The sequence below is a fragment of the Scomber japonicus genome, chromosome 4, assembly GCF_027409825.1.
Source record: "Scomber japonicus isolate fScoJap1 chromosome 4, fScoJap1.pri, whole genome shotgun sequence".
NCBI classification, from domain to species: domain Eukaryota; kingdom Metazoa; phylum Chordata; class Actinopteri; order Scombriformes; family Scombridae; genus Scomber; species Scomber japonicus.
Window position 1 is genome coordinate 24294738 of NC_070581.1, and position 60948 is coordinate 24355685.

General features: G+C 40.6%; 5 protein-coding genes across 5 annotated transcripts; 3 read left to right on the forward strand and 2 right to left on the reverse strand.

Annotated features, from left to right (window-relative positions):
- Positions 1–23995: 23995 nt before the first annotated feature.
- On the reverse strand, positions 23996–33429 carry zmp:0000001088 (trypsin-3). The gene is made up of 5 exons (XM_053318210.1): positions 33375–33429; positions 29270–29429; positions 26094–26235; positions 24669–24935; positions 23996–24166 (listed from the first exon to the last, which is right to left on the reverse strand). The coding sequence occupies exons 1-5, from the start codon at positions 33427–33429 to the stop codon at positions 23996–23998; spliced, it is 795 nt and encodes a 264-aa protein (XP_053174185.1).
- A 4666-nt stretch (positions 33430–38095) lies between these two features.
- On the forward strand, positions 38096–40793 carry LOC128357629 (anionic trypsin-2). Its single transcript, XM_053317996.1, has 5 exons — positions 38096–38162; positions 38459–38612; positions 38787–38925; positions 39042–39296; positions 40638–40793. The coding sequence occupies exons 1-5, from the start codon at positions 38096–38098 to the stop codon at positions 40791–40793; spliced, it is 771 nt and encodes a 256-aa protein (XP_053173971.1).
- A 1986-nt stretch (positions 40794–42779) lies between these two features.
- Positions 42780–48557, forward strand: pink1 (PTEN induced kinase 1). The gene is made up of 8 exons (XM_053318207.1): positions 42780–43218; positions 44475–44753; positions 44855–44958; positions 45041–45223; positions 45867–46030; positions 46150–46277; positions 46509–46739; positions 46984–48557. The coding sequence occupies exons 1-8, from the start codon at positions 42862–42864 to the stop codon at positions 47266–47268; spliced, it is 1731 nt and encodes a 576-aa protein (XP_053174182.1). The 5' UTR covers positions 42780–42861; the 3' UTR covers positions 47269–48557.
- A 1397-nt stretch (positions 48558–49954) lies between these two features.
- LOC128357823 (tubulin alpha-1B chain-like) lies at positions 49955–51491 on the reverse strand. The gene is made up of 3 exons (XM_053318209.1): positions 51290–51491; positions 51050–51198; positions 49955–50935 (listed from the first exon to the last, which is right to left on the reverse strand). The coding sequence occupies exons 1-3, from the start codon at positions 51408–51410 to the stop codon at positions 49955–49957; spliced, it is 1251 nt and encodes a 416-aa protein (XP_053174184.1). The 5' UTR covers positions 51411–51491.
- Positions 51492–54029: 2538 nt separating this feature from the next.
- Positions 54030–57932, forward strand: agmat (agmatine ureohydrolase (agmatinase)). The gene is made up of 7 exons (XM_053318208.1): positions 54030–54424; positions 55113–55315; positions 55459–55507; positions 56010–56205; positions 57135–57314; positions 57528–57612; positions 57695–57932. Exons 1-7 carry the CDS (start codon positions 54096–54098, stop codon positions 57766–57768), a joined length of 1116 nt encoding a protein of 371 aa, XP_053174183.1. The 5' UTR covers positions 54030–54095; the 3' UTR covers positions 57769–57932.
- Positions 57933–60948: the final 3016 nt, after the last annotated feature.

A 60948-nucleotide genomic window follows, 5' to 3' on the forward strand; every position in this document is an offset into this window, starting at 1 on the left:
TACTTATATGACGTGTGTGTGTGTGTGTGTGTGTGTGTGTGTGTGTGTGCCACAGGTCATGGCTATATGCAGAGGGTAATAATCCTGTCTCTGATTGGGGTTTTATTCTCCTCCTCAGCTCCAAGGATCAATATGAAAAGCAGAAGAGATGTGAGATCAGAAGGAATTTATATGTGTGATTCTTTTTTACAACAGCTTGCAGTGTCTCTCACCTTCATTTCTCTGCATTATAACAGAACAGCACACTGTCTCTCTCTCTCTCTCTCTCTATCTCTCTCACTTCCTCCATGTCTGCAAGCGCTAGACTTTCATTGATGTGTAATAAGAACAAATATAAACATCTGATTTAATATCTACCACTGAACTCTTAGAATAGCTGTTTGGAAACAACTTTCATCAGGCCTTGACTCTGGGCTTTATGATATACATGATTTATGATGGAAAGTCAGACTTCTGATCTCATACATATCATGAAATATCATCAGGTCTAATTCACATCTTCCATCGGGTTTGGTTTGTAGAATCTGCTTGCAGGGCGAAAACCACTGCAGTGCTCAAATCAACAGCCACAGATCCTCCGCCTGAGCCCGGATCACTTTAACATTTATTTAGCAGGACTCTATTCAAACACAGAGTGGATTATTCACATTTTTGCTCTGTTTGCCATAAATATATTAGTTAGAGATATGAGGTTAGGGTATAGCAGTCTTTTTTTATAACCCTTATATACTATTCAGCTCAACTTTTTACAACTGAGAGCAGTACAAACAGCCTCAGAACATACAAAACTGTAGTATTTCAACTTAGTTTTTCATATTTATTGTGCAGCTGATAAACATTTTTGTACCTAAATGATGCTCTTGTTGTTCCACATTTCAATATCATTCATTGAAATCATGCCAGGCTGTTTTAGTTAACATAGAACCATAATATCTTGAGATATTGTGAATGTTTTTTTCTCCATAACCAAAATATACTTTCTCTCCTCTCTGAAAGCCTAATTACAGATTCCCCATTTATCCATTTATAATAGATTTGTGGTCCAGAAGTTTGGAGTCAAGATAATTATGAGGGCATAGTGGATAGTGTTAATGTGAAAGTTAAGGTCCAAAAGAAGATAGAAATGAAATATTCTGCACTTCCCTACCTCAATATTTTTCATACAGCCTATAATATATTAATAACGCTATATACGATATTGATTCTTCAAGGAAAGTGTGACACATTTTTGCTGCTTTATCATCTTGATTCAACCATGTCTTACCAGAAACAACCGTGTAAAGTAAAGTACTAACTAGAGGCAGAAAAAAGGAAACCTGTTCCGCCTTTGAAATTGTCTTTAGGTTGCCGTGAAGATGTATAGTCTCTAGCACTCAAATGATAAAGAATAATTATAATTGAGAATGGGAACATGGCCAGAAGAGACTCCTGGATTTATCTGTGCAAAGGTAATATATTTCAGTGGATTTGTCTGAAATTGAAGGAAAGGCCACGCAGACAAAAAAGAAACTTTGAATAGAGAAAAAGAAATGAGAGAATAGAGGTTTATTCTTAGCTGTGATAGAGTGGAAAATCAACCGTCTTCAATTGGTGTTGAGGACAAGAACTGTTGTTACTGCCAGAAAACATCTATTTGACGAAATGAAACACATTGATCCGAGAGTTTCAGACTATAGGCTCAATCTCATTCTGAGCCAGACACAAAAACAACTTTTTTTTTTCCCATGAATAAAAATCAGTGTAAACGTCCAAGTAGTGTGTTGAAAACTCCAGGAACAAGTGAAGATCAGCTGCCAGGAGGAGTTATTGTCTATCTCCCCAAAGAAGATTTTTTCTGAAAGTGTAAGCATTTTATTTAATTTATACTCAATCTATATCCTCGTTCTGTTTCAACCCATTTATGCTACGGCAGATTAGAAGAGTATCAAGGCTTTCTAGCATATTCACCAGGGACTTTGAGCTGAACCAGCAATATTCCACCACTTTTGTATATCAGCGTGGTGTGCAGCATTTTAAAAGACTATTATACTATAACTGTGGCCTATATCAGACAGCCTTTCAAATAAAAAAAAGACTGAGACCAGCATGAGTTGGGTGCTCGAGGCTTGGATAAATGAGGCTGTGAGTGGTCACTCAGCGTGATTCATGGGTTTACAGGCCGCTTGTTTGCAGTAACAGATGCTGCTTCTCTCTCGGGGCTCTCTCTCTCTCATGAAGCACATGACGTATGAAGAAACACTTTGGAGTAAACACAGCGTCTTCTCAGCTACGATGAAAGGATATGATAAATAGATGGATGATCTCCAAGGGGGCCACGTTTTTTTCACTTAATGATGATATTATAGCAGCTAGCGGTAAAAGCATTAATTATAATATCAACAGCAGATAAAACAGGATCCTGATTGTATTCGAGTCATAGTGTACAAACTACACTGAATAGATATATACCCCTTTTCCACCGAGCTGGAGCCAGTGCTGCTTCGGAGCTAGTGCTAGAGCCAGTGCTCAGTTGGCTCACTTACATGATTCACCAGTGAGAGGCAGCAACATGGCGCAAGGCATCTAGCCTGCCGGAAACGAAGGAGAAGAAGAAGAAGAAGAAGAAGACGCAGAAGAAGAGGACGACAGCTCTGGCAAATAAATTATAAAAATAGTCATTTTAATCAACAAATCTTTAACCCTCTGGAAATGCCACGCTAGTCAGCTAATGAACGTTAGCCCCGCTAGTCTGCTGATAAACATTAGCCCCGCTAGCCGGCTAATAAACGTTAGCCCAGTCCGCAGACGTAATCGGTTCTTGCTTTAGACCAGTAAAGAGTTGGTGCTTGCTCTGGCTCCTGTTCTGAGGCTCCGGGCTGGAGCTTTGGCGGTGGAAAAGCAAAGAACTGGTGCTTAGTCAGGCTCTGGCTCCGAACCAGCACCATCTCCAGCTCGGTGGAAAAGGGGTAATAGAGCAGCTGATCAATCAATCAGTTGATCAACAGAAAATTAATCATTATTTTTGGTGATTACTCTGATACCCGGCAGAGATTTTAGAAAGCACAAATGATAATCAAAACGTCTTAAGTGAAAAAGACCCATCATGCTCTCTTCTCTTCTGCTATTTTGTATGGATGTGATGTGAGGCTCAATTTTAAAGGACAGGTTCATAATTGTTCAAGTCTGTCGTATAAATTAAGGGCGGACAAAATCCACAAGCCTCCTTTTGTCCAAAAAAATGTATGTAGGAGTTAATCTGAAGCTAATATGAAGCTTCAGCAGTCTGGGTTAGTCAGATAAAGTGGATAGCTTCCAAAGTAACAGGCTTTTTAGTTTAAATTTCTCTCTTTGTGTCTCCCTTGACAGTGTTTTCCTGATGAGCTGTGCTGGAAGTGACTTGGGTTGAAAAGTTCACATTTACTGGGCCAATAGTACATTCAAATGCAACGAAATACATGCATCAGCCCTTATAATTATATATAAATAAGAAGAATAAGAGACATCACAAATAATAAATCACAGTGAGTCATATAAAGTCCTTACTGTTCAATAATCTAACTGCCTTGGGGTAAAAACTGTGTTTGAGGCAGCTGGTCCGAGCTCTGATGCTGTGTAGTTGTTTTCCTGTAGGGAGGAAAGAGAACAGATGTGCTGGGTGGCTTCCTTCTGCAGCTGGAGGTGTTAATGTCCTGAATCTGTGGCGGTACTTGTTTTTAGTGTTCTCCTCAGTTGTTTGTGGTCTTGTTCATCAGGTTGCCAAACCACACCAGTAGCCTATATACTATCAATAAGGATGCTCTCTATGGTAGTAAAAAATTACTAGGGTTTAATTTGAATTTGTTGTCTATAAAGAAAGATATCTACTTGATACACCATGAGAGGATCTATATCCAAATTTCATTCGACATGGAAGCCTTTTCTAGTTTTTGTGGAGGAATCGGATGCTCGATTACTTGCTGAAAGGGCTCAGCTTACAATTTAGGTTGTTGCTCTCCCTCTATTGTATCTATTTTTTTTTAAATTCAATTTAATTTAATTTATTTATTGTATTTTATTTTTTTATTTATTTCAATTTTATTTTTTTAATCCACTTTACGAATTCTGTAAATGGGTTAATTTGATGTCTTGGATAACTTGCGGGGGTGGGGGATACAAGGATGGTTGGGTTGGAAACTATAGTCCAGTGTTTACTTCAGGAATTGTACTGATTATTTTGAAAATGGAAAATAAAAATAATCCTTGTTCAAAAAAAAGAAAGATATCTACTTGATTTGACTCATTTGGATGGCTGAAGCTTCATATTAGCCTCAGATAAACTTTTAAATGCAGTTTTGCACAGAGAGAGGACTGTGGATTGTAAATGCATTATGAAGGGATCTCTTAATGTCCAGTATGAACAGGAGGAACGATTACACCAAGAAAAACCTTGTTGTTTTAGGCCAGACTTGAAAAAATTGTGATGATCTACATATCTGGTGTGAGAGTTTTGCTTTGAAGTAAAGACCTCCACCCCCAACTTGACCTGTTTTTTAGAGGCAGAGTCTACAACAGTGAGGCTGTACTTATATAGACTCATCTGTATTCAGTGTACACACACGGAGCTGATATCGATCTTCTCATGAAGAAAGTGAATAAGTGACTTTACCCCAAAAGTCAAACTATTGCATTACATCAATAAACAAACTAAGTGAATTCAATGGTGCATAATTGAGCTTCACCTTCTGCACTAGCTCTGTGAACATTCTTCATGAAGCATGTTTCAATTACTGTGATTGTCTGAGATAGCTACTTCCTCTGAATCTGAATCTTATTGATCTAGATGAGACTCTTTCCTGTCTTATGTATCAGTCCGTATTACTTTATTATTATGTCCACCTTAAAGAATCAACACCAAAAGCTGACACAGATGGAGGTTTCAATGCAGGGATGTTGGCTTGTTGTGATGAAGGCTCGTTAATCCTAATTAGTGCCCTTCACTAATGAAGCCATTAGCCCTGTTTTGTAGCTAGAAGCACACAAGGCCACACTGCTCCTGCTCCTGCTCCTCCTGCTGCTGCTACAGATGCACTTGTTTCCGTCTTGTCTTGTTTTACCCTCTCAAGTGGCCTCCAATAAACAATAAATCTCACACACTTTATTGTGGTAATTTACAGATTAGATGCACATTTAGTTTTATTTTAGTCATGCCTCATTACATTATTACATTACAAGACACCTCAGTGGATCGAATTTCACATGAAACCAGTGCCGTCAGAGCATCCTTTTAAAATTGCATCCTAAAGCCACAAATTGATTCTTGAATGAGGTGATACCTCCTGAGTAGCAACTTTTGTAGCTGCGGTCGGCAAGGACATTTGTTATCTCCGCCAGGCGAAAGTCTGGAGAGTGTGTATGTTTGACTTAGGCCACTTTCGGGGACACAAGCCAGGTTTAGGGCCAGTTAATTGGGGGCAGATTCTGCAATTGGTGACAAAAGCAGTGTTAAAACGCTGATTTTTGGGTCAGTGGATGAAGTTAGGGTAAGGGTCTCCAGGAAAAGAATGTAAATCTATGTAAATACACCAAATGTGACACAGGTAAGACTGTGTGTGTGTGTGTGTGTGTGTGTGTGTGTGTGTGTGTGTGCGTGCGTATCTGCCCACAGCTCACATACATCATCAGCTTATCTTTTGTGCACCTTTATGACTGTATGCTCAAGGACCTCTCCTGGATGTGGAGATTCACAGTTTTTTGAAAAACCTTTTTTTAATAACATGACTCCTTACGATCCCGTTGTAAACACTTTCATATTTCATCATCGGTTCTCACCAGTTTAAGAGATGTGTTATGACACAGCAAAAGTAATTTCTTGACATCCATAGAAATCGTTCTCATCTTGAACCGGAGCATCTTCAGATTAATGCCGTACCCCATTATGTTATGGTCCATTAAAGTTAGGCACAATGCAAGATGAATAAATCTCCATTGGATGAGATTCTCTATTGGGGGAGAAGTCTGAGGGGTTTTATTAGTTTTATTTGCGTGATGTGTTCTACATAAATAACAATTTTTAAATTGAGTCCCATTAATTGTTTCCTACTCGGCAAACCCAGAGCATATTAAGCAGCCAAAAGAAAACAGAAAGTAAACTACAGAAGAACCATATATTTAAAACTTTGCATCCATCCATATAAGAAAACTTACACACCTGGCGGGTATCGTGCATTCCTCTAGTTGGTACTTGAAAGGAAGGAAACAGTATGCATTAAGGCTGAATATTTATTAATGTATGGGGAACAGAAAATGCTAATGAATAAAAGACTAGGCTGGCTGTGAATCTTGCTCGTACTGCACGTTGCTGGAAAGTCACTTAATTAATTATTTGGTAATCAAGTATCATCATGAAGTGGCCAAGAGCGCGGCTAAAACCAAACAGATGCCAGAGAACAACACAAAGTTTAATCATTTATCAGGAAATTGTTAAATTGCACATTACAAGCTTTGTATAACTTCTGTGTTATTAATGTCTCTATTACAGGATTTGGGATGTAGAAGAAAATACACACAATAGGATGCAAATACAGAAACACACAATATTGAAACACATAATTGGGCAAGGAAACAGAAGAAGGAGCCAATAAAACTGAAACAAATGAATCAAGCTAAATCATTAATTGTGTGTGTATCTCATCAGCTTATGTAAATTGGAAGACTAGGAAAGCTAACATGACTAGAGCAGAGATGTCAAACATGCGGCCCGTGGGCCAGAACCGGCCCGCCGAGGGGTCCAATCCGGCCCACCTTCCTTCCTTCCTTCCTTCCTTCCTTTCATCCCTCCTTCCTTCCTTCCTTACTTCCTTTCTTCTGTCCTTCCATATTTACTTCCTCCCTTTCTTTCCTTCCTGTCTTCCTTTCGTTCCTTTTATCCTTCCTTCCATCTTTCCTTACTTCCTTTCTTCTGTCCTTCCATCCATCATTCTGTCTGTCCATCATATCTTTCTTCCCTCCCTCCCTCCTTCCTTCCATCTTTCTTTCCTGTCTCCTTTTCGTTCGTTCCTTCCTTTTTTTCTTCCCTCCGTCCTTCCTTCTTTTTAATGATCCGGCCCACATGAGATCAAATTGGGCTGTATGTGGCCCTTGAATGAAAATGAGTTTGACACGCCTGCTTTAGAGTATGTTAATGCTGCAGTGTTACAATTTCCTTTTCCAAAATCACTGAACAGTTGTCGACTTCATGAAGTTCAAGTTGTTTTTTTTAATTGACCTGTGGAAGCTTCATTCGTTTTGTCCATTTCATTTCATTTTGTTCTGGCAGCTTATTTTTTATGTTTCCTTCTGTTTTGCAGTGTGTTTCTATATTGGTTGCTTTTTTTTGTTTTTTTTTGTGTCAGGTGTCCTTCATCTCTTCAATCATGCTGGCTGTCATGTACGGAGGAGTGTCGTATTACTGTAGTACCATACAAACATTTGGACACACTTTTCTCGAACTTTTGACTGATGCTTTACATATTCCTCTATTTTTTTGGAGGGCATTGACTTTGAGAATACGAATGGCTGTTTTAGTAGGCAAGACAAGGCAGTTTTATTTATATAGCGCATGTCATACACAATGGCAACTCAATTGGCTTTACATAAAAAAGCACAACATATAATTTGAGAAACATTAAAACATACAATTAACCCCCCATCCCCTCACACTACTAATAAAAACAAAGTACAGAAAAATAGAAAGAGAGAAATAAAATACTAGAATAGATATTGCTTTACATAGAGTGCAAATGAAAGATTTTCTATAATAGATTTTTTTTGTATTAGAATGTGTTTTATGTATTTGTGGTACTGTAGTATTGTATTTTTGTGTTTGACTGCAGCTTGTTTTTGTGTATTTGCAGACTGTTCATATATTTGCTAGTATTTTGTGTTTTTCTAGCTCGTTTCATTATACTGCACTGTCAGTTGGTGAAAATATTTCCCCCTCTTTTTTTTTTTCTTCCATTTTTCATTTTCTTTGTTTTCATTTTTTCAACAGCTGAGCTCTCAGGGCCACCATAAAAACAAAAAAACAAACTTCTTTGAAAAAATGTCTTTCCTTGCTCAAACCAGGTCACACCAAATCCAGCTTGACAACTTTTCTCAACTATTTTGATGTTGAGGTCTCTCAAGGAGTATCATGACTTCGGTTGCTGTCTTGGAAAGAGATTGCTGTCTTCCTTCCTTCCTTGGTACTCATAGAAACTCCATCGGATAACATCCTGTGCTTCACCCGAGCGCTCTGCAGCACCTGTCTCTGTTTGGAATTGGTCAGACAGTAACATGGATCTCTTTAGATCAGGTCTGCATACTCCAATATCCCATCAGTCTCTCTTTCTCCATATTGATCACCGACCCCTCCTTCTTCTCTACGACTAATCACTGGCAGGCAGTGAAGGGGGGATGACAGCGGTTCTTGCATTCTGCATACAGATGAGATGTAATCTGTCTGCCGTCTTCAGCTGGAAGTGCTATCTGGCGGCCGTGGGGCACAGGAGCAGGAAATGACTCTGTTCTATTCAATCACTGTTCTCTCTTTAACAGGGTCTCTTGGCTAGAGCTAAGAGCCAGAGGATTGTGCTTCCACACACACACACACATACGAGAGGGGTTGGGTGGAGGCTTGTCCCTTTGATGAGCAATTTCCACTTAGAGTATCAAGTTTCAAGGCGGCAATCTCCGCGACCGCTGACCTCTCGGTGTCCATCTCTGCCTTTTGCTTTATTTTCTCAGTGGCAGAGACAATATTTCTAAAAAAGTTTCAAGTTGTAAGATTACCTCTGACATTGCAGTTCTGCAGCGAGAGAGAGCTTGACATCCTCTCTCAAATTGGTAATCTGCAGAGAGTCGCATGATGAAAGCGGCTCAGACTCAGATGTGGCACCGTGTCTGCTCTCTGACACGGGATCGAATGTACCCCCTTCCAGTGAGACTAAAAGAGCTTGTTAAAGTAGCTTTTTTTCTGAGGCAGAGATCCATTGAAGATTCAGACTGTTTACCGAATACATTTAAGATTCTGTCTGAATGGTTCAACTTCAAATAGAAATTCAGAGTCAATCCACAGCACACCCACCAATCACTGTCAAAACCTGCCTTCCTCTTCCTCTTCTCTTCTCACAACAGCTTTGGTAGATATCTTTCCATGTCTCTCTCCTAGATGTTGAGGGAAACGTGATTATGGTCTCTTCTGAGTGGCAGCATCAATTTCAAACAGTAGAGCTTTACAACAGAATGAAGATTAATTGCTCCACTTTGCCCTTTTCCTACCTATATGTCTTATGCAATTTCAATTGCGTCGACTTTCTACAGATATCATAACAACACAGGACTATTCTCTTATACTTTCTAAAATGTTGCAGCTGGTTTAATCACTGCCGTCTGATCAAAACATTGCAGTAGCTGTCTGAACACTTAGCTGTAATGTATTATTCAGCATGGATGAGTGTTATCTTCTTCTGTGCAATGTGGCATGTACACTGAAGGCATGGCAAAGTACATGCGGAGAGAGATGTTTAACCACAGAGTGATTTGTTGTCATAAAAGAAAAAAGCATCTTATTACCTTCACCCCCCACCCCCCCACCCCCCCTTCCCTCTCCCCAAACCAGATTAGGCAGGAAACAGTGAATGTGTATTATTCAAATAAACAAGAGTGGGAGTTATTTCGCATCCGAACACAAACAAGCCTCATGGCTAGTTTTTTTTTTTACACAGTGTGTCAACACTGATGGGATTGGATATTTATGTTTAAACGCCCCCACACATCGGCCCACTCTGTCACTAACTCACTCATTCTGCCTCATCGTCCATTTGCACCCCAAATGTTCCTCTTTTCCCACCATCTGACAGTGACACATAATGCAAACAAGACACAGGCGTCACTTCTGCTTCGCCAAGTTTTAAATTAGCACGGTCGTTTACTTATAATTATCTTTCACTGTTTGGACCAGAGATCAGATTAACTGCAGGTTAGTTTCATCACATTTACTGTAAAAGGTACTCAGTGAGAGAAGAAATACTCTGATGATGGAAAAGTATCAGGACCACAGTGCAAATTCACTCTGTTACAAGTAGTTATATCAGCAAGTATCAAATATAAAACTACTACTAAAATCTTAATCAGCAAAGTGACTAATAATTAGTGGAAAAGTAGTAAAGCTCATGCCAGAAATATAGTAGGTATCTGCAATAAAATGAGCTGAATGATAAAATAAACAAATATGATCACGTTACCATGGTAACAACTTGATCATGATCTGCAGTTTTTTTGTGTCTCTTGAAAACTCTTTTGCTTTGGTTCTCTGTTCAATTTTGTTCTGAACGACTAACCGGCTTCCTGTGGTTATGTTTTATTTTCTGTTGTCGTAGCTTGTTCCTGTATTTATTTTTCATTTCCTGCATATGTGTTGTCAAATTCATATTGTTTGTGGTTTATCATTTGCTTGTGTTTTTATATATACAACCTTTCATTTATTTGTTTACTTGGTCAACACACAATCAGTGGAGTAAAAAGTACAATAGTCTCCACTGAAATATTAAAAGTATAGAGCTGCATAAAAGTAAAGGTTATCAGGTATAGTTCAAGTACCTCCAAAAGTGGATTTAATTACAGTGCATGAGCAAATGTACGTTGATACTTCCCACAACTCAAGGTACTTTGGAATAAGTTAATAATTCAAGCAACCATGACAATACACGCATTAGGATGTTTTGTATCTGTCTTGTTATTATCTGGTAAAGAGGTGGGGGAGTGAGTCAATTGTGTCAGTGGGCTCTGATCTGAGGCTTCAGGGGGGTTATCAGCAATATTTTCTTAACCGAACAAAGCACCGCCTCCCTTTGATGGCAGCCCTAAGTTAGGAAACATGATTAAAGTGCCCTACTTTCTGCTAATTCTCTGAGGGGAAACTTGATAAATCTACTGAGTAGTAAAAGGGACATGGAAGGGAACAGGCAAAGGGAAAAATATGAGGGGGGATGGGGAGCAGTTTTTCCAAAGTGATTCTTGTCATTCACCCTTTACAAGTTAAACCAATTATTCATTTGTCTGCCTGGGTTTGTTAATTAAAGAACAAATAAGTTCAGTAAAATACTTTCAATTGTCCACCCAGAAGAATTTCCTCTTCAGACTGTCTCAATTGACTCTGCAGTGGCTGAAAAGAGAGAGATGACACACTTCACATCTTTCTCATCCTCTGTGGTAAATGTCTTTCATGGAAAGTGAAGTGCTGTTATTTGCAATTATCATCCCCATTTTTCTCCTCAGTACTAATGATTCTCTGTTTTCGTGCGCCTCAAACCATTTCAGGCTGTCTCAGTGTGATATTTTTCATTATACTTAAGCCTCTAAACTCTTTTTGTAATTGTTTACCACTTCCTCTCTCAGTGAATTAATTATTTCTGTTGTAGCTTCTGTGGCAGATGTCGTTTTATTTTAGGATTAGTATGTTACATAACGAAAAGGCTAATCCTCCACATCTGGGTGGGTAGGCAACATGATGAGACATACCTGCAATGCTGCTACCAAATCACAAGAGCCTCATGCTGTACTGAAGTGATTTAAGACAGGCCTCGCACACCCAGCACAATGCCTCGCTTGCAAAATGTATTATACAGAGAAAAAAAAAATGGACGTGGCAAGCCCTATTATATTTAGCTGGGATGTATTACACCATTTATATATGTGACCCGGCTACTGTAGAGGATGTATTTCCTGCTCCTGTCATCCACTACCATATTAGACTCCATAAACGTCAGTGGTTTTTAATATTCAGCTGTGCTCTCCGAGGTGTGTGCTGCCAAAACTGTCAGGATTTAACACTTGAACTATTCATCTCCATTTAGCCGCAAACTCTTCACAATGGATAGAGGAAACAAATTGCCCCACTTTTGATGTAATGGATTAAGAAAAGAAAAAAAAAAGAAACCTCAGAGAGAAATAGGAGAATTATGGGATAAGGTAAATCTTAAATTGAGGATTCTGTCCTCCACAACTAGAATCAATGACTTATTTTCTGTATTAGCTAATGGTATGCTTTGTCTCAGTTTTGAAGCTCACCAAGAAAATTGTCTCTGAGTGGAAGTCGTCTAAAGTCGAGTGGCTGATTCAGTCAGTCAGCCGACTCATTATCCTGTGGATCTGTCCTCCTGTTTGAGACTAGCATCTATTTTTGGTGTCCAGTGGCATCTGATGCAACCATCAAGAATGTCTTTACTATGAAAAGCAAAAAAACAAACCCTGACTGCACAGTAACAATGAAATGAAATTAGACAAAGGATCACAGAGGGCCTTCTATTCTGCAATCCTCTCTGTACATTTCTAAGTTGCGGAGTGTAGTAATGATTATCCTTTATAAATATTTAAAAAAGGAACCTGTGCCTCCGAGCCAATCCTTCCATCTTTTTTTTTTTTTTTTTTTTTAACATATTTTACACGTTTCTTGTCCTAGATTCATGAAAATGCCTTTTGGCTGAAGCCATGCCAAAGAGTTAAGCAGAGAAATTGATGATAAAAAAAAATAAAATAAAGTGCATGCATCTCCGCAGGGTCAGGAGAGAAAGAAAAGAGGAAGACAGGACAGAAAAGAGGCTGTTTGTGAAGTTGAATGGCTCTTTGGTTTTGAGGAGCGGACGGCACAATAATTCAGTCACGTTTTCATGTCAGCTTCTGTCATGCCTCGGAGCTTTGTGGCATCCCACTGAACTCAAACAGCTGTATAGCCTCCAAGTCTCTGCACCTCGGCTAAAATAAGTATAGAGGACAAAAGACATTTCAAGCTCTCTCTACAAATACTTTGTTCTTACTGTCATATTCCCTCCTCCTTCTCATTTTGCCTCTAATGAAACTGCTCCAACACAATAAAACCACATTCACTTTAGTACACTTTAGTTACTTGCGGTTCAGCTGGGGACGTAGCCACCGTGATGTCACCCATTGCTTTGTGTATTCACGTTTTGAATTCTCAAGTCTGCATTGTGACTGATGCTATGTTGGATTTTTGGAGCCGTGTTTGGATGAGCGGGTGGAGGTGATCCTGATGTTAGCTGCTAGTTTAGTTAGCATAGTAGAGTAATAGTCTATGGTTAACAGTAATAGTAATGCCAGTTTTTACTAGTGAAGAACAGCCTTACTAGCATGAAGTACTTACTAGCAGAAACTGAACATCTGACTCTGACAACTGACAGCTACACCTATACTCTGTGACGGCATGTCTACATTACCTAACCAATGTTGTCACCATGGTAGCGACCTGCCTGTGACTGCATCCACATCACTCAAAGGGCCACATCCTTAATTATGCATAACTTTGAGCATTAATAAGATTTAAATGGGTGAGTTATATAAAAATGTACTTGCATGTGAGGTTGTCATGAATGGGGACTTTAGCTACCATTTATTGTACCAGGCTCTAAATGTGTTTATTTCTGCTGTAAAGTTGGGCACTTTGACATGAGGGTAAAAAGGGTACTGGCCTGCTTTTGGAGCCAGACTCAAGTGGTCATTTGAGGAATTACAGTTTTTGGCACTTCCCGCCCCAGAAGGTTGCTGCTTGGTGTCACGATATACAGACGTTCTCTGCTCAGCTGAGACTTTCTTGGTTTCCACAATTACTTTGCAGAATTGGAGCCCCCCACACCCCCACCAACCCCGAATTTTAGACTGAGTGAAACCTCCGTCACAGTTCTAGCTTTGTAATTTCCTCCGGGAATTCTGGTCCAGAAGAGGTGGCAGGATCCCAGGAACAGACGGCCAGGGCGATGAACAGATGGTTGGTGAGTAAATGGCATGGTGAGTGCAGAGAAGTTGGATCCAGACTGTAAGGATGGGCAGCCTAACAAACGAAAGACTTTTTTAACATGCTGCCAGGAGTTGACAGGCTAGTGATGGATACTCTTGGATGGTCTGACACTGTATGTGTGGGCCATACTGCTTTTTTAACTCAATCATTCATTCATCTGGGGTGTGTGAGAGAGAGAGACAGAGAGAGATGTCAGGGAGTGCATCCTTCAAGGCCCTGATCATAATAAGTTCAGTTAAGGTATGATGTAACCTTTTCATGCACAGACTCAACACCTTGGAGGAGGACTTAATAATAATAATCAAGAAGGAGGTAAAGAAGAGGAAGCGCCAGCAGGCCTGAGCCTCATCTGTTGTTTTCCTGTTCTTCATGCTTTAATGATCAAATGCCCCCTGGTGGTTCAACTAAGTCATGTGCATTTTAAATCCTGTGCCATTTTCTTTTAAACAGCAACTACTTTATGGTGTGACATTGTTGAAACAATAAGTGTTTTTTCATATCTTTATATTAACAAAGCATTAATCTTCAAAACCGTACCTGCATATGGAAATATATTGTCAGCCCAAGCACTAATAGAGCTAATATTTATTGACCTAAATGTTTATGGGTGTTGTATATCACTTCAGCTCAGACACCCAATATCCCTGCTTGAAGCTTTAAAGTAAACTTTGTTCTTCAAATGCATCACATATATTGAAATAGAAAGGATGCAGGTGGCCTGTTTTTTTCGAGGAAGGAAGTCATTATCATTGAAAAACATGTCTCGTCTCCCCAGCTGTCACAAAGCACAGTCTGCTGGGAGAAGCTGTTCTGGGAATTTTAACAATCTGTATGCCTCAATCAATACTATTCGGCTTAAAACACACACAGCAACTCGGAGAGAAACACTTGCTTTTGTGTGCAGTGAGCATATAGGGAACTCTGGATCAACCATGTCAGCCGATACACTCCAACGCTCCCCAGAGAAGCTTTCTCATGACAGAACAAAAGGAATCAGCCTTTATGTAACAAAGCCTGTAAAATCAGAGGCATAAAAGCCCTGAAATCCATCAATCACACGGTGCGCTGACACACCCATGTGCACAGAGCAAACGGGGCCGAGCGGTGAAACCAGAGATCCCCTTAAAGTAGGACATCAACTATTCATTCTGTTGTGATACGGCTACTCATATCAGGTGTAACGCAGTCTGTACTGATTTCACCTGGCTTTGCTTCTGCTCCTCTTTACAGGAATCACTGCTGGCTGCAAGCGCTGGCTTCTTGTGGAGAAAGGAGCCCAGCAAATGCCTCAAAGCCATTACACAGATTGTTCTGAAGACTGTATGACAGAGCAGGTGATGAACACTGCCCGACCACTAGGGGCGCTGCCGCGCCCGGTAAAGCAGTGTACCGCTGGGTTTGAGAGAGAGAAGTGGAGACAGTCGGGAGCAGTGTTATTTGTAAAGAGTGTGGACAAAGTTGTTGCTCTGAATTAGTTGGTTGTTATTCGATGTGCGTCCAGAGAAATGTGAGTTGAGTTATGTTTGATTACCAAATGCATTTAATTGTGCTGCTACCTGTTATCTGTTAGATTTAGGTTTATATCTGGTGCTAATGAGCGTGTCTTGGTAATGATTAAGGGTGCTAATTATCAACAGTAATGACACGAACGGTCATTTATTTATATTATACCGTCTCTTTTCTTTCTCACTTATCTTTACGTGATATACACATAATTCTGGTGATTGTGTATGTTTGCTTTTATTTGCTTGAGGAAGCAATTGAGATGCTAAAGATAATTATTATTATTATTATTATTGTGTAATTTGTTATTAATGGTTATTATTATTTCTGCTTATTTCAGAACCACACATACACACCTGAACAACCATATTTGTAAGGGTGACTTTCAGTTGAATTAAAGCGCCATAACCTGATCAACTGTTTCATCCTTGTCTTGGGGGAACCTTGAGAACTGCGTTCTGACCGACGCACATTTCGCGATTGCGATACAGAGAAGCCAGTCATCTTTCTATGAGCCTCTTTATTACAAATGGTCCTTCGAGCCGGATAAGGTAATTACGAAGTGAAAATGGCTTATGTTCCCCCAAGTGAAGATGTTCGTCCACGCCGCAGAGTGCGCCAACCTGGATGGATGGAAGAATATGAAGGGTACGCCCTACCGCAGGTTGCTAGCTACACAGGACATGCTTCTGCCGTGAGAGAGGAGTCTAACTGGGACAGGGAGAGAGAGGGATTTGCCGAGATGACACCCACCACCCAGCGCCCTACTGATTACATGGGGATACTTCCCAGTCACATAGGAGCTGCACCACCTGTGTATGTGAGCACACCACAACCATATCATTGCCCACCTGCCATAATGGATGTGCTGCAGCGCATACAAGAGGATAATAGGAGGTTGCAGCTGATGGTGACAGACATGAAACGCCAGATGGACAGGAGTAGCGCAGCACCACCAAGCTTGCAGTCTGCACTGCCACATCATCTACAGGACAGTCATCCACAGCCAGTAGCACAAGATAGCTTGCCGATACCACCACCGCCACCCCCCTCACAGGCTGTACCGACCCACCCACGAAGGGTGCTGCACCGCCCGCCTGTAGTCCAGGCCACTACACCAGATGACGACTGGCCGTTGCCTCCCCCACCAGTAACGTTTCCCAGTGATGCTGATGAGCCCCCAAGGGTTCAGCCCACTCCCTCTGTGCAGCCCACTAGTCTTGTGGAGGATCTTAGAGAACGTCTGCAGCAGCTGGAAGCACGCCTGTCCCCAGCTCCATCCATGCTATCAGATGCTGACCAATATGATAGTGTGCTACAGTCGGTCGCACCCCCACAACCCCCACAACGGCTAGCCTCACAGCCAAACAGTAATGAGAGGATATACAGGGGCCCGACGCCTTCGATCCCTAAGTTCACACGCGACGACCCAAGAGAGTTTGCCAGATTGAAGCTTGCACTTGACAATATCCTTCCTGCTGACGCGACGGAGATGTTCAAGTACCAAGTGCTCTGTGACCACCTCAAGTTTGAAGAGGCCCTCCTAATAGCTGATTCATACACCAACTCCTTATTCCCCTACTCCGACACCATGACCTCGTTGACCAGACATTACGGTCAGCCCCACCAGCTGTCTCTACAGCGGATCGCAGAGCTCATGGAGGAGCCCGCTGTCCGGGTGGGTGACACAGTGGCATTCAGGAGGTTTGCCTTGAGAGTCCGAGCTCTAGTCGGGATGCTGGAGCAACTGGGTGAAGAAGGGCACATCGAGCTAAAGTGTGGGTCTCATGTGGCCAGATTAATGAAGAAGCTCCCCCAAGATCTCCGTGCCACCTTTCGCAGACACCTCCACGCGAGAAAGGCGGGAATCCCGTCACTGATGGACTTTGCAGAGTGGCTGGAGTATGAGTTGGAAATTCAAGAGGGCGGAGACAGGCTTGATAAAATAGAGGACGTTCAGAGAGGGAGAAGCGGGCCAAGGAGGGAAGGCGACAAAGATAAGAGAGCCACTAGGAAGACCATGAACGTGCTGCATGGTACTGCACACGACACGGCACCCCAGGGATGTGCAGCAGAGGCTTCAGATCACCAAGAGGCCCCAGATAAGCCCAGACACTACTGCCCTTACTGCAGCAATACGCTACACTTCCTAGACCAGTGCCTGAACTTCAAGCAATTGACCAAGGAACAGAAGACGACCTGGGTGAAGTCGAATAATCGCTGCTGGCGCTGTGGACGGAACCACCAGGCCGCCCAATGCCGGTTGAGAGTCCTATGCAAAATGTGCAAAGGGAAACACCTGGAAGCCTTGCATGAGGTCAATCTCCGGTCTGGCAGGAATGAACGTGCGGCAGGGAATGGCACCAGTGCAGAGTTGAAGCCAGCAACAGATGTTCTGTACCTGGATCGTCGTGCTGGCTGCAATCAGGTCCTTCTGAAGGTCAGTAAGGTGATACTACGGAATGGCAACCACACTCTGGAGACATACGCCATATTAGATGATGGCTCAGAGAGGACAATCCTTCTCCAGGAGGCTGCTCAGAGGCTGCAACTTCAGGGAACTCCAGAGAGCCTTACCCTGAGAACAGTTCGACAAGATCTGAGGACTCTACATGGTTCATCAGTGGAATTTAAGATCTCCCCAGCTAGCCAGCCAACAAAGACATTTAAGATTGAGAGGGCCTTCACTGCAGGGGAGCTAGGTCTGGCTGAACATTCTTATCCAGTGAAGGGACTGCAGCGCAGATATAAGCACCTCAAGACACTCCCCCTGCAGCCGTTCACAGACGCCCACCCACTTCTCCTGATAGGCTCAGACTGTCCACACCTGGTGACGCCTATTGAGCCAGTCCGTCTTGGTCCACCAGGGGGCCCAGCTGCAGTAAAGACTAGGCTTGGCTGGACACTACAAGGGCCAGTCAAGTCTCTCCAACAGTGCAACCGCCCACAGCAGTGTCTGTTTGTGTCCACCACCTCCCCAGCAGCTGAGCTCTTTAACCAAGTGGAGAAGCTCTGGCAATTGGATACACTACCGTACAGAAATGAGAAGTTGGTGACTAGGTCACGGAGGGACCAAGAGGCCATAAACCTTCTAGAGGTAAAGACTAAGAGAGTCGAGGTAAAGGGAGTACTCAGATATGCCATCCCACTGTTGCGTGTGAGTAATATGCCTACGCTCACAGCGCAACCTGAAGCGGTACTCCCCAGCCTACGTGGTACAGAGAAGCGCCTCAGCAGAGACCCAGTGAAGGCAGAGGCGTATCAAGCTGAGATCAGGAAGCTGGAAGAGGCAGGCTATATCACCAAAATTAGTCAGGAGCAAGTAAAGACCTCCAAGGAGTCGTGGTTTATTCCCCACCACCTGGTGACACACAACGGGAAGAACCGTATGGTGTTCAACTGTTCCTACTCCTATAAGGATGAGAACCTAAACGAACTGCTGTTGTCCGGCCCAAACTTAGGGGCATCTCTCCTCGGTGTCCTGCTGCGGTTTAGGGAACACTCCATTGCGGTCAGCAGTGACATAAAGGGAATGTTTCACCAGGTGAGGTTGCTTCCTGAGGACCGGCCCCTGTTGCGCTTTCTCTGGCGCAACCTACAGAGAGACTCCCAGCCTAGCGTATATGAGTGGCAGGTCCTTCCCTTTGGGACTACCTGTTCACCATGTTGTGCTATATACGCTCTACAGAAGCATGTGCATGACCACACCAACCCAGGGGATGCAGTCCGTGAGTCCGTCGACAACCACTTCTATGTGGATAACTGGCTACAGAGTTTCCCTTCTCCAGATATGGCCAAAGACGTCACCGACAAGCTGAGGGGACTGTTAATGGAAGCGGGCTTTGAACTGCGACAGTGGGCCAGCAGCACACCAGATGTCATCAGCCACCTGCCCAAGGAGATCAGGGCAGACAGTAGTGAGCAGTTGCTGAATCACACCGACATGGACCCACAAGAACCCGCCCTGGGGCTGCGCTGGTTATGCCACTCGGATACGCTGTGCTACAAGTCACGCCTGCTGGAGAGCTCCCCTCCCACCATGAGGAACATTTATAGAGTATTGGCCAGCCAATATGACCCCATAGGGTTCCTCACGCCATACACTACGAGGGCTAAAGTGCTTGTTCAACAGTTATGGGACAAGAAGCGGGAGTGGGACGACCCCCTGCTGCCTGGTGAGTTGCTCACGGCATGGCAAGACTGGGAGAATGAGTTACAGTACTTGGACAACATCAGACTGCCTCGCTGCTATGTGAGCTCAGCCATGGACCATGCAGCCAGTAAGCAAGAAGTCCACATCTTCTGCGATGCATCTCAACGTGCGTATGGTAGTGTGGGATATCTTCGCACAGAAGATGCAGAGGGGCATGTAGAGGTGGCGTTCCTGACAGCCCGTTCCAGAGTGGCCCCAAAGCGCCAGCTTTCCATGCCACGGTTGGAGCTGTGCGCTGCACTCACTGGCGCTCAGCTCGCAAACCTGTTAACCAGAGAGCTCACCCTGCAGATATCCAGAGTGGTCATGTGGACAGACTCCACAACAGTTCTTGCATGGATCCAGTCAGACTCCTGCCGCTATAAGGTGTTTGCAGGAACCCGCATAGCGGAAATTCAGGAGTTGACTGATGGCCAGGCCTGGCGCTACGTGGAGACGTCAGAGAACCCCGCGGATGACCTCACACGAGGGAAATCACTGCAAGATCTCACCGGTGAGGATCGTTGGACCAGTGGACCCCCGTTCCTGTGGCTGCCACCCAACCAGTGGCCAGTGCACCCAATCACGACCAGTGGAGACATTGTGGAGGAGCTAAGAAAGCCTACAATGTGCTTGGTTGCTACGGTAATGGGCACCGACCATTCCTTGCCTGACGCCCAGCAGTTTAGTACCTACAGTGAACTGGTGAAGGCAACTGCAAAGTACCTTCATGAAGCGGCTCCTGACGCTAGTGGGACTCCTACAGCAGAGGAGTTTAAGGAGGCGGAACTCAGCATTCTACGGTCCGCCCAACGAGACAGCTTCCCTGAAGAAGTCCAGTGCTTGGCAGCTGAGAAACAAGTCCCTTCCTCCAGCCGCTTAAACACGCTAGCTCCAGAATATGATGCATCTTTCCAGCTGATACGAGTAGGCGGTAGATTGCGGCGCTGTCAAAATTTGGAGGATGATGTGATCCACCCTGTACTCCTTGACCCGAGACATGCTGTAACCAGAATGCTCATCCGACAGGTCGATCATGATCTGAAACATCCTGGTGCAGAGCGGCTCTTCGCGGAGCTGAGGAGGAAGTTCTGGATTCTCCGTGGCCGTGAGGCTATAAGAAGAGAGCAGCGCTCATGTCCCGAGTGTCAGAGGTGGAGAGCCCAACCTGTCAACCCCAAGATGGCAGACTTGCCCCCTGCACGGCTCAGGCTACATCAACCAGCCTTCTTCTCAACGGGGATTGACTGTTTCGGTCCGGTGCAGGTTAAAGTTGGCCGTCGGAATGAGAAACGCTGGGGCTTGCTCTTTAAATGCCTCACAACGAGAGCAGTCCATATTGAAGTGCTTTCCAGCATCAACACTGACTCTTTCCTGATGGCCTTGAGGAGGTTCATATCACGTCGTGGGAAACCGTCGGAGTTGCACTCGGACCAGGGCACCAATTTCCGGGGTGGAAATAGAGAACTACAGGAAGCTTTCCAAGCCCTTCATCCTTCTCTCCAAGCCCAGCTGGCAGAGTACCAGATCAAGTTCTGCTTCAACCCGCCTAGTGCGCCTCACTTTGGCGGTTCCTGGGAGCGGGAAATTAGGTCGATTAAAGCTGCCCTGACTGCTACCCTGGGCTCCCAAGTTGTCAGCGGAGAAGTGCTGACCACCGTCCTGATAGAGATTGAGGGCATTCTGAACTCCAAGCCCCTCGGCTACGTATCATCTGACGTAGCAGACCCAGACCCGGTCACCCCCAATTTGTTGTTGATGGGGCGGCCAGACCCTTCATTACCTCAGGCAGTGTACCACGACTCAGAGCTGCTCAGTCGTCGCCAATGGAGGGCATGTCAGGTGTTGTCTGATCGCTTCTGGGCACGGTTCCTGCGCCACTATCTGCCCACGCTCCAAACCCGGTCCAAATGGCAGGCAGACACACCCCCTCTTCAGTTGGACACTGTCGTAATGATTGTCGACCCTCAACTGCCCAGAGCATTGTGGCCTGTGGGGAAAATCACCAAAGTGTTCCCTGGTGCCGATGGTCTGGTTCGTACAGCGGAGATCAAAGTCAGGGACCGCACATATGTTCGACCGGTGAGCCGTCTCATCAGACTCCCTGCTGTGCCGGAAGAGGATGAGCAGTGATGGACTGAGGACTGCAAATTTGCTGGAGCAAATTTGGGGGCGGCTGTTCTGAAGACTGTATGACAGAGCAGGTGATGAACACTGCCCGACCACTAGGGGCGCTGCCGCGCCCGGTAAAGCAGTGTACCGCTGGGTTTGAGAGAGAGAAGTGGAGACAGTCGGGAGCAGTGTTATTTGTAAAGAGTGTGGACAAAGTTGTTGCTCTGAATTAGTTGGTTGTTATTCGATGTGCGTCCAGAGAAATGTGAGTTGAGTTATGTTTGATTACCAAATGCATTTAATTGTGCTGCTACCTGTTATCTGTTAGATTTAGGTTTATATCTGGTGCTAATGAGCGTGTCTTGGTAATGATTAAGGGTGCTAATTATCAACAGTAATGACACGAACGGTCATTTATTTATATTATACCGTCTCTTTTCTTTCTCACTTATCTTTACGTGATATACACATAATTCTGGTGATTGTGTATGTTTGCTTTTATTTGCTTGAGGAAGCAATTGAGATGCTAAAGATAATTATTATTATTATTATTATTGTGTAATTTGTTATTAATGGTTATTATTATTTCTGCTTATTTCAGAACCACACATACACACCTGAACAACCATATTTGTAAGGGTGACTTTCAGTTGAATTAAAGCGCCATAACCTGATCAACTGTTTCATCCTTGTCTTGGGGGAACCTTGAGAACTGCGTTCTGACCGACGCACATTTCGCGATTGCGATACAGAGAAGCCAGTCATCTTTCTATGAGCCTCTTTATTACACAGATTGCTCAAAGGGAAAGACTGGGCTGATGCATATTTCATGGAGGTAGTCCAGTTTTGGGATAATTCATCAGCTGTTTTAGTAATTGCTGGTGACAAGAAACCAAAACCAAGACTCAATACCAAAAGGAATTGCTGTGCTTTTAAAAAATTAACTAGTGTGTTGACTTATTAATTGTTCCCCTTTTAATGACTTTACGGACTTGTTGTATAAATGTCAGAGCATGAAGAGGACTTTGTGGGTTATCTTTTCAAACAGCTTGTGTAATCCTTTCTTTAAGTCTCCACTCAGAAGCGGAGAGCGTCTACAAGCCCCCGCGCTGTGATATCGACAGCGTGCTTGCAAATAAAGACATCAGCCAGAGAGTGGGTGGAAAACAGGATGGGATGATCAGCGATTTTATTAAAGTGTATAAAACAGGAAAACACCACAGTTCATATCATTGTTTTATAACACGCTCACAATTTCAATCTCCTTTTTTCTTTGTTTTTACCCTAATTCCAATCATTTGCTCTACTCTCACGCTTGAAGGTGCTTTATGCATAGTGCCAGGTTTATAGCACTACAAGTCCATAAATAACCACATGCAATTGGCAGCATTCATTTACTTACTTACAAAAAGTCATTGTGAAAACGAAGGACAGTCACACACATATATAGATTCTTACTGTTTGTAACTGGGTTAGTTCACATTCAGACTGACAGAAAGTCTGTATGCATTGATTAACTGAGACTGAGGGAATAAACAAAACCATTTGTGCATTATTTATATATCATGACAGCTGATCAGAAGCATGCATTTTGCCATTTGATGTTTGTTTTTGCAGTATGATTCAATAAACACACAAACAACGGTGCAACAAATGACTCTATAGTTGAATCAAGAATTATCAGACATATCTTAAAACTAAACATGATAAGCCTAACAAAAGTGTTTTTTGCAGGGCTTTTTTACTTGGTTGCATGACATTGTGCAGTTGTATCTGTACATGGGCATTGAATCATATTATTTGTGATGTGGTTGTAATAATGTTTGTGAGTCACCTCCAATATAATCCTCAGCAGTGATATGGCACCTCAATCTTGATGTTGTAGAAATGTGGTCAGTATGTCCTATTTTGCTAGAAGGTGTTTGTGTATTATAATTTTTAATGTTTTAAACTGATCAATAATTGACATGATAAATATTCAAGCCTGAAAACTTAAGGAATAGTTTGACATTTTGGAAAATGCCCTTTATTTGCTTTCCTGCCAAGGGTTAGATGAGAAGATCAATATGACTTTTATATATCTGTCCATTAAATGTGTTATTTATGCAGATAAAAATGCAACATTTAACTTTTAAACTGCAAATTTAGCTGGTAGGCAAATTGTGTTACATTTGGACAGAGCCAGGTTAGCTGTTTTCACAAAGCTCCCAGCATTTACGCTAAGCTAAACTTAACATAAATATATGAGTGGTATTTTCAAAAATGATGAGCTACTCCTTTAACACATTTATATATAATCAAATTTGCACAAATGAAACATAATATGATAAAAAAGAACATAATAGATGACACTGAAATGAAGAACCTAAAGTCTCCACTGAGTATTTTTTAAATCTTGTTTTCTAATGTTTTTTACACCTGCTGTAGTAGCTAAATATGGTGTTGTCTATCCACCTGCGGTAATTGGACACAGCAGTGTAGACTCCAGGAAACTGGGCATCACCACAGCCTTTCCCCCAGGACACCAAGCCATAGACACGGCCTTCACATACAAGTGGACCTCCAGAGTCCCCCTAAAACAGCAGAAAAAAAACATCCTAAGGACTCGTACTATGGTAAAGCAATGATGAACGAAGCACTCAGATACTTTACTTAGTCCAAAGTACCCATACAGCAATGTAAAAATATTCCATTACAAGTAACACATTTAAAATTTTACAGTATACAGTATTTAGGAGTATAAACATAAAGTTGCATAGAGACTCTCAAAGTAAAAGTACTTCAAAAATACAGTATTTTAGTTGATGTATTTACTGAATGCATTAAAAAAATAAAAATAAAAAAAGGAAAATGTAAAAGAAATGTAAATGCAGGAGTAGAAATATAAAACAAAGTGTCTAAGAACAAATTTACTTCAATTCAAGTGAATGATTTCATAACTAGAAAAGGCAAAAGGCATATATCTACATGTACAGATATATACAGTAGGTACCTGAGTCAGACTTTGGCCGTTTTTGCAGACTGTTACTGAAAAAAGTCAGCTGTACAATAAGGAAAAGACTGAGGTCCTCTTACCTGACAGGCATCTTTCCCACCAATGGTGAAACCAGCACAGAGCATGTTCTCTGTGATGAGGCCATTGAAGGACTCGCTGCTGTTACACTTCTCTATGGAGACGATGGGGAGTTGGACAGTGCGGAGGGTGGAGGGGATCTGGCCTCCGCTGGGACTGGTGAATCCCCAGCCTGACACTCTACACATCCTGCCCTCCGCTATGGAGGCGCCGTGTCGGGGCAGCAGAGCGATGGAAACATAGCTGTTCAGATAGATCGGGGCCCTCAGCTGGAAAGATAGCAGACAATGTGATCAGTAAACAGAAGAGGACCAATCATTTCTCAAGCTATGCAAGTGGCTCAGTGAGGCTGTAATTAGGCACAGTGGTCCTTTGAGTTAAATGCTCCAATGACGATGCTATCACGCTGATTTTTAGTAGGTATAATGTTAACCATGTTCACCTTAGTTTAGTGTGTTAGCATTTTAACATTTGCTTATTAGCACTAAACACAAAGTACGGCCATGGCTGATGTAATAACTAAAGTATTTAGAGTTCATACTGAGGAGGACTTGTATGTATGAAACAGATTAGTGTCCATTCAACCAACAGTGGAGACATTTCATTAAAAAACTAAAATGTCCACTAGTGGCGCTTTTCCACTACACAGTTCCAGCACTACTCGGCTCGACTCGGCTCGGCTCAACTCGACACGGTTCCAGGAATGACCTTTTCCATTACAAAAAGGTACCTACTCAACGTGGGCGGGGTCGTCATTGAAACGGCTGCGCGAAACTGCTGTGACTTTGTTTTATACACGACACAAACACATAAACAATGGAGGACATGGAGGCAGTGGTGTACTTGCTGCTGTATGTGGCTTTCTGTCACACACAAAGCAAGAAAATTGAGCCGTATGGCTGTAACGCTGTTGCCGGTATTTAAAAATGGCAGGTTTGATCATGACTCTTCCAGCGACAACTCTTCTGACCAATCAGCGGCTGGCAGTCTGTTGACATCACATTTAGTATCGGCTCGGCTCGCTTGGAACCTCAGCAGAGCAGGTACTAAAAAAAGTACCAGGTACCAGGTACTAGCCCTAGTGGAAACACAAAAAAAACGAGTCGAGTCGTGCTGGAACTGTGTAGTGGAAAAGCACCATAGTAGTAGTGCTGGAGGAAAAGTCCGAAAATCAGCCAAGTCAATAGAATTCATCCTTTGGAGACCAAGAATGTTGGTACCAAAATTTGTGCCAATCCATATTGCAGATGTATAGATATGTCAAAGGATATATGAAAACTTTAACATGCTGGTGGTGCTAGCTGGGGTTTAAAGTCATCAGGATTCATCCTCTAGGCACCATGAATGCTGCTCATTTTCATGGCTATACATCGAATTTCACATTACTCCACCCAGTCATTGTCATTGCTTCACTCTGCACACTCTACCTTTATCAGCATAATGTCACTGTTGTTGGTGGTGCTGTTGTAGTCAGGGTGGGGCACCAAAAGCTGGGGCAGGATTTCTTGCTCTGTCCCCTCGTAGATGGTGAGGGAGTAGTCTCCTGCCACTATAATCATTTTGTGTATCCTGCAGACATAAAAAAAAAGATTCACAAGAAATTATGATGAGTCAAGTGTGTGGTCTATCAATAGCAGGTGCTACTTTGTACAAATGTGGAACAACTTCAGAATAATTTGACTTTGAACAGAAGTAGTGCATTGTTACTTTCAATGTCTTCAGTCGGGACAAAAGTATCACACGGGTGGGACATGAGTAAGTCCATCACTGTCATTGTTAATATGTAATTGCAAACATATTATGTCAATTCTCTTTTACAGGTGTGACTGATACAGCGGTCTGCACACTCATACAGTATGTCTCAGACCAGCGCAGAAAAAAAGAGACATTAACTGCATCCACACTTCCTCAGGCATGGATGAGCTGAATGTCTCCTGACACATAAGACATTTCTCATCCTTGTCTGGGGAAAGTGTAGCTGCAGTGGTTTGATGAGAGTAGAGTCTGCTGTGACACACACAGTGTGACAGCATTAGCGGCAGGAGAGAAAAAAGCAGCTGTTACTATCATCCTAACAATGACTCCTGACAGTGAAACCTGACTTCCTCCTATACTGAAAAAGCTTGAGATGGGAAACTTCAGGATGTGTGCCGTGTGAGTGGTACATTTTTACCAGTTTGTTTCTGGTAAGTGTTGTGTGCTGTTTGTGCTGATGCAGTTGGACATTCATCAGCTTGGGGAAAATCTCCTTGTTGCTCATTGTGTTACTTTCAAACCAGCTTTCCTCTACTGCAAACAATGACAGTACAGTAAAGCTTTGATTACCCTATAGAGCATGTGTGTCAAACTCATTTTCATTCAAGGGCCCAATTTAATCTCACGTGGGCCGGATCATTAAAAAGATGGATGGAAGGAAGGAAGGAAGGAAGAAAGGAAGAAAGGGAGGAAGGACAGGTAGAAGGAAGAAAGGAAGGAAGAAAAAGAAGACAGAAAGGAAGGAAGGGAAGATGTAAGGGAGGGAGGAATAAGGAAAGTGGGCCGGATCAGACCCCTCGGCGGGCCGGATCTGGCCCACGGGCCGCATGTTTGACATCCCTGCTATAGAGGCTGGACACAGATATCAAACAGCTGCACTGGCTTCCAATTAAGTTCCGCATCCTTCAAACTTCCTCACCTCACCTATAAATCTCTTCATGCCGTTGCACCCCAGTACTTAATGGACCTCCTCCATGTTTACCACCCTTCACGGGACCTGTGCTCCGCCGACTTGGGCATCCTGTCCATTCCCTGCACCAGAAGGCAAACCTTTGGGAGCAGGGCCTTCAGTGTGGTAGCTCCTACACTGTGGAAATCGCTCCCTCCTAACATTCGCCAAGCACCAACTCTGGGCTCTTTTAAATCAATGTTGAAAAGGCACTTGTTCCTGCAGGCTTTTGCCGGCTAAATGTGTGTTTTTGTCTGTGTTCTTGTTATTGTGAAGCGACCTTGAGTTTCATGAAAGGCGCTATACAAAATAAAGTTATTATTATTATTATTATTATTATTATTATTATCAATTGTACAATGGATATTGATTACACAAATGACAGATAATTCCAACTAGTGTACAGAATTTGAGGTGTGGCATGTTTAAATGAATTATGGTACAGGGGAACGGTTACCTAGCAACGTCAATCATAGAATTGTGTAAAAAACCCCAAAATGAACAAATCTTTTGCACTCAAGTGAAAATATTCTGTGCATTAGACTTAAAAAAAACATTTGGGAGTCTGTCAGAAAAATATTCAAAGGAAACCTCCCTTCTAGTTCAGAGGAGGATTATCAGTCTGAATCTAGCAGTGTGGTCAGACACTTTGATTTTAACAAGATGGTAGTTTTAGGCAGCTCACACTGTTCCTGCATGTTTTGGCTGCCAATTCCATATGTCGTGTTGGCCAGCTGGAGTCGATCGATGGTGTGGTGTTTAGTAAATAAGTTTGGGAAAGGATGAGGATGAGTGCCACACAAGACTTTAATGCCAAAAAGTAATTTCACTGCTTAAGAAGACGCTTTTGCTTTCAGAATACTGAAAATGTCTACATATCAGCTATCAGGACATTGTGTTTTTGTCAATGTATTTTCCAAACCCACCCACTCAATTGTAAATGGAAAACTTGTGTATCTCTACTGCTTTATAACCATTATCGTAAGTGAATGGGGAAACAATACTGACTCAACATTTCCGTGAATCCAATATGGGTTTTTCCCGACAGATATGGAAGTTACCTAAAACAATAATACAACTTTCCTGATGTTGTAACCTTAGAGATAAGATTAAAAGTATTGCTTCCTTACCAGCCAACCCATTTTCTTTTTATGATTTTTGGGAAAGTGTATTGTCAGTGAGCCTGGAAGGCACTGACGACACACTTTGTGGCACGCTTGTGTCAGATTGCTGTAAGAAAGAGCTCCATTGTTACTGGCATCACTTTCATGTGCTTTCTCTCCGTCTTGATAGCTCACAAAATCTGATATGGCTCGAAAAATACTGGATATGAAATCCTATAATGAAATCCACATTTTTAACCGGAGCAGTCACGTGGAGGTCTTCATACAGTATATAATAGAAATCTAATCAGGATACACTATAATGTGATCTGGGCTTAGTTTACCTCTTTATGAAGTTTGTGTTTTCTGACTGGGTTTCTGCAACTATTATAGCCGTTAGAAGGGAATTAACCCTTTCACGCATAGTGGTCACTACAGTGGACAGCTATTCAAACAGCTGTTTTCTTCCTGCCTCGCTTATCATGATTGAATGAAACTGTTAATTGGCTTTATTATTTTTGTTGATTTTTTTTGGCCTCTTTAAATTGTCTTACATGTACTCCTACCCAAATTTTATTCCAGCATTTATCATGTTTTACTCACAGGACTATTTTCTAGCAACTTGTAACTGACTTTTTGTTATAAAGTTATTAAGACCTCCAGTAAATAAGTAATATTATTTGATGAATAAGACCTTTTCTTTTTTTTGTGCTTAAAGAGAAATAAAAACACATCCTGACTGCGGTTATAATAATTCATGCATGAAAGGGTTAAATAAAAAAAACAAAAAGCTCACCCAATATTACAGTGTGCTGCTGTGATTACCCAGTACTTATTTATCAAGGATCCCCCGCAGAAGTGCTGACGCTCTGTCGACTGTATTGACACAATGTACTTGATTGAATGTGGAACTGGAGCGTATCCTCCAACAATACGTCCCTGTGCCACATCTTGACCTGTGACACACAAAGAGGGAAATAAAGATGAAACACATACACATCAGTCCATCACAGTTTTTTTTTTTTTAAAGCTAACACAGTTGTAAGGTTACTAATGCAGTTGCAGCGTCAGCAAGAACAATACATAAGTCATAAAGAAAACACTGGAGCACTTCACTGCACAGCTGCTTCTGGCTTTGCAGATCAATGAAAAACAATCTTATCCCTGATGTACATTGATTCACAGTGAGGATGAGTCAGGCCGTCTGATGTTGAACACAGTTTGTTTTGTACAGTCAGTGTGCTAACTTAATTTGGATTTCTACTCAATATGGTGGTATAGATATTCTCATATGGAGTCCATTAGGAGTCAGTTATGTTTAACAAGGATTAAACCAAATTGAGAGGTTGGAAATATCTTAAGAGAATCAATAGAGATGCATATGATCAGCCCCTTCAAAAGATTAGAAGAACTTGCAAGCTGTCTTTGCTTTGGATAGACCGATATTTAAGGATAAGACGAGAACTGTACTTGTATAGGGTTAGGGTTCTTTGAGAGTTTTGGAAAGATTTAGAAATAATATCCTTCCATTTTTCTTTTGTTTTTTTCTTTGTCAGAGGGAAATGTGTTAATACCTGTGCTGTATTTTAAAGGGGGTTTAAAGGGCTAGTTCTACTCATACTGGCCATTTAAACTTGTCTTCTGGTTGCATCTTCAATGTAGGCAATTGCTCCAAAGCTGATCTGAACTTACATGAGGCTTCAATTTATACCAAAAAAGACTAACCTTACTTAAGTATCATATGTATTATATAAATAAATACAAAAATAAAAATATGGGCACCTGACTGTTGTTTTAAGACAGACTTGAACATTTCCTTATCCTTTAAACCTGAATTTGATTTTGGCTACGTCTCATTTGTAAAGGAGATAAAGTATCCCAAGAAAGGTAAATAAATTAAAAAAACAAAAACATATTTACTAAAAAAAAGTGCATTGGAGCTGTTTTAGAGTTGTTGCTGTTTTCACTTTTACCATTTTTCATGACTCTGCATATTTCTCTGCAACCGAAGAAATCAAGTTGAGATTGCTGTTGATACCAAAAAAAGCAATTCTCATAATAATTTCAGTTTTTCTACATTGTGAATACTTGAATATTAATCTTAGAGACAGAAAGCCGTTTCAGGTTGAGGGATGAAGCAATACTGTCTCATTACTGTCTTAGATATTGATCCCAGGCTATAATTAGCAGTAGTGGTGCGTGTCAAGAGCAAAATGGTATCGCTACCGTATACAATGCATGGATCGGGTGTGTGTGTGAAGACACACACACACACACACACACACACATACATACAGGTGCATTGGAGAGCATTATGTAAGGCCTTGCAATTGAACCTTTAACAAAGGATCTCCTTCTGTGTGTCATGTGAGATGAAAAGTACAAAATAAAATGCATAAGATTAAATAAGGAAGTGGTACTCAAATTTTTTCACATCAAAGACCCCTAAATTATCATAAATTAGACCATGGATCATTTGATTTAGAAGATTTTGTCTGCTTAGATGATTAATTACAGAAAGTGTACAAAACAAAGACTGCTCTAAAGGTAAACTCCTCCGACACTCATGTGGGCCGTATCATTAAAAAGATGGAGGGAAGGAAGGAAGGAAGGAAGGAAGGAAGGAAGGAAGCAATGAAGGAAATAAGAAGGGAAGGAAGGAAAGACAGGCAAAAGGAAAGAGGGAAGAAAGGTAGGAAGGAAGGGAGGAAGGAAAGAGGCAAAAGGAAGGAGGGAAGAAAGGTAGGAAGGAAGGAAGGAAGGAAGGTAGGACAGGCAAAAGGAAGGAGGGAAGAAAGGTAGGAAGGACAGATGGAAGGAAGGAAGGAAGGAAGGAAGGAAGGAAGGAAGGAAGGAAAGACAGGCAAAAGGAAGGAGGGAAGAAAGGTAGGAAAGACAGATGGAAGGAAGGACAGAAGGAAGCAAGGGAAGAAGGACAGATGGAAGGAAGGATAGAAGGAAGGTAGGAAGGAACAAAGAAAGAATGAAAGGAAGGTAGGAAGGAAAGATGGAAGGAAGGAAAAGAACACAGGAAGGAAAGTGGGCCGGACTGCACCCGTTGGCGGGCCGGTTCTGGCCTGCGGGCCGCATGTTTGACACCCCTGCTTTAATGCTTTTATACACTATGTGTGATTTTGATTGTGTTGTAATTGACCCGGTCCTCTCTAAACCAGTGTTCTCTATTACTACTGAAGCTGTTGATCTGCATTTACAAGGATGTCTTCTCACAAACTCCTGAATTGGTTGCACCGAGCATCAAAAACAAAGTGTTATTGTTCCTACCAGGGTTATTATAGTTTCGAAATTTTCATTAGTTTTTATTTCTATTTAGTTTGTCAGTTTGCTTTTTTAGTTTCAGTTTAGTTTTAGTTAGTTTAACATGTGATGAAGTAGTTTTAGTTGAGTTTTTATTTAGTTTTAGTCTTTTTTAGTTTTTAGTGTTTTAGGTATTAGGAGGAAAGCCTTGATTAGTAGAAGCTGTAAAGGATGAAATAATGCTGACACTGTGTTTGGTACTAGCCCGTTATCTCTGAACACTATACAGTCGCCATGGAGACAATGAAAAGAAAACTAAAACTAAGCTGATTTTATCTGCAATTCACTTTAGTTTTAGTTAGTTTTGCTTTGTTCATACAAGCAAAACTGTACAGTGCTGCAAAGTCATGCATGTCATTTACTGTAAAGCTAGTTTTTCAATATTCTGCATATGTTTTCAAATTAAGATTAAAATAGGAAATACAGGCAATAATTTACACTTATTTAAAGAAAACTGAGACTCATTCTGTTGTTCATGTTGAGTATTTTTGAAGTCCAGCCGCTCATCACAGAATCATAAATAGCCTCCAGCGATGTCTCTAGTGAACTTCTTTTCAGTGTCGGACCTCCTGTAGACCTCCTAAAGACATCTATTGGAGTCTCCTTTCACGTTTCATCTTTGTGACATAATTACCAGGCACAAAAGGGGGCGTTGGCCACAGTCACTTATTGTTATTTTGATGTTTGCTTTCACCTGTTGTTTCACACCGAGGTTTCAAATTCTTTTTTGCGAACAAACACACTTTCGTTGAACTTTTCCTTTCAAAAGGCTATCTCTGTATTTATCAGTAACTGTTACAGGAATATTCACTGTGTAACTGATTATATCAAAGTTGAAAATATATAACTTTTAAAACAAAAAAAATCAGCAGCTTTAATAAAATGTAATCTTGTGTATGTACAGTATATAGAAAAGATGAACCAAGCCAGATCTTACAAATATCCCAACACAATTATGATGTGCCCATTTTACATCTGAAATATACTCACTTCATTTTGAGTAAAATATGCATAAATATCCCAGGAACACTGCATACATGTATATCATCACTTTCTCCCTTATGCTGCTACTTTTATTATTATTTTCCCACTGTACTGCTATGTCAATAAAGGCTTATCTTATCTTATCTTATCTTATCTTATCTTATCTTATCTTATCTTATCTTATCTTATCTTATCTTATCTTATCTTATCTCATCTTATCTTATCTTATCTTAATTTAGCCGTTTGCGTGATTCTTGATTTCAAGCAGCAAAGTTGTGACAAGATGAAAATGGCTTTGAGTCAGAAATACAACGTTTCTCTCAAAAACCATTTTAGAGGAGAATCAAGACTGAAAGCCCCACAGAGTGCAGCTAAAAGGGATGTTTTTAAAAATTGATGGAAAGACTACAACTAGCATATTAACTACACATTCACCCCATGTAAATACACATTCAATTTATAGCTATTAATATGTTGTTTTTCATGCATCCTAACTTTCCTGTCACCAATACAGCCATTGTCTCCCAGAGGTGTAACTTCACTTAAATCTCTTTCATGCATACATGAATTAATACATTGAAGGTAAAAAGAAACTTACTTACCATTTACAGCCAGAACTTCCAATATTATACAAAGCAATAAAGATGGCAGGTCCATAGTGAGACAATCAACAGTCAAACGCAGAGAGAGAGAGACTTCACCTGTGCGCTACTTGTCTAATCTTAATGGGAAGGCATTGCACCTGCATTCTCAGGTTTCTTATAGTTTCCATTTCCGTTTCCATGGTCACCAGCTTGTCCTGGACCGATATATAATTGAAGCTTCAGCCGCACGGCCCCATGTCTCACCTCTTCCATGACCTACTCAACCTCACCTCCTTGGTCATTGTTTATCTAATCACTCAGTTTATTGTTTCCACTTCGACTGTCACGTAAGAGGTGAGGGGTTACTGCGTTTATTGAGGCGTCACCAACCTGTGAATCAGAACCACCTGCAGAGTTTTATCATGTAATTGAAACATCTACTCTGATGTTCTAGCCCTGTAAGCTGTGTCAAATATATGACATAATTGAGCTTGGGATTGAAGCTCCTAATATGGATCAAATGGGTTGCTGTCACCCAAAATGAAAGAAGATACAGTAAAGGGTCCTTTGCAGCTCTTCATCATTGTTTCGTCTCCTCTCATTGATTTCCCCAATAAAAGGATTAATGAGGGTTTTGACTAATGACAAGTAGCAGCTTTTGCATCCGACCAGGTCAAGCCAGTACTGCTCCACATCTATTCTGGGTCTGGGTGTCATTAAAAATAGAGCACAGCTCCGACAAGTCTCATCACTGCTTCCAACCCTCTGTGGAGTTCCTGACCTCAGCTAGCTAATAGCCCTCTCTCTTGCCCTCTCAGCTACTGATAGCTAGTCAGGCTCTTGGTACCTCTCTCATCCCCTGAGTGCTGACCACTGCCTTTTTTCCGCATGACACACTCGTGAGTCCAAGCGCTGTCATCATTGCACATGGCAGCCAGCTACCCGTTCTCACATTCATCTGTCTGGCCCTGGAATGAAAAGTCAACTGTATATCACAAATGGTAATGCTTTTATTCCTGAAGTGTCATCTTTGTTTTAATACAAGCGTTTCTCCACTCATCTTACTTCTGTTAAAAGATTATAAACAAAGCTTGAAGGCTTTCAGGATTGTTTTTTAATTACAGACATAAGAAAAAATTAATAATTTATGAATCTGCAACAAAACGTTTAGCTGAAATGGAGACGTGAAGATCCTGAGATAATCTTGGTTTACAGACTCTAGACTGGAGTGACACTGATGCCTTATCCGTGCCAGTATCAGTATCATCACCTCTTCAACGTGACTCAGCTGTGACTTCCTTATTAAACCTTATTGGTTGGATAAATGCCTTCATTTACAAATAACAGTTACCCCTGATAGTTATTGGTAATATTTAGAAAGAACTAATGCGTGATTACTAGCTTGTGTTTAATCTAGCAATGTGTGAATATCCACTTAATAAATGTCTTACTGTTCAAGGTTTGAACTTACGAACAGCTTCTGGATGAACGTCACCCTGAGGTTCTAGAAAAAAAGGGGACTGGATGGTTTACTCACACTACTCAGCCTCCCCCAAGAAAACTTATGGCAGTCTGAATCTATGTTACTCTCAGACATACTGAAGTACTTTTTAAGAACTGTTTGATAAAGTGTGAAAACAACAGGTGGACTGGTGATGTGAGTGTTGCTTGCTCATGACGCAGGGTGGCTGTATGGTGAATGATGGGGGGGAGCTGAGCCTGAAGGTTAGTATACTTAGTGCTCTTCCACATAAAGGACGACCCAATTGAGGTGATTCAGGTTGGTCCCCTCCCTGTAGATATACTCTGGGAAAAGACACACTAGAAGGATGACATATCCAAACTGACCCCTGAAAGAAATGAATGCTCATGTGTTTTGATGACCTTACTCAGCCTGTCAGGCTATCATAATGAACCGAACCAGAGGAATGACCTGCAGTGTAACATTTCCCACGCTGTGATTTAAATCAGGCATATGATTAAAAATTAGGTAAAAGAAGAATAAGAAGGTGATCAAGTATTAGAGGCTAAATTGAAAGTTTTTATCCTACTCAGTACTAAAGAAATACTTTATTGTCATGTCCTGCGTGAAAATTGTCTTTGGTCTCACTCGTAAGAATAATATATAAAACACATAGAGTACATAAAATAAACACATTCATTCCATTACACATAGACATATGTCCAGGAGATGGACACAACCTCCACACATATGCATGCATATCAGGTATTAGGCAGAAAGCACCAATTCCAGCCCATTTATAATGCTCTTAGCTTCACCTCCCTTTCATCTAGCTTTCCATAGTTTGTAGACCATGGAAATTGCATTTGGAATAATAAGCTTGCCACATGTACTTTATAGCGCCGCCCTAGGGGAAGCAGCTTGAACTCAGAATGGACTATATATCATACTATATATCATACTCTCTATATACAAGATTTAGTTGGTATATGAAGGCTGAGATTGAACAGAGTCTACGGCTACATGCAGCTCATATTATATGAGAACAAGAAAGTTTGAACAAAAATCAGATTTTCTGTTGCACATTCGGTATGTGTAGTGTGACTGTGTGTGTATGTGTTACTCTCTGTGTTATACGATACTTACGTTACAAACACATTAGTGAAATCAGATACACAGCCTATAGTTTGCTTTGTTTTCTGGTCTCAGATCTGAAACCTGCTGGGAGTTCAGTGGGTTATTAAATCAACCAGTTATTACTTCCATATTATAGAAGATCTAGAGGAATTAGAAGTAAAAGGGAAGCATTTAGTAATATTTAAATGGAAAATATAAGGCTGTGATTATTGGAATACATTTAAATAATCTGTATTTGAATTAATGCAATTGAATAGATTTAGAAATAACAACAATTAACACATTTCTGTATTGAGCAAACAAGGCAGATGATGATACAAAAATACCAAGACAAGATTTTATATATGTTAAGGGTACAGGTCAGTTATAAAAACATAGAAACACATCTACCTGAATAAGTAAGGAAAGATATAGTCACATCAGAGCTCAAAAAGTAAATCAATTATTCGATCATACCCTTATGATACGAGTCTGTTCTCCCTGTAACCTGCCACAGGATGTTTTTAATGAATAGCAATATGTACTATGTTCTAAAAAGTGGGAAGTGTGGGAGAGCACAGATTTATTTTCCGCTGTAAGTCAGCTACAAGCAGTCTGTGCTGGGGGACCGGTAGCTGCAGTAGGGAATCATCATTAAGAAGAAACAGGGTTGGTGAGGTTGTTATTGCAGTGTTGAAAGCTCTGGATAGGACACAGGCTGCCAAAATGTCAGTCCCAAAGTAACAAAATAGTTCCTACATGGAAAATATGAAACTCAAATTACATTGGCATTTTGACCTCACATTTCAATTCATATTATTTATTCTTTTATAAATTCTGTTAAAGTTCATGTGGCACTTTGGCTTTTGATGTTACAAAATGTGCAATCGCTTCCCTCAGATTAGACCAAACTAAACATCTTTTCATTCATTTTTTCACATAATAATTATAATAATAATAATACATTTTATTTATAACGCGCTTTTACAAGTGCTCAAAGACGCTTTACAGAGAACACAAAAAATATGGAACAAAGTGGAGTAAACAATGTAGAAGGTTAAAAAGAAAAAATGAAAAGAGGATAAAAGAACAGTTTACAGGTTAAAAGCCAGTTTAAAAAGGTGTGTTTTTAAGAGTGATTTGAAGGTATGGGGGTTTCTGATGGGTTTGCGGAGTGAGTTCCATACACATCTCTTTATGTTGATGATGGTGTCATTTTATCGCATGTTTTAGCTAAAGGTATTTTTTGACCTAATTAGGGATATCATTGTTTGAGTAGTAGGGCTCAGCTGTTCCTAAGTCCAAGCTCAAGACAAAACATATTATATACATATTAAACACCATCTTCAAGCTTACCTTAAAAAAAAGATTTCTATTTGTCTCAGGCTAAAGCTTTCCAGTTCAAATGCAACAGAAAAAATTCAGACATTTATTCTGTCTGTAACTTTGGTGATGACACAGTAACCCATCCCAAATACCTTCATATCCCAAGGTGAGAGCAGAAAACTAAAGCTTGAAAACAGACATGATACAAGGGAACACCATAGCTTTGTCATGTAGTAGGTCAGCTTCATTGTTGAAGCGTGAGAGATGGTCACAGCACAAAACAAGACCAAAGGATAATACATAGATTTGAACAAGGATACAGTTACACTATAAAAGAAAACAGGAGAGCATTCGTCAGACCAGTTGGAGATACTCTGAAGGATTCTGTGTTTGGGTGTACAGGTGAGTAGAAGTTACGTTAATATTCTATAATTAAGATTCAGTCGTCTCATTAGATTTCAGGGTATGATGATGCTTTAAACTCTATTCTATACTCTACATACTATTACAAATATAATATTATTAGTATATTAATTTACCTGCATTCCAACATGAACGTTGATAGCAGATAATCATAATGAAATATATTTTATTAGTGGACTATTACCAACCACTAATAGGATTTAGACATTTACATTTATCACATTAACTAAAAAAACTAAAACTTTTTGCCATTAGTTACTTAAACTTAAGTAACTGACAGAAAAATCAAAAATAAACAAATAATAATCTACAATCAGACATCTGACATTTCAGACACTATATAAAGTCTTTGTGCCATATAAGTTGAAGCTGCTAAATTCATGTTTCTGCATTACAGGTGATGAGTAAAAACATGGCTCTACTTACAGCTCCACTGGGAAGATCTACTTTACTGCTACTCTTGGCTTTCTCACTGAAGAGTAAGTTCTGTTCAGTCCTCAACATTTTAATTCCTGGGTGCATAATAAATCCATCACTCAAAATGTCAAACCATGTTGAAAGTGACTTTAATAAATGCATTAACACAATAATAACTTATAGCAATAGCAATTTTTGACCCATTCAAAGTGAATATATGTATCTAATACACATGCTGATTTGTCCCACTTTCCTCTTTGGTAGGCCACAGAATATTAAATTTGACATTTTTCTGTCAATTCAAAGAACTGAGAGTTTTCCACATGTCTGACATGCAGCCTACTCTCCCTGTCAACAGAGACATTTGCAGCGAGGATCATTGGGGGTCAGGAGGTCCGGCCTTACTCTATCAAATATCAGGCATCCCTTCAGTCCGAGACTGGTCAACACTACTGTGGAGGAACCCTGGTGCACCCTCAGTGGGTGGTGTCTGCTGCCCACTGCTGGAGACCGTAAGTACTGATAGCAGATACTACCAGACAAGGTACATAATGATGAGAGGAAACAAGATTATTATACATGACGACAGAATGCTGTTTGTTTCAGATGACACATTAAATCATTTTTCTATATTTTACAGTTAAAGTGTAAATTCTGAAACACAGAATCTCTGTTTTGGCCCTCAGGAGCACTCTGATGAGGGTGGTGTTAAGTGAACACAGTCTGGCCACAAAAGAAGGATTTGAACAGGCCTTTAATGTCTCAAAGATATATGTGCATAACTTTAGCTACAAGACTTTCAACAATGACATCATGCTCATCAAGGTAAGCAACAACAAAAAAAGTAAAAAAACAAAACAAAGCAGTAGCTCAAAATAAAAGTTCTGGTACATGGAGCTCTGCACACATACATGCAGTCTTCACTCTTTGCTTTGTTACAGCTGAGCAGGCCGGCACAGCTGAATGCCAACGTCCAGCCAGCCGAGCTGCCTGACAACAACACCCCTCCACTTCGTGATGACGTCTGCACAGTGAGCGGCTGGGGTGTGACACAGATTTACAGTTACTACCTCTCCCCTGTGTTACGGGCAGTGGATGTGAGACTTATACCTTACTGCACCTATTACTACTGGGGCAGGATCACTTCAAACATGCTGTGTGCTGGATCTCGGATGGGTGGCAAAGATTCCTGCCAGGTACAGAGAATATTTAAATTTTGTTTTGCTCTGTGCATTGAGTAGTGTTTTAATTACTACCAAACAATGATCTGTAGTATAGTACATATGTTTAGTTATTATGTATAGGACATAATATTGAAGGATAGGTTCACAATAATACTTACATGCCCATATGTAGATTCAAATCATTACTGGTCGCTTTAATTGTTGGTCTTAATACAACGTTTAATGTCTCTTATCCATACTGGTCATGATGAGATCCCTTTCTAAAGCGATTCCTTCAGAGCCTGCAGAGTCTTGAAAGATTTTTTTAATTGTGTACACCCCTCATATGGATTTTGTGCCAATAACATCTTAACATAGACCAATAACTTGTGCACACAAGGGAAAAAAAGTTATCTTACTCCATAGATTCCATCTAAAGTCGGGTCCAAAAGGGACAAAATCAACAGTCCCCACTCACAAATGTGTCTTCCATCGTCTGAATTAGTCTAATTAAGTGGGTATCCTCCAAGGTTGTACAAAAAAAGACTGTAACTTTGGAAGGTACCCATTTAATTAGATTAATTCAGACCGCTTAAGCCTGAGGGTTGGTTTAGAACTAGTTCATACATTATTTTCAGACCAAATCGTAAACCAAAAAATGCTCATAGTCCTTCCAAACAGCTACACCTGCGATCATTTAAACACTCTGACACTGGTGAACGGCTTCAGACAGTCTCCTGCAAGGCAGTTGTTCACGTGACAAGTGACTTAAAGTGGATTATAAGGTTCTCTGAAGATGCAAGTAAATGTCTCAGGAAAGGGTGTTATGGGTAGCATGCTTGCTGGCCATATGAACACGTGAACGCCTACTTGCGGCCTGGAAGATCATAAATCCATCTTCAGTGAAACACAGTACAGTAATTGTTATCTCGCATTTCCGAAAGTGACAAAAATGGCTATACACAACCCCACCCCTAATCTTAGGCCAGAAAGGCGTTGGCGGGAAGGGTTTCTGTAGCTATCTGACCATCTGACAAGTAGTTCTGATGGAGTGTACAATTGATCTAAAAATAACGTTGTATGAACAAGTTTTAATCAAGAATAAATCCCCTCAGGCTTCAGCAGGGTATTTTCCAAACTGCACAAAAGGGGGACTGTGGATTTAGGCCCCTATCTCTTACATTAAAATTGCTTTAGTAAGGGAAACTCTTCACAGCCAGTATGGAAAGGAGGAATAATTACAGCAACCAATAACTGTCAATGTAAATATGGGCATGTGAGTTGTGCTTTAAGGTCGGGAAAAAATGTGAACCTATCCTTTAATATTCCCTTAGATCACATGTTTGTTCATAATGTCTCGTTTGTCTTCCACAGGGTGACTCAGGTGGTCCCCTTATCTGCAACGGTAGGTTTGAGGGAATTGTCTCCTGGGGTATCAGCTGCGCCAACCCATACTTCCCTGGAGTCTACACCAAAGTGAGCAACTATGTCAAATGGATCAACTGGATTATTGGCAAAGACACACCATGAACCGTCACCTCGATCTTTGATAGACAGTCTGCAGAGACGGGATCGATTTTGGTCACAGCTGACATCAAATTCAGCCGATTGATTGCTGTAATCTGTGTTATAGTCAAAGGTGATTTCTGAACACAGCTTGCAGTGTAACACAAACATAAGTCTTTATTATTATGTATAGCTTTTGTAATTATTAACAACTTTCTTTGTGTTTTGTGTAGTAAAAAAATGTTAATTTGACACACGTTTTACACATTAAATGCAATTTATATAGCTATCCTACCAAAGTACTACATCTATACACAGACTGATGATGCTTTCTTAATTTTACTACAAGCACTGCATGAATAAAAACCTGTCCACAGCAACAATAAAGATCAGGTGTTTTTCTTATGATCAAGACTGTATGTACTCCCAGTAATCCCTTGCTCTGTTATTACAAGAAAACAAAAAAGCCAATGAATACAATTCTCACACATTGAATCAGTAAAATTTTTATTTAAAAACACCATGAAGAAGAAAAATCATTTTCATAAGTCTGACAAGGCCAAAAGAGGTTGCCTAGTGTCTCTTATGACAAAAAAATGAACTTATTAGTCACCAGTAAATAAATATTTCTGCTAATTTAATTTAATTCAGATTTGGCATCTTATCCAAAACAATAGCTGTGTTGGTAATGTAGGGCAGTTGCAATTAACCTAAACTCAGACTTACATGCTATGTGGCTTTCTGTAATACAGTACATTTAGCAATTCAAAGAATCATATGGATAATTACCTCTTTAACCACATGTTCTGTATACTGTATTACATAATTTGCTGTCAATTTTTGAATGAAAGCAACACAGTTTAAGATCGTGCTTAGGCATTGCCCTTCATTCATCAACATCTGTGAGTGTGTACCATATTTTGATGCATGTAAATTCATATTTTCATAGCTATTACATCACCATTTTTAATAACAGCTTATGTATGCAACCATGGTAACAACTTTTGCAGCAGCAATAACTGAAGAATGTAGCTGAAATTACTTATCTCGACAGTACTCTATGTATGAAACCAATCAATAAAATTGTGTGCAGCAAAAGCCTAGGAGTAGCATAATTTTGCTCTACTTCTTAGAATAATGCACCTCCCAACAAGGACAGGATATTTTGAAAATGTATCGTGAGTCGATAATGTCCTTCCAAATACCTGCAATACCCACACAGTATGAAAACTATTGAATTATCAACATGATGGATTCAGCATGAATGCAATCAAATGTTCATACTTAACTATATAAATGGTAAAAAAGTGCAATAATGTTTTATTATATAAAGGGTAACTATGAATAAGAAAACAGAAATTCTAGATACATTAACTTGACAGTATAAACTTTGATTTATGAAGCTGTGATAATACAGCACATATAACTTTTAGAGGCCTGCTTTTGGCTGATTCAGGGAATTTTGGAGTAAAAGTGTTAGTTGTCCTTTACAATTTAAATTTTACAACACTGCAGTCAGCAGTAAGGAATCATACTTGGACTTCTCTCACAGTTTCTTTTACCTCCTTTAGGCCAATAAAATGTTCCTCTTACTATGATTTTTTGACACATAAATTCATCAAGAAGTTTAAGACCATTCTAACTTCTTATAGGGTTTATACATAGTGGTTCAGATCACTTTACTGCACAGTTTGTATGGATCATTCAGGTGTTAAGGAGAATTGCTCTCAGTTTGTTTGACTCTTACTCCCTCTAGCGGTCAAAACTATTAAGGTTTTGCACCACTAGTGCCCAAAAGGGAAAACTACAGTTTAAGTTTAACTATAAACTATGTATTTTCACCATCTGTTGTTAAATTTTTACTTTATTCATACGGGAAAATGTACTGTGCAGCAACTGAAAAGTAGGGAAATAATCTGTATGTAATAATAATATGTAGGTCGGCGGTCGGCGACCTCGGCGGTGTCATTTCCGCGCATGCTCAGTAGCAGCTGTCTTGTTTACAAAACAGTGTCCTTGCTGAGGCAGCGGAAGTCTGACTGACACAAACTGACTCTAAAAACCAGCGTAATATTACCTTCCCGGGTAAATTATGTCTGTGAAACACGCCATTAGCCGGGGGCTCGAGATGGGCCGGTCGGTCTTCCAGCTGGGTCTCCTTAAATCTGGAGGCCGAGTGGCAGCAAAGCTCCGAGCTGACCGTTTCCGTGTAGGCCCGTCGGTCCGCAGCGCTCAGCCTCAGGCTTTCCTGCCGTCTCGGTACCGGTATTACCGGACCTCACTGAGGGGCCTGGCGGCGCAGCTCCAGTCCGCCGGTTTCAGGAGGATGATGGGCGGCGGATCCCCGAGAAACAGAGCCGTGTTTTTGGCTTTCGGTCTCGGTGTGGGACTCATCGAGCAGCAGCTTGAGGATGACCGGAGGAGTGCTGCGACATGCCAGGAGATACAGGTAAATAATATAATAAACAGGTAACTAATATAAGATCCAGGTAACTAATCTAATACCCAGGTAAATAATCTAATATCCAGGTAACTAATATAATATCCAGGTAACTAATCTAAGATCCAGGTAACTAGTTTAATATCAAAGTAACTCATTTAAGATCCAGGTAACTAATCTACTCTTATCCTGATATACTGCATTAGTACCAGGGTTACTATAGTTAACTAAGAGTAGCGGTGAAGAAATAATTTAGTTAAATGAAATAAAAATAAAAATAAAAAGCTAAATAAAAACTAAAATTAACAATGCAAAATTAACTAAAACTAACACTGAATTTCTCCCTTTTTGCTGTCCTGTTCAGTTGATCACTTGTTAAACTAACTAAAACTAAACTGAAAACAAACTGAAAAACCAAATAAATAAAAACTAATTCTATAATAACCCTGAAAAGTACACTTCAGAGATGCTTATTTATTATTCAAGTGTTCACATTTCATGCTACTTCATATTTATACTCAACTTAATTAATCTGACAGCTGTAGTTACTAATTAAACCTTAACAAACCTTACTTTTTACATGCAAAATATATGATCAGTTTAGATAAAACATGATTAACTCCAACAACAAAACGATTCTTACATGTAAACAAAACAACGAAATCAACACATTAATGAGATTCTGTACAAAAATGTTGATATTTCGAAGATATTTAGCTGATTTATTAGTTGAAAAAATGATCCAAATCAATATTTTCCAATATATGTATATATATATATATATATATATTCCAATATGCAACAGAATATGTACTTTCACTTAAGTAAAAAAAAATATGAATGCAATACATTAACTTGTTATAAAGTGTTTTTACTGTGAAGTGCTTTTGCTGGCATTTCAATTGTTGTGTTGATGTTGTGGATTTCCTGACCTGAAAGGATTAAAGGTATCCTCTTACCCCATTTGCCTATAATTAGTAAGATGATGCCTTTGTTGTATTTAGATCTTGTCCTGCTTGAAAAAGATGACGCATGTGACAGTAAATGTTAGCCTTTGCTATCTACAGCTTGTTATTTCTGGATAAAAGACTTTCCTGGGTCTTCGTTGTCATATTCACATCTCAGAGTGGATTTTTTTCTTCCTTTTTTTGCAACTATCTTGACCTTTGCATATTTTGTTGAATGAGTGTGATGGTTCGGATGTTATGTGCACAAAACTACCTTTCTGCATCCTTTAAAGAATAAACATTTCTCCCAATCTGCAGGCTGTGTTTAGCAAGAAAAGATTTCAGACTCCTCTTAAGCCGTTTACCTCAGGATACAAACTGGAGGATTACATTATTGGGAACCAGATCGGGAAAGGTTCGAATGCAGCTGTGTACGAGGCTGCAGCTCGGTTTGCCCCTCCGAAGGAAAGCAACAGGAAGTGCTCCCTGGTGCAGCTGAGAGAAGATGAAGAGGAAGGGGAGATGTCTCGATCTCTGACCTGCTGCTCCTCGCTGAGAAACTTCCCTTTGGCCGTCAAGATGATGTGGAATTTCGGGGTATATATATTTTCCAACAAGATATTAATCATCTATAGGAAAACAGATGACAGCCACTCATCAATACTGACTGATATTTTTAATGCATAATTTGTTTGCAGGCGGGATCGTCAAGCGAGGCCATATTAAAATCCATGTCCCAGGAGCTGGTGCCTGCTGGCCCCCTGGCTTTGAAGCAGGAAAAAGAGCAAATAACTCTGGATGGGTAAGTAATATGCATTCAGTGTTGCCGTTGTTCATTACTGCTTCTGTAATCCTGAACTGTGATCTCATCTTTCTACATGCAGACATTTTGGAGACCTGCCCAAAAGAGTGTCAGCACACCCAAATGTGATCAGAGTGTACCGGGCTTTCACAGCAGACGTCCCTTTGCTGCCAGGTGCTCGGGAAGAGTATCCGGATGTGTTGCCAGCCAGACTGAACCCTGCTGGTCTGGGCAATAACCGCACTCTTTTCCTGGTCATGAAGAAGTAAGACTCACTGTCTTTCCATCTGCTGGTCCAATTTCTTACAGGATGTGAATCAGAGTACTTTAAAAATACATGTCAACAGCTTTACGCAATCTTTTCACTAAGCAACCTAATTTTACTCGTATTAACATGTTTCATATATTCATTCCTTAATACTGGATTTCCACTTGCAGCTCAAACCAGTCAAACAAATGGTAGTAATATTATTGATATGTCGGTAATGTGGGCATACTTTGGCTTCATTCACAATTAATCATGATGTTGATCATACATGATGTTGCCCAACCCTAACTCAGAGTCACTCACCAGAATACAAACCTTAAGGTCAAACAAAACAGTTTTTACAGTGCATTTCCTTCCTCTTAAAACATTTGTAAAGCCATTTTTTCTTAAAAGTTTGCATCCTGTATTGTTTCCACCTATCTTTACTTGCTAGCCGTCTTCTTCCCTTCCTTTGTTGGTGCTTTTTAAAATCTCTTTGCACATCATTATGCACCTGTAGATTAGTGGAAAAGCATGGGCCAGCATCTAAAAACATTACCGCATGGCGCTATTTATAGTCAAAAACTACACAAGGTACCTTTTTTGTGAAAGTTAAAGACATCCATTTTTAGTGACGTTTTCATCCTGTCCTCTGTCTTAGTTATCCATGCACGCTGCGACAGTACCTAGAAGTGTCCACACCCGGCCGCAAGCAGAGCTCCATGATGTTGCTGCAGCTCCTCGAGGGGGTCGACCATTTGTGCAGACAGGGTGTTGCTCACAGGGATCTCAAATCAGACAACGTGCTCTTGGAGTTTGACTCAGGTGAAAAAAAAATAAAATGTTCATTAACTTAGAGAATAATGCAAGCTTTAATGTTAAATTAAATCAACTTGATTACACTGGGTTTGTGTTAATATTTCAATTGATTTAAATGTATGCAGACGGCTGCCCTCATCTGGTGATTACTGACTTTGGCTGCTGCTTGGCTCAGAATGACTCTAGTCTGCAGCTGCCCTTCAACAGCATGTGGGTCAACAGAGGAGGGAATGCCTCCTTAATGGCCCCTGAGGTATGCTTAAATAGCTCTGTGTTGTTGTTAAGAAGAAAAGGAATGTCTCAACAGTCTCTTAATGGCCTTGTTACAAAGTTCAGTTCTTTGAATGTAATAAAGAAGCAGAGGACTATCAGGCATAGACAGTAAAACACATCTGTGCAGTGAGGTGTTGTCAGTATCCATTATGTTACTTTAAATAAACACACATTTAACCACCGCTATTTTTCATGGTGTCTTTATCCAAAGGTTTCCAGTGCGCTTCCAGGGTCTGGAGTGGTGATCGACTACAGCAAGGCAGATGCCTGGGCTGTGGGTGCCATCGCCTATGAGATATTCGGCCAGCATAACCCGTTCTATCGACCAGTGGCATTAGAGAGCAGGAGTTACCAGGAGAAGCAACTTCCTGCTCTGCCCTCCAGTGTTCCAGCTGATGTCCAGTTAGTGGTTGGATTACTCCTCAGGAGAGACCCAAGCATGGTAAAGCAGTGGTTGTCATAAGTGCACCTATTTTAAGTGTTAGAAGTGAGTGCAGTTTAATCCATTTAATCACTCAAAATAGCTACAAAACCAGACTTAAACCTGCATTCAGTTATTATTTTTTTATTTTTACCTCAGCTGCTAAATGCTTCCTGTTATAAATGGATCTACGCTTAATTGCTCTGCTTATTTTAACCAAACCTTTGATACCACAACACTCATAGGTGTCATTTTCACTCCGCAGCGCCCCAGTGCTCGTGTGGCAGCTAACATGCTTCATCTCAGCCTCTGGGGACGGAAGGCACTGGCCAATCAGGACAGCACAGGCATGAGGAAGTTGGCTGATTGGCTGCTGTGCCAATCTGCTGTGGTTCTCCTGAGGGGCTGTAGCGGACCCAGTGGGAACACTGTGGAGGCGGAGCTTCAAAGGAGCTTCCTGTCTAACCTGGACCTGGAGGACCTTCGCACCGCTGTGGGATTCCTCCTCTATGGGCGAGAGCAGCGTCAGGCCTGCATACTGTCTGCATAGATCCACTATCACTCACTCAAACACATAACTTAGACCTCCTGTTATGGATAAACTGAGCCTCATATTTAGTCAGACACCTATATTTGTAACATTTATAGTATGAGCTTTTAAATCGAATGGCTCTAAAGGCAAACTCCTTTGACACTCTTACACTGTTAATCATAATATGATACTTTCAGTGTATTCCAACAGCTATTGTGAATTATCAAGTGTTCACCTGGTCACCTCTAAACCAGTATAGTCTATTCCTACTGGAGCTGCTGATCCACATTTCCTAGTATGTGTTCTCACAATTTCATGAATTGGTCGCACCCAGCATGAAAAACAAAGTGCTACTAGTTCCTCTTACGGAAAGGGATCCTGGACTGTTGAGGCTGTTGCTGGAGAAATAAGCTTGGTTCTTTGCTATAATGAATTTCTAATTGGTTTGTAATAACTAAATAAGCCAAGAAATGCAAGGTGTCAATGGATACTGGCATGTCTGCTATAAGAGAGGGTATTTAATTTGACAAGCTCTTAAGCACTTTTTAGATATTTTTTTAGGCAAGACCCCACAAACATACCTGTGTGTTTGATGGAAATTGGTCTGTGTACAAGATTTGGACTGATAAAGATGAACGTCAATGCAGATATTTTAAAATAAAGCAATATACAGAACCTGTCAGACCCTACTGTGTAGGGCTACATAGGTTTTACACATTTTACAGGTACTATTCAGTCCTTAAAAAGCTCATATGTCCATCAAACTGTAATCAAACAGCTGGTTGCAAGTGAGTGTCTGTAGCACTTACTTGTTCACCTATTCTGCACAACATAATGCATGTAAAAACCACCCTGACATGTTACTTCACAGTAATCGCATCAGTGATGATAAATAGTATTGATCGACCTCAAGGATGTAATTTAGTTTTTTTTTGCTGTGATTTGCACTTTATGTCCATGTTTGCACTTGCTCAGAATCTTTGTTCCAGCTACCTTGTGTTTGTTCATTGCTACAGTTCTCTATAACACCTATTATACTTTGGTGAATTATGAAATAATAATGCCAAAACCCATGACTTGAATATAGTGATTTAACCCTCCGAACATCACTGAAATCAACACTAGTCAGTTAAGCCTATAGTTTTGGCATTATAACATGCATCATATAATACCATATAATCATTTGGTTTGCTGGGATACAAGATAGAGAATTGGCATTGTTTTCATATGAAAGATGGTGAGAAATATTTTGGATAAGTGTAGATTTTTCTGCTGTGTTTTAGAATAAAAATATCTGTCTGAAATGAGCTCTGAATGGATTGTGTTGATCATTGCTCTTGTTTCTCCAGCCCGTCTTGTTTCTAGGTTAAAGTGAATTTAAACTGACAGAGTTGGTGACATAAGCAAGATAACAGAGCAGCAGTAGTCAGGAGCAATATTGGAGCTACATCTGATATACAGATTTATTTGAACAAGTTATGTAATCTCGAATTCAGTCATTTCAATTAACATCTATTTTTCTCTTAAGCCATGTTTGCGTTTGTAACAGCCCTTAAGAAATAAAATTCAGCATTTACATGCAAGGTTCGGTTGTTGACTTAAATCAACTACAGCTCACATTTAAACCATACATTTTCTCTCTAACTGTACAGCTCTCGTTTAGTGCATTTTTATTAATTTTTATTAAAAGAAGCTGCTGTTACCACTAAAATAATTAAATATACAGTACCAGTCAATAATCTGGACACACTATCTTGAAGTCAGTCAATCATTCAATCATTACACAGTGTCATTAGGTTCATTGTGGAAAAACAAATCTGACCAAAGTGATGCTACAATGAAATCACATGTCTGATAAATGATTTAATTTGTGTTAATACTGTATAGTGTTAGTGCAGTGACATATTTTAAGCTAAATCCTAAGTGTCTTTTATCATGAATTCCCAAAGCAGTTTTCCTATGGGACTTTGCACCAGGCAGTCTCTGGCTTACATAATTAACATATTTAGTTTGAGATAATCTTTTCAAATAATGTTGTGAACTCTGAGCTATGGATTAAAAGCTTTAAACACTTTCAGAAATCACAGTTCAGACATTAACATGCATTTTTAATCTTATTTTAAAATGAAAAAGAGTAGTTTGCTTCACAAGCCACAGATAAAATGCTTCCCCATACAAAATTTGGTGAGGGAAACTATAGCTCAGATATGCAGACTAGTTTTTAAATTATCTGTAATCTTGACATGTAACTTATTGTATTTTTTGCTCTCAAACATGTGATGCATTTCCTGATCTGATGACACCTGATGTTAAAGGATTTATAATGTTAAAACTATGAAGGAAAATCACCTGATTTGATTCTTAAAGAAAAAAAAGATAAACACAGACAACTTCATGTTACAGTAAGTTTATTTAGAACAGGATTTCACTGACATTTATGTTTGTAATGCATTCATCTGCCTGTTTAACTATCTCCTTATTGTTCTGTTTTAACTCTCCGTCTCCCTCACACTAGAGCCAACTCCACCCTCCCTGTGCTCCTTTCTCAAAGCTGCCACATCCTCTCTAGCCTTTCTGTCACAGAAGCTTTAGAACATAGCCAAACTGGTTATTAAAAGTATGTAAGTTAGGAATGTACTGGAGAACACCTTGGACACGCATTAAACAGGAGGTTATTTCCCATTTAACTAGCACCTTTATGTCCTTAATATTCTTCTCCTTCCTCCTCTCCCTCACCCTCAATAGAATCGACTCCCACCTCCTCATAATCCTTCTCTAGAGCTGCCATGTCCTCCCTGGCCTCAGAGAACTCTCCCTCCTCCATACCCTCACCCACATACCAGTGAACAAAGGCACGCTTAGCGTACATCAGGTCAAACTTGTGGTCAAGCCGAGCCCAGGCCTCTGCAATAGCAGTGGTGTTGCTCAGCATGCACACAGCCCTCTGGACCTTGGCCAGATCTCCACCAGGAACCACAGTGGGAGGCTGGTAGTTGATGCCAACCTTGAAACCAGTGGGACACCAGTCCACAAACTGGATGGAGCGCTTGGTTTTGATGGTGGCAATGGCAGCGTTCACATCTTTGGGCACCACATCACCACGGTACAGAAGGCAGCAAGCCATGTACTTGCCGTGGCGAGGGTCGCATTTCACCATCTGATTGGCTGGCTCGAAACAGGCGTTTGTGATCTCAGCCACTGAGAGCTGCTCGTGGTACGCCTTCTCAGCTGAGATGACGGGGGCGTAGGTGGCCAGAGGGAAGTGGATACGGGGATATGGCACCAAGTTGGTCTGGAACTCTGTCAGATCAACATTGAGGGCACCATCGAAACGAAGGGAAGCAGTGATGGAGGACACAATCTGACTGATCAACCTGTTCAGATTGGTGTAGGTAGGACGCTCGATATCGAGGTTCCTACGGCAGATATCGTAGATGGCCTCATTGTCTACCATGAAGGCACAGTCAGAGTGCTCCAGGGTGGTGTGGGTGGTCAGGATGGAGTTGTAGGGCTCCACCACAGCAGTGGACACCTGGGGAGCTGGGTAGATGGAGAACTCCAGCTTGGATTTCTTGCCGTAGTCGACAGACAGGCGCTCCATCAGCAGGGAGGTGAAACCAGAGCCGGTGCCACCTCCGAAGCTGTGGAACACCAGGAAACCCTGAAGGCCAGTGCACTGGTCAGCCTGAGGACAGAGAGGGAGAGATGATGATGTAATATGAGATATAGTTTAATTGATTTAGTTTTATATTCTTAAGAATAATTTAGAATAAATTCCTACTGTTCAGAATTGACCCACCAGTTTGCGGATCCTGTCCAGCACCAGGTCAATGATCTCTTTGCCGATGGTGTAGTGTCCACGGGCGTAGTTGTTGGCAGCATCCTCCTTACCAGTGATCAGCTGCTCAGGGTGGAACAGCTGGCGGTAGGTCCCAGTGCGTACCTCGTCTATAGGGACAGTGAATTGCAAATGACTTCAGCGTTCACCTAAATGTAATCAACAAGGTAACCATGGTTTCTGTGCTTAATGAGAGCTTACCGATGACAGTAGGCTCCAGATCAACAAAAACAGCCCTGGGGACGTGCTTCCCGGCGCCAGTCTCACTGAAGAAGGTGTTGAAAGAATCGTCTCCTCCTCCGATGGCTTTGTCACTGGGCATCTGTCCGTCCGGCTGGATCCCATGTTCCAGGCAATAAAGCTCCCAGCAGGCATTGCCAATCTGGACACCAGCCTGACCGACATGGATGGAGATACACTCACGCTGTGGACAGAGAAAGAAGATTTGAATTAAGGGTTTTGTTAAATCTCGATTCTTAATGAAGGAAACCTCATTTCCATAGTGATGGTTTTCATATTCAAAATGGAGGAACTGAACATGTGCATTTGACAGGGTTTTAAAGCCTTAAAAACTGTGCTTCAATTATATAAGCACATTGTGTCTACACCTTTTATTTTAAATGTGCTATAGAAATGAACTTGACTTGACATTGCATGAAAGGCTCACAGTAGTCTATTTTCTATCATAACATGTCAGTCTGACTGAGGCTCAGGCTGTCATTTATTTTACAGAAGCCCCGGCATTTTGTGCTGGTCTCTGCTGCGACACGACAGTCTACTGCGCACAATTACTGTGAGAAGAGGAGATAAATCTAGGTCAGACATGTTGCAGTGTGCTGCCTCTTTAAAAAGCCTCATTCACATTCTCAATGAGGTTGGAAGTGCCTTTGTATTGTTATTTGATTTGATTTACCGTTTATAGCAAAAATACATATTATAGGTGGCTTAGGTTTATGTATCATATCATTTATAAAGAAAATTTCATATAAAATGGCCTTAGAAAAAGGAGCAAAAAATAGATGTAATATAGCAGTCATATGCAGCATAGAGGACAGAAAATTAGGTTGACGGACTGGTTACACAGTGTGGAACCAGTGGTCATGCCATCTAAGCTGATTAAGTGGGAAGAGGATTAGGCATTTGCAGTGAAGAAATGCATCAGACTACAGACTACATACATGGAAACCTAACAGCTCTTCAATTGTCTGACAGTATAGGAATATTAAAAATCAAACAATTTATAATCATAATAGGCTACAGAATCCTTCAAGACAAGAAAGGCTTCATTAGAGATTTCTTAGAACAGCAATCTAAATGACTTTCCTCCTCCTCCTCCTCCTCCTCCTCCTCCATTCCTTGCATTTTACAATGGATTAGACTCTCCATGCAATACATTTGCAGGAAAAATGTTAGAAATAACGTTTAAAATCAGACTTACCATGATGGCTTGTCAATATTATGCAATGTAATGAGACAAGTCTTGAGGAGTGTGTCTGAGGTGTGCGGTGTCTGTAGCAGATCTGATGACGCACAACACTGTGCCTCTTGAGGCGGACAGGTGTAGTGTGCAAAAATCCTCCTCCTCCTCCTCCTCCGCTTCCCCCTCCTCCTCCTCCTACTATGTCTGTTGCAGTGAATTTTTCACACCCAAAATCACAGCCATGAGATTAAAAAAATCTCAACGTAATGGTGGGATGAAATTAAATATTGTAAAAAAGGAAAATGGAAAATACACTATATATTTAAAAAATGTTATGCATGAATGAAGAATGGGGCAAACCGTTTGTATTTTGTAAGAGAATGAATCCCACTGGCTTTCCCTCTAGTGCCACCCTGACATTGACATTTTTCTTATTTTTAGTAAACTGTGCCATGAAATGTGGAGCAGAATGTGCCAAAAAATCAATGACTTTAAATCAGAGATATTGACTTGTAATTAAGTATTTTTAGACTGTTATTGCTATTTTTAATTAAGTGAAAATTCCCAGTACTTCTTCCACCAATGCTAAATGCAAAAGTAACATGATAGGCTATTTATACACTGAAAATTGGTTGACTGTAATGCTGTAAAAAAAAGGGGCCAGTGTGAATAATTTAGTGGCATCTAGCGGAACAGACTTGGCAGAAAATGAATATAATATTCATGAGATAGATAGAGTTTTACAACTGCCTGAAAATAATAAACGTACTTTATGTTGTCTTAGAAAGAGCCCTTTATATAGGGAGCAGGTCCTCTTCCACGGAGCACGCCATGTTACACTGCCATGTTTCTACAGTAGCCTCGAATGGACAAAACAAACACTCCCACTAAAGAAGGCATTTCGTGTTTTCCACAGGGGTAGAGGACACTGAGGGGGCACAGGAGGGGTATTCAGTTTGTGGGAATCTGCAACCTCACCACTAGATGCCACTAAATCCTACACACTGATCCTTTAATGTTTTTGCATTAATATCCCATAAATAATGATGTAATTATGTTATTTATTAATGCGTTTTTAAGGGGATAATTAACGGATTGAAATAAAACAAGGTATTTTAGTGTATTATTTGCATAGTTTAAGGGCTAAATTAAGGAGTAATTAATGATATTTTAAGTGACTCTTGTTTCATAGTGGATAAATTAAAAAAAACAGCTGCCCCTCCCACCTACTCAGTTAGTGACTTTTAGGTGTCCATGCTGCCTTCACGGTCACAAGCACGTCGTAACTTTGACGATCACATACACAACCCGACAACAAAAGTAGCTCATTTATATCATATGGGGGTGATTTTATACTGAATGTAGTTTATTAAGTTAACAGAGATGATACATTCAACAAAACAACAATATAATTGTTTAATTAGACGTTAAAACCTACCGTAGGGCACTTTTGTGTTAATTCCCATACGATAACAGGTTAGTAGTGAATATTACGAGCTTACATTGAAACACTAACGCAACATTTGTCCATGTCAATAGTCTGTCCGATCAGCTTTCACACAACTCCATATTACAGCAACAGGAAATATGTCTTCAGTGCTGAGAAACCTGAGGCTAAGTCGCAGTCTTGTTCTTCCCTCTTGCAGCCGGACTGCAGTGAACTTCTTCTCTCTTCGCACGAGACAAACTTCGGCTCTGTCTCTCTGCAGCGAGTTTGACACACTTCCATGCATAAACCCCAACAGAAAGTATTCAGGGAAACGCTTCAATGTACCTCCGAGCGCCGAGTTTGTTGCGAGGGTGTCGGGGATCCCCACCATGGCCAAGCTGCCTTACCAGGAGACAGCTGACGGACTTGACGCCGCGTTTATCGGTGTCCCCATTGATACCGGAACCTCCAACCGACCTGGAGCAAGGTGCTGTGGTTTGTTTTTCTCCCTCTGCAGCTGCTGTTAACGAAAAAAGAAGTGCGGCCCTGGCCTGCAGCTGGTTAATGGGGCACAGCTTTGTAATCATTAATTCTGTCATGAGTGTATATGCCTGCAAGGGTCACTGTTAAGACTCATAGTTTTGTTACAGAAAAGCAATATTTTTCTATAATTTTAAATAATGAAGCTATATTGAAAGTTTTTCCTGTTGCATGCCCTGCGTATGATATGGCAATTCACACCTACAAGCACAAAATTAATGTTCAAAAGCATCATTTTGAGTTTTCTTTATATCATAAATATGTCTATTATTTGGATATTAAAGCTTCTGGATGCTGAATGTGTTAGCAGCATTTTAAAGTTGTCAATGACAGCTTGATATTCAGTGTATGGAGGGTTAGTTACACCCATACTGTCAAATAAGTGCAGTGGAGCAAAAAATAATATTTCTCTTAAAATGTAGTGCAGTTTAAATATTTGGTGACATACAATGGAAAATACTCTAGTGTCATACCGCAAAGGTGTGTTTAAGTACAGTTTTGGTAAATGTGCTTTGTAACCTGCCACCTCAGTTCATAATAAAAGTCTCAAATCATCCAGTTTGCCTCATAGTTTAAGATTCAAATAACTGCAATATGGAAATGAAACACCAGATATTCTCTCCACATCTCCACAGATTTGGTCCCAGGCAGATTAGAGTGGAGTCTGCTCTGCTGAGGTCCTACAACAGCGGCACCACTGCAGCACCTTATGAGTCCCTCATGGTGGCTGATATTGGGGACGTCAATGTGAACGTGTATGACCTGAAAGACACCTGCAAACGCATCAGAGAGACCTATAGAAAGGTCCTGGCTACTGGCTGTATCCCTCTGACTATGGGTGAGAGTAACACGAGATAAAAAAGACTTGTGTAATTTGTTTACCACCGAGCTCTGAATAATTATTAGCCATTTAATTGCCTGTATAAAATGTAGTGCATGTTCGATCAAAGGTCAGATGTTAAGGAATGATTCTGTCTGCAGGTGGCGATCACACTATTGCATACCCAATCCTACAAGCTGTTGCTGAGAAGTAAGTGGGCTACTGTATGTTTCATTGGCTCTTTGACGGGTTTAGACTAGTTTATCTTATTTTCAGAGTGAAGAAAAATCCAAAGAGGTTATAGGGCTGCAGCTAATGATTGTATGCATTATTGGTTAACCAAAGCTCATCACAAATTCTGAGAGCTCAAAGCAACACTTTCAAATGTTTTATTTTATCCAACCAATAGTCCCAAACCAAAAGATACTCAGTTTAAAATTATTTAAAATAGAGAAAAATAGCAAATTATCACATTTCAGAAACAGGAAAGAGTGACTACTTTGCATTTCTTGACTACTTTGCATTTCTTGCTGATAAAACAACTGAAACTATAAATCAGTTATCAAAATATTATAATACCCAAATCAAGCACCTTGGACAAAGCTCCTATTAAACCCTCATCTAACAAAACCAACCAAGACCTCTAAGTATTAACTACCTCTTAACTGTTTCAAACATAGTGTCGTTATGCCTTCTTCTATTGTGTAATCAGGCACGGCCCAGTGGGACTGATCCATGTGGATGCTCATGCTGACACCAGTGATGTGGTCTTGGGGGAGAAGATCGGCCACGGGACTCCATTCAGACGCTGTGTGGAGGAGGGGCTGCTGGACTGTAAGAGAGTGGTCCAGATTGGCCTGCGTGGTACAGGCTACTCTGCAGATTCATATGAATGGAGCCGGGCACAGGTACTCTAATATAATACTGGAGTGGATAACATAAAGCAAAGCCTCAGACAAATGGCAATATTTACTGCAAAGCTAAAGTATTAGAAAGCTGTTAATGAATCTCATGGCTGACCGCTAGTATATACATGTATATAGTACATGATCAGTGTTTGAAGTATTTAGATCTGTTACTGAAGAAAAAGTACCAAGCGATTTAAAAATACTCCATTACCAGTAAAGGTCCTGTGTGAATAATCCTATTTAAGTTGAAGTACATGAGTATTATGAGTGATGTAGTATGCAGTATTACAGTAAAAGTACATGAGTATTATGAGTGATGTAGTATGCAGTATTACAGTAAAAGTACATGAGTATTATGAGTGATGTAGTATGCAGTATTACAGTAAAAGTACTGCAGTATTATTAGTGATGTAGTATGCAGTATTACAGTAAAAGTACATGAGTATTATGAGTGATGTAGTATGCAGTATTACAGTAAAAGTACTGCAGTATTATTAGTGATGTAGTATACAGTATTACAGTAGTAGTGATATATTATTATATATGACATCATTAGATTATTAATAGTGAAGCATCAGTGTTAGAGCAGCATGTTACTGTTGTAGCTGCTGGAGGTGGAGCTAGTTTACACTACTTTATATACAGTTAGCTAGTTTAGGCCAGTGGTTCCCAATCTAGGGGTTGAGGCCCCTCCAAAAGGTCAGCAGATAAATGTGAGGGTTCTTGGGATGATTAATGGGAGAGAAAAGAAGAAAAAGAGAAGTTCTGATACACAAATCTGTTTTCTTTTTGTCTAACCTTTGATTTTTGAATATTGGGACATATGAACAATATATATAGTAAGGTCACTTTGTGCTCTTGAGTAGTAAACGGAAGCATATTGTCTCTTTTTAAGTAAAAAATAATAATTGGCTGGTATATTGTTTCAGGGCTTCCGTGTGGTCCAAGTGGAGGAGTGCTGGTTCAAATCTCTTGCACCTCTGATGGCTGAGGTCAGGGCTCAGATGGGCAGCGGTCCCGTGTACCTCAGTTTCGACATTGATGCTCTCGACCCGGGCTTTGCCCCTGGAACAGGCACACCAGAGATAGCAGGGCTAACTCCCATACAGGTAAACATGGTCTAACACACTTTGATCCGTCAGTATCTTCTGTGACTTTTATCTGTTGGCACACTGTTGTCAAATTGGCAGAGAAATCAGAGTCTTTGTGAGTGATGGCATTACAATAGGCAATGTTTATTAAAATTACTTGAGCCATATTCATTGTTTACAGTGTTCTCTACTGTATGAGCAGTTATCTTCTGTTATCTTGACCTGATTTAGGGAGTTGAGATTATTCGGGGCTGCCGAGGCCTGAGCCTTGTTGGATGTGATTTAGTGGAGGTGTCTCCAGCCTACGATACAACAGGTATTTGGCACATTTAATTTCTCATCATATTATTATTAATATTTTTTTTATAACCATTACTTATATATTTTTCCATCTACAGGAAACACTGCACTGACTGGTGCCAACCTCCTTTTTGAAATGCTGTGCGTCCTCCCAAAAGTTAAATACCTCTGATCAGTATTGAGGACTCACAACAAAGCAGAGCAGATCGTTTGTTAACAATGAATACAGATGAATAAACCAGAGAGGAAGGCAAATTCTGCAACAATTACAATTTCATGTTAAAATCATTAGCACTTTATTATAAGAAACAGGAGAATAAATGCACTATTCAAGAATACCATGCATCAACTAACAGTTGTTTTCACCATGAAAATGAAAATACCTGAAGTATTAAGTCCTAAAAAATTAAATGCTTTCTTTATCTTATACTCTTTAAAACATTTTGTCCTATACACAATTATATACATTATGTACAATGCACAGTAACAGCAAATTTATATTACTAACATTTTTTTACACTTTATATTGCAAAGACAAATTAATAAACAAGCAGGCGCAGACAAAGACCTTGTGTTTGTCATCTATATTTTTCTATATTAATCATATTGATGTAATAAAGCATCAGTCAGTTGTGGCCATTCAGAACAAGAAAACATAAAAAAAAGATCACTGTCACATTTACGTCCATATGCAGTGGAATTAGCAGCTGTACCTGTGGTGGTCACTTGTTCTGCATGAGGATGTTATAAAGTGGTTGATGGTCTGATGCAGCTTTTGGTATACAAAGACAAATCTCACAGCTTCATTTGTATTGATTGCAAGAAGTGAGAGACATTTAGCAGTCTCTAAATTGCTTTGTTCCACAGAGCCAAACTGCAATTAGTGCTTATGAGCAAAAACTCACAGCTATGAAGATAATAATGCAATTACTTTGAAAGTGACACCCAAAGGTAAATGTGAAATGCAGTGTTTTTAGTCATCCTTCTGCACTGCATAGATAATGATTATCAGAATTTATTGCAAAGAAGGCAACCAGACATTTACTCTGCAATTATCTGAGGAAGAAAGTATTCTACAAACTGCCTGAGGTGCTCATTTACTGCACCGTTATGTAAACAGTAGACTTTTCTGTTGATGACACCAAGTACAGATGGGATGTTATGAGTACTGAGGTGCTAATTGTGTGACACCAAGAGAGGATATGCTCACCTGCAGATCGACCGTTTTAACTTTTCAAGGGGCCAAGGTTTCTGAATACATTTGGATGATTTCCAACGTCTCCATCTCCAGCAACATCTTTCCAGACAGGGTTGATGTGGATGGAGTTGAAGTTCCAGTCAGAGGTGATCTTTTTCAGTTGTTTAAAGTACAATGTGTACTCGCTCTCAAAAAAGTTCCTGTGGCTCTTGCTGCTCAAAGGAAAGTTGAAGGATTGCTGCTGTGTGGTTCAATGTCATCAGTCTTACTCTAATGCACATAATTGTCATTTGTTTTCATTGGATAAGATCTAAATGGTTGGAAGAAATATCAATATTCAACATTCCTCTCATCTATACTAAAAGTCATTCCTCCAATACAGTATGTTACAGAAAAACACGTCTTCAGCACCTGAATTTGTGTCAGTGCCATCATGTTACCTGGTTACCACTCTGCAGATTGTGTATGGGTTCATCTCAGGCCAAGCATGATCTGATGCTGTCAGCAGCACTGAGGATCTCCGCTACAGCCTGCAGCAGAGACGAGACCCTGTCATACCAGTTATGAACTACTGCTATGATTCATTTAATCAGAGGAGTTTTAGACATGAAAATCACGATGCAGGTTTTTCAGCTGGCTTGAAAATCAATCTTAAAAATGCCTTTCCATCATATTGACTGACATAGTAATGCAAAAATGATGAAGTGATACCACAATATAAAACTTACTTAAACAAAAAAATGGACAGATAGATATTCAGTGCCTGTTCACCAGAGCTATAAAAGGTATAAACAACATAGAGTTCACACAGGGTCCAACAGAAAATATATACAAGATCGCTTTAAACAAAAAGTAAGAACAATTTCTTCTATTTATTGTCATAAACTGCTCTAACTAGTTTAACTACATCTAAAATATTTGATAAAATCTCCGTATTTCAGCCAATTTAACATAACCTGCCAACTTTATCTAAGTAGGATTAATCCCAATATGTGGTCATCATGCTGTCCTATGTGACTGAGGGAAAACAAGTACTGCATATTTTATCTTAGAGCAGTCCAAGTTTGTGTCTGTAGTTGTTGTTGGGGCTTGAGGAATATCAGGCACTAAAACTGAGGATATCTCCCAACTTTATGGAGGTGATAAAGTGTCTTTAGTTTTCTGTGTAGAGGCTACAGTTCCCTCTGACCTACTCAAGTTCAGATCCAGATGACTTATAAGACCCAGTGTATTCTCATATGTATGTTTATAGGTGAGTCTTGAAGAAGAGGATGTCCCATTCAGCACATCACACACTGCCCCGGAGGCCAGTGTTGGACATCTTTACAGGGAAAACTCTAATTATTCCTCATCCAGCCTGTGGAGGGGGTAGAACATCACAAACTGCAACAGCTAATACATGATAGGTACAACACATTATATACTGACACGCTCTTTAATTGCTCTCATAGGGAAACATTTGCTTTGAATTTGATTGTTGTCCCTGAGGTGAAATAGAGACGTCTGATGAGGCCAATGCAGCAGATAACTAAATGACACCATTCTCGTGTCATTTAGCAGCGACGCTCTGAGTGTGTCCAATAATACTGTGGTGTCCAGAGTGTTGGTGTTTGAATGTGTGTGTGTGTGTCTGTTTATTCTGGTGAATCATAGCTAAGTGTTTCAGATGCAAGTCAGCACCATAGATAGACTTGACTATGTCTGCCTTCCTGCTGCCACTTGTGACAAATACAGAGAGACAGCCAGTCGGGCTCCAGTTACTTTGAGACACTGGACTGCGTCATTGCTGCAAATGACTTTGTTACAGTGTTGATGATGGTGAGCTTCTCTTACTATGCCAGCAGAAATAGACCATTTAGAGCACAGACACACCTGATTATGACTGTTTATTTCCAAATTAAGCATATCTGTTAAACTCTGCAAAAGGATTCTGCAAACAAAAGCCTGACTCCTTTAACTCCCTCTGAGATCTTTAAAACCCAGAATGAGCTTGAAAATACTCCGTTTCACTTTCAAGGAGTGAGTCAGTTTCAACATCATAAGACTGTAATTTCTGAGGAGTATCAACAGTTGCAAAATTTAGGAGTTAACTGCAAAAGTGATCATGTCTTGATCACTTGGGGGAAGGTGTTAGGAAAATGTTAAGGGCCTGTG

Excerpts from the sequence above, each read along its gene's own strand:
- zmp:0000001088 (XM_053318210.1), bottom strand. The coding sequence starts at position 33,429 with ATGGACCTGCCATCTTTATTGCTTTGTATAATATTGGAAGTTCTGGCT. Across the intron at positions 24,936-26,093 it reads GTGACATTATGCTGATAAAG|CTGAGGGCCCCGATCTATCT; the intron begins GTAGAGTGTGCA and ends CTATCTTTCCAG. Across the intron at positions 24,167-24,668 it reads GTGGGAAAGATGCCTGTCAG|GGGGACTCTGGAGGTCCACT; the intron begins GTAAGAGGACCT and ends CTGCTGTTTTAG.
- LOC128357823 (XM_053318209.1), bottom strand. The coding sequence starts at position 51,410 with ATGCCCAGTGACAAAGCCATCGGAGGAGGAGACGATTCTTTCAACACC. Across the intron at positions 51,199-51,289 it reads TCTGGAGCCTACTGTCATCG|ACGAGGTACGCACTGGGACC; the intron begins GTAAGCTCTCAT and ends CTGTCCCTATAG. Across the intron at positions 50,936-51,049 it reads TGGACAGGATCCGCAAACTG|GCTGACCAGTGCACTGGCCT; the intron begins GTGGGTCAATTC and ends CTCTGTCCTCAG.
- agmat (XM_053318208.1), top strand. The coding sequence starts at position 54,096 with ATGTCTTCAGTGCTGAGAAACCTGAGGCTAAGTCGCAGTCTTGTTCTT. Across the intron at positions 54,425-55,112 it reads TCCAACCGACCTGGAGCAAG|ATTTGGTCCCAGGCAGATTA; the intron begins GTGCTGTGGTTT and ends ACATCTCCACAG. Across the intron at positions 55,316-55,458 it reads CTGTATCCCTCTGACTATGG|GTGGCGATCACACTATTGCA; the intron begins GTGAGAGTAACA and ends TTCTGTCTGCAG.
- LOC128357629 (XM_053317996.1), top strand. The coding sequence starts at position 38,096 with ATGGCTCTACTTACAGCTCCACTGGGAAGATCTACTTTACTGCTACTC. Across the intron at positions 38,163-38,458 it reads CTTGGCTTTCTCACTGAAGA|AGACATTTGCAGCGAGGATC; the intron begins GTAAGTTCTGTT and ends CCCTGTCAACAG. Across the intron at positions 38,613-38,786 it reads GCTGCCCACTGCTGGAGACC|GAGCACTCTGATGAGGGTGG; the intron begins GTAAGTACTGAT and ends TTTGGCCCTCAG.
- pink1 (XM_053318207.1), top strand. The coding sequence starts at position 42,862 with ATGTCTGTGAAACACGCCATTAGCCGGGGGCTCGAGATGGGCCGGTCG. Across the intron at positions 44,959-45,040 it reads GAGCAAATAACTCTGGATGG|ACATTTTGGAGACCTGCCCA; the intron begins GTAAGTAATATG and ends TTCTACATGCAG. Across the intron at positions 46,278-46,508 it reads CCTCCTTAATGGCCCCTGAG|GTTTCCAGTGCGCTTCCAGG; the intron begins GTATGCTTAAAT and ends CTTTATCCAAAG.